Source organism: Monodelphis domestica, chromosome 2 (genome assembly GCF_027887165.1).
Source record: "Monodelphis domestica isolate mMonDom1 chromosome 2, mMonDom1.pri, whole genome shotgun sequence".
Lineage (NCBI taxonomy): Eukaryota > Metazoa > Chordata > Mammalia > Didelphimorphia > Didelphidae > Monodelphis > Monodelphis domestica.
Genome location: NC_077228.1, coordinates 508,801,221 through 508,872,433, shown reverse-complemented (window position 1 = coordinate 508,872,433; position 71,213 = coordinate 508,801,221). Strand labels below are relative to the sequence as shown.

At 44.4% G+C, this 71,213-nt stretch overlaps 1 protein-coding gene across 1 annotated transcript; it reads left to right on the top strand.

The window, feature by feature from the left end:
- Window positions 1-20,422: 20,422 nt before the first annotated feature.
- On the top strand, window positions 20,423-70,104 carry BLMH (bleomycin hydrolase). The gene is made up of 12 exons (XM_007485725.3): window positions 20,423-20,967; window positions 21,766-21,981; window positions 25,462-25,571; window positions 26,831-26,966; window positions 31,076-31,164; window positions 32,846-32,938; window positions 47,171-47,326; window positions 48,074-48,232; window positions 48,572-48,639; window positions 49,890-50,004; window positions 54,783-54,852; window positions 69,222-70,104. The coding sequence occupies exons 1-12, from the start codon at window positions 20,955-20,957 to the stop codon at window positions 69,371-69,373; spliced, it is 1,377 nt and encodes a 458-aa protein (XP_007485787.1). The 5' UTR covers window positions 20,423-20,954; the 3' UTR covers window positions 69,374-70,104.
- The last annotated feature ends 1,109 nt before the right edge of the window (window positions 70,105-71,213 follow it).

Below are 71,213 nucleotides of genomic sequence, written 5' to 3'. Positions count from 1 at the left end.
AGCCATTATTTTGAAATACAGCTTTTAGAATATTAAAAAAAACCAAATTCATAGAATAATAATAATTAATATTTAAGTCATGCTTAAGGGTTTGCAAAATCCTTTATGAACAAAATGGCTCTGGGAGATGGATGCGATGGTAATAGCCATTTTATAGAATTCTATAGATTTTTTAGAAAAATGAGGCAGAGTCTGAGGCCTAGGTCAAGTGACTTCCCCAGGATCACAGGGCCAGGAGAACGTATCAGGGGCAAAGTCATAGCGGTTGCTTGATAAGTACAGTTGTCCCTTCCATATCACATCTTCCCCCATCACAGTTTCGATTCAGCACTGGATGGGATAAAGAATCCAATGGGAATTTGGGGGGAGTTTTGCAGAAGCTGCAGGCTACACACAAAGCCCAGCAGATAACTCAGACATGCACAAAGCATATGTGTGGTACTGCATAATAGCAACACAGTTTATTTTTAATGCCATAAATATACACAATTTCTTTTACTGTAAAGACTCCGTAAAAGAATAAGAAGAAATTCCGGCTTCTCTAGTAGGAAGGGAGGGCCAAACAATTTCATGCAGATTTGCTAGCTCATGGGGCCACCATGACCCAGACTCCTGCAATGTGGAAGGCAGACCTGCACGTAGCTTGGCACATATCAGGCAAAGAAAAAATACGTGCTAAGTTTTATAAGAACTCTGTGTGGTAGGTCCTGTTGGCATTACTATAGGAAACTAGAATTGGGAGAGGGAATGTGCCCACAGTCACAAAGGATGTTAATAAAGGTGGGGCGTGGACCCAGCACTCCTGCCCCCCAATCTAGCATTCCCTCTACTAGTCACCACAGACCTCTCTAGTACCTCTTCTACCCATCAGCCCTTCAAGTGTTTAAGGCTGCTCTCTTATCCTTCCCAAGTCATCTCTTCTCCACATCAACAGGGCCCTCCTCCAGGTACTCCTTTTAATCAGATTCAGTCAAATCAACAAGCTTTTCTTAAAACACCCATTTACCATGCCAGGAAAGTTGGCATAGGGAAAGAGGCTGGCATCATTAAAATAACTTTGGTTCAAGTCTTACTTCTGCCTAGTACCAACTATGTGACCCTGGGCAAATCTATTAACTGCCAGATAATCCTCTAACGAGCTAAATAGCAAAGCAGATTTTCATCTACATCCAGAGACCCTTTTTGCCGGTAGTTCTCTATGCGAGTGAAATCACAGATTTAATTCCTACCCCCCTCCTAAAAAAAAAAAAAGTCCAATGTTCTATTTTTTGGGTATTTTATTTTTTAAGTAAAACCCTTACTTTCTGTCTTAGTAACAATTCTAAGATGGAAAGGCAAGGGCTAGGCAAACAGGGTTAAAGTGACTTGCCCAGGGTCACACAGCTAAGTATCTGAGGTCAGATTTGAATCTAAGTCCTCCTAACTCCAGTACTGGCGTTCTATATTCACTGTGTCACCTAGCTGTCCCATGCTCTGGGGATTTAAAGACAAAAATTAAAGTCCCTGCCTTCAAGGAGCTTACACTCTAAAGAAACAAGGTGAGACATACTAAAATCACTTGCTTTTTTAGCTTGTCTTTTTCAAAAATCTTTACCTCTAGTCTTTGGGTAAACACCAAGAAGAAAACGAATCACACCTAGCTGAGTCATTTCCTTCATGCTTAGCAGTCTTATCCCTTAAGTTATCAGAGGAGCATCATAGTATTGCAAGACTTTTGCTTAGTTAAATGGTATATTGCCAATAGGAATTTCATAAGATTCTAAAAAAGCTAGTCAATCGGAAGAAACCAGGGAAGTGCACTGGAAAGGACTCTCTGGTTTTTGGAGCCAGAAGATTTGGGTTCGAAAGGTATTTCTGCCACACTGGGAAAATTGCTCCCCCCTCCACCTGTGTGTGTGTGTGTCTCTCTCTCTCTCTCTCACACACACACCCTTTACTTTCTGTCTTAGCATCAATTCTAACACAAAAGAGTGGCAAGGGCTAGGCAATTGGGGCTAAATGACTTGCCCAAGGTCACACTCCTAGGAAATATCGGGTTGGATTGGAACCCAAGTCCTCTTGAATCTAGGTCTGGCTCTCTAGCCACTGTGCCACCAAACTGGGCTTTTCTCTCTCTCTTTCTGGGCTGGCTTTCTCATGGTAAAATAAAGGAAAAGGTGGACCAGATGTTCTCTGAGGTCCCTGCCAGCTTTAGATCCTTTCTCCTACACCCAATCCTGAAACATGTTGCATATCTGTCAACAATCTATCAGCCATCACTATGTTCTCCTCCCTCGGGAAGTCTTCCTGTTGAAATACCTGAATTACTTGTCCCAGTTCCTCCTGACACTTGTAATCAACAGTAGCATCTCCATAAAAATGTTTCGCTAACAGTCCCTTTCATTTGCATAGAGGTTTCTAGTTCATATTTAATAAATCATGTTGGCAATCGTGTGTGTGTTGCACAAATGCTCAATCTTAGCCCGAGGAAAGCAGGTGATGAAACATTTCCCACTTGTCAGAGGAGAGATCGGTGATTCTGGGTGGGGGATGTTTCCTGCACATGCAGACACTTAGTTCCTGTCTGTTCGTTTTGCTGAACTGCTTTTCTTGGATAAAAAGGAAGCTGTTATGTGGTGTGAGGTATACCAGGAAATTACTGCACTGTTAAAAAAGTACATTCATCGGACTTAAAAAAAAGAAAAGAATGTACAGGGCCTCATACCTAGGAAGCGCTGAATAAATGTTTGTCTGAAGAAAGGGAATAACTCATTTGTTCCTTAAAACAACCCTGTGAGGTGTTCATCATTTCATTTTACAGATGAGGAAACTGAGGCACAGACTTGGTTCATCTAAGCTGACACAGGTCTGATAACCTAGTGAGGTTTCCATTAGAGTGGATGAAATGTGTACTGGAGAGATTACTGGACTAGAAGTCAAGAGATATTTGGGCTTACATCCTGCCTCTGATACTGAAGGAGCCCCAGGCAGGTAAGCTGCTTGGTCAGCACAGCACATATCACTACAGAACATCTAACCAACAGACCCCTGTCAGGGAACCTAAATGTGCCGATGCCCAAAACGTAGAGTCCAGTAGAAACTTGTGGGCCACGTATGGTGGCTAGTGATATGCTGTCAGGCTTCGGGTATAAAAGACTCTGCACTCACAACTGCAGGTGGAACTCTTGTGCTGAGCTTCCCCTGGTGTATACCAGAATAAAGGACCCTCCTGCTTGATTGCATTGTCTGTGGGTCTTCCATGGTGGTGGGTGATGAACTGGACCTTAACAATACCAGGATCTGCAAATGTGGGAAAGTCTTTTCACTTCTGCGAAACTCAGTTGCCTCCTCTGTGAAATGGGAATAAGAAAATCTCTAGTATTTTATTTCACTGTGAAGTTCAGAGGATCAAATGAGATGACATACATGTTTAACATATATATACACATATGTATAAAGCACTATATAAATGCTAGGTTCCCTTTGTTGGTAATAGGCTTTAGATTTTTTGATGTGTGGAAATGCTACCATTAATAGCAGTCATTCTGTCTCATCTCTGACCTCAATGTAACTTGAAAAATGGAGGCAGGAGATTCAAAAGTTTCCATTAAAATTTTCTGACTCACTGCTGTGCCTGAGATACTATAGATACTAAAGGGCCTTACTTAATAGCTTCCTGGGTTAGCAAAAAGGATATGTGGGGGGAAGCTAGGAAGCTCAGTAGATTGAGAGTCAGGCCTAGAGATGGGAGGTCCTGGGTTCGACTGTAAGGGGAAATTTTAGGGTTGTGATTTAATCTAAATTTAATTAGTCACTAAAGAAAATCCCAAATAAAATATTCAAGTCAGTTTGGAAATTTTATGGTGGTTTAATTAATATAGAGGGAAGGAATTAAGAAGAAGAGAGAGGGAAAAGGTATAGGATTTCTCCTGCCTAACCTGTGCCAGGGAGAGTTTCAAAGACCTCTACCACAAAGTCTCCTCAGAAGATTAGAGGCTTCCTAAGAGGATAGTGTTTTGGAAGGTCAAGGAAAAAAGAATCAGCCTAAACTCCAAGAGAGCTCAGAGAAGACGCCTTACCCGAACTAGGTTACTAAACTTCCCCCAGTAGTGTATCAAGGACACTCACCACCAAACCTGGACAATAACTTCCACCACACCAAGATACTAAGACACTCAGCACACTGCCACCAGCCACCTCTCTGCGCAAAGAGCCCAGAGAGAGGAAGTGATGCCAAATATATAGACAGTTTTTATGTCACTTTCCTGCATCCCACACGTACCAATGGTAGCTTAAGCTTGACTTAGGACAGTCCAGGGGTCTGTCAGTTGTTTCTGATTTATCATTTGCTAGCACATGTCTGTCATAGGCCATCCTTCTCAATACTTAATCCTTAAGTAGGGGTGTAGACATTCCTGTTTCGTTAGACTAAGCAGGGTGGAGTAAATCTAAAATTCATAAAATCTAGCCTCAGACACTTCCTAGCTGTGTGACCCTGGGCAAGTCACTTGACCCCCATTGCCTAGCCCTTACCACTCTTCTTCCTTGTAGCCAATACACAGTATTGACTCCAAGATGGAAGGTAAGGGTTTAAAAAAAAAAAAAGAAAAAGGATATGTGATCTTGGATGGTATGAAACCTAAGTTCGAACATTGCCTTTGACACAAGATCAGCACCTCTCTGAATGTCAGTTGCCTCATCAGTAAAATAATATTTTCTAATTTATAAGACTGTAAGGAAGTTGCTTTGTATTAATGAGTGAATAACAAAGAATTAAGTGCTTTAGGGATTCAAAGAGAAAAACAGGTCACATTCTAGGTGAAACACATCCTAGGAGAAGAAATTCCAATTTTAATTTCAAATGTTTACTTTTAGAATTCTAATGGAATTTGGCCTCTATGCTTTTCAGCATCCTTTTGTATGCTCTTCCCACCTCTCACCCCATTAGAATATAAGATCTTTGAGGACAGGGGCTGCCCTTTCTTTTGTGTGTGTATCAGAATCTCCAACATTTAGCAAAGTGCTTGGGACATAGTAACTTTAATGTTTACCTGTTAACATTCTAATAGGGAAGAATATGGCATAACAGGAGAATTCTGTCTCAGGTCAAATGAAAAGAGGTCCCTAGGTTTGTAGGTCAAGAGAATGGTGATGTAGGTTTTTCATGGTCATTTCAATTGATAAAGTCTCTCTTGTTGAGCCATTTGATGGTGCCAAGAACTTTGGTAGTGAGAAATCACCTTTTCTAGTATCTTTGACTGGCTGAGGAGGCAAGGGTTGCAGTACCCCAAAGGCAAAGACTAGGGCTCATCTTAAGAAGGGCTCCTTTCTGGAAGGGCTGCTCTGAGGGCAGGTCTGGTAGTTTGGGTTCTTGGGCTTAACTTCACTTTGCTGGTCAACCTCCTACAGAAGTGAGTAGTTGTTGGTATTATTATTATTGCCCTTGTATATCACTTTGCAAACATCAGCTTTTCCTTAAAGAAAAATCTACTGCAGAAAATAATACTTAATCACTTCTACAGAATCATAAGCTCAAATTTTTAAAATAATTTTCACAATTATAATGGGTAGCATTTCATACTCATAGGATCACAGAGCTAGAAAGAATCTGAGAGGTAGACTATTCCAAACTCCTTATCTTATAGATGAGGAAACTGAGGTCCAGGGAAGTAAAGACCATGTGTGATAAGTATCAGAGGCAGGATTTTAACCCAAGTTCTCTGACTTTGAACCAGTTTTATTTATTTCCTTTCCGATCCTTCCTTCCATTCCTTCCTTTCCTTCCTTCCTTCCTTCTTCCTTCCCTTCCTTCCTCCTTCCTTCCTTCCTTCCTTCCTTCCTTCCTTCCTTCTCTTCCTTCCTTCTTCCTTCCTTCCTTTCCTTCCTTCCTTCCTTCCTTCCTTCCTCCCTCCCTCCCTCCCTCCCTCCCTCCCTCTCTCTCTCTCTCTCTCTCTCTTTCTCTCTCTCTTTCTTTCTTTCTTTCTTTCTTTCTTTCTTTCTTTCTTTCTTTCTTTCTTTTCTTTCTTTCTTCTATTCCTTCCTTCTTTCTTCCTTTCTTCCTTTCTTCCTTCCTTCCTTCCTTCCTTCCTTCCTTCCTTCCTTCCTTCCTTCCTTCCTTCCTTCCTTCCTCCCTCCCTCCCCTCCCTCCCTCCCTCCCTCCCCTTCTTTCTTTCTTTCTTTTCTTTCTTTCTTTCTTTCTTTCTTTCTTTCTTTCTTTCTTTTCTTTCTTTCTTTCTTTCTTTCTTTCTTTCTTTCTTTCTTTCTTTCTTTCTTTCTTTCTTTCTTTCTTTCTTTCTTTCTTTCTTTTCTTTCTTTCTTTCTCTTTTTTTCTATTCCTTCCTTCCTCCTTCCTTCCTTCCTTCCTTCCTTCCTTCCTCCTTCCTTCCTTCCTTCCTTCCTTCCTTCCTTCCTTCTTTCCTTTCTCCCTTCCTTCCTCCCTCCCTCCCTTCCTTCTCCTTTCCTCCCTCCCTCCTCCCTCCCCCTCTCTTTATTCCAGGTCTTGAAAACTTTTTGGTCTAGATTGAAGATTTGGGCATCTTTATCTTCATCTAGGTACTAAGCCCCTGGGTTTAAATTCTGCCCCAAATCTAGTGTTTACTATCTGTGCAACCTTTGGCAAGTCACTTAACCTCTTCTGGTCTTAAGTTTCCTCAACTATATATAATACTGGGAGGTTGGGAGAGGGAGATGAACCAGAACCAAGGTCTCTTTCAGTTCTAGATAAGATTCTTATTAGCAAAGAATGGATTTAGTCTGTTAGATAATTCTTTCTTAGAAGGAATTTAAGTAAAGAAAAATAATTGATATTTCCTTAGCTCTTAAAGGCTTACAAAATGCTTCCTATATTTTTTCTTTTTGGAATCTCTTAGCAGTCCTGTGACATAAGTACCACACTGGGTATTATTATCTCTGTTTTGCAGATGAGGCGCCTGAGGAGAAATGATTTTTTCCCTGTTACACCACTAGTAAGTGTTTTAAGGTAATATTTGAATCTAATTCTTATACTCTTTTCCTGATAGCTCAACTGCCTCATAGATAAGGTGGTAAGAATAGAATTTTAACAAGAGATTTATATAAAGTATGGGGCAGTTAGGTGGTGCTTGGGCCTGGAATCAGAAAGGACTCTTCTTCCTGAGTTCAAATTTGGCCTCAACTAGCTGACCCTGGTCAAGTCACTTAGCTTTATTTGCCTGTTTCCTCATCTGTCAGATGAGTAGGAGAAGTAAACACAAACCACTCCAAGGTCTCTGCCAAGAAAATCCCAAATGGGGTCACAAAAAATCCGACATGGAGGAACAACAACATAGGAGGAATATAGCATTAGATCTGGACTTAGGTTTGAATGCTGACTTTGTTCCTCACTACTTAATCATAGTTTGACTTTTTTGGGTGTCAGTTTCCCCTTCTGTAAGATGAGTAGGTATAAACTAGATTAGAATAAACACTCAGTCAAGGGACCTGAGTTTGAATACTGGTTCTGCCTCCTGTATGACCATGTACCTGTATGACCATGGGCAAATCACTAAACTTCTCTGGGTCTCAGTTACTTCATCTGCAAAATATAGGGTCAGACAAGATGTCTTCTAAGGTCCCTTACAGCTCTAGAGATATGCTTCTATTAGTTTAACCTCTCTGGGCCTCAGTTTCCTAATCTATAAAATCTGGAGGTTGCACTAGATGGCCTCCAAGGTCCCTTCTAGCTCCAGTATGATGATCACTGAAATCTTTCCATTTCTAAATCCTATGAATACAGTGTGAGAGGCCTCACCTTCCATAGACCTCTATCTCTTTTTATGCTTTTCAACCAAGACTTCAAAATCATTACCTTTAAATATTTGCCTCAGGTAGTAAAGAATTATGTTTTTGGAATGAAGGATGAAAGGAAACCTTGTTTCCATTTATTGCTGCTTTCCGTCAAACATGCCTAACAGCATTCCAGAAAGGAGGCTGGGGCCCATAATCTCTAAGATGGTATGAAATTAGCACGGTCTTCTCTTTTTCAGGAGTGTTTCCTTACAATTTTTTTGCCATTCTAGTCCTCTTCCAAGCTTCAAATTTCTTTGTTCTCTTTTCTAAGACCAGATTTAGATTTTACTGGCTAAGCATCATGGGAGATTTTTTTAAAAGAAAAATGATTTTGTAAGGACAAAAGCTTTCCATAGCAGATCCAACCAGTTTTGCTTTTTAAGCTGTTATTTTTTTTGCATTATTTTCCTTTCTTTTCCCCATTTTTCTTCCATCTATCTTATGTGATTTTTAAAATTCCTTTTTGAGTTCTTTCAGCACCTGAAACCAATTTCCATTTTTCTTTGAAGTTTTGTATGAGGTTACTTAGATCTCACTGTCCCCTTTTGACTTCGTGCCTTGCTCTTTGTCTCCACAGAAACTTTTCATGGTTAGGTGTTTCTTTTGCTATTTGCTCATTTCTCCAGCCTTTTTATGCCTGTGGACTGAGTTCTGAAAGCTTATGTTTCTGTCTTCTCTGAAGATGAGTACTCTGAGCTATTTTGCCCTGGGACTAAGGACTTTAGGACAGCACAGGCTTGAAAGGGCCTCATTGCAGGCTGGTGCCAGGGCTTGGAACTTCAAGGAATGGGTCTGGGGTCTGGAATGCTCTGTTATTGGTATAAGCAGCCTGAAGTTGGCTTGTGCCTTGGCTTGGAACTTGGCAAATGCAGTAAGTGAGGTGGGAGTTTGGGGGGTGGTCAGTCAATACTCCTCTGTGTGCAATTTTGCTTTCACTTCCCCTTATCCAATGAAAATCAACTCTCTCTGCCTACCAGTCAAGCTGTGTTCAGCAGGAAAGCCCCCTCACTCTGTCTTGCTGTTGGTTTTTGACTCCTGTTGTTTTGGGGTGATTTTTAAAAGATGGGTTTGGAAGGATTGTCAGAGCAATTTCAGCTTTAGCTGCTACTAAACCACCATCTTGGCTTCAGCCCTCCAACCGGTTTTAAACTGGAGATTTATGGGTCTGGCTTCAAAGTCCTCCTCTGGCATTGCCAGGAGGACCTTTTCTGTCCAAAGAATTGCAGAATTTTAAGATCATCTGAGCCAGAGGGGTCAAACGCATGGTCAGCAATCTACAGATAGCACAAAAATTCCAGTGTAGCAGAACCAGATTACATGAATTTAGGGAGTGTTTAACAAAAGAAATTTAAAAAGTTACATCATAATGCTAATTTGTGGTTTTCTAAGTCAATGTACAGCTCACAGGGATCTGTTTCTATTTGAGTTTGCTACCATTCAGGCTAGTCCAATCCTCTCCTTTTACAGAGAGGAGAACTAAGACCCACGGAGGGGGAAATGATTTTCCCAGGATCTCTCAAAAAAGTAGGGGCAGGGGGCAGCTGGATGGCTCAGTGGATTGAGAGCCAGGCCTGGAGACGGGAGGTCCTAGGTTCAAATCTGGCCTCAGACACTTCCCAGCTGTGTGACCCTGGGCAAGTCACTTGACCCCCATTGCCTAGCCCTTATCACTCTTCTGCCTTGGAGCCAATACACAGTATTGACTCCAAGATGGAAGGTAAGGGTTTAAAAAAAAAAGTAGGGGCAGAGCCAAGTGTCCTTATTCCCAGTTTGATGCTCTCTGTTCTTCCCATTACTCATTAATGCCCCAACTCTCCTCAACCAGCTGTTGGCTATTAGGAAAGGAAAATGGGGTTAAGGAATAGAATTTGAAAGAAGTGCAATGTCAGCCAACAAAACTACTCAGCACATTACCCAGCTCCACACGGAGTGGGGCAGGGGCATCTTCTCATTTCTTAGTCCAGGCTAAGATTGGTTATTACAGATATATAGTGTTCAATTTCCTTTTGAAAACAATTCCTGTTTCCATGGCTGCAGTCTGTTAAGTGAATTTGTAGTCCTTGTATATGTTGTTTTCCTGTTTCTGCTGAGTTCACTGCATCAGGCCATGGACATCTTACTATGCTTCTTTGAATTCTTTACTCTCGTTATTTTTTTTTACATAGTTATATATCATTTCATTCATGTACCACAATTCTTCAATTGTTAGATAGATTATTTTTACTAAAGAATTTGATCAGTTCTCTCTTTCTGTTCCTGTGGAAAAGACAGAGCAGAAAAAGAAACCTAGAGCAGAGAGGTTCAGAAAGGATGGTATGGGGACCCCCAAAATTCCTGAGACTATTTTAACATTATTTTTTAATTTGGTCAATTTCAATTATTCCTTGGTTACAAAAATCATTTTCTATTCCTCCCTCCCCTCCTGATGCGCAATTCCACTGGGTATTACATGTGTCCTTGATCAGAACCCATTTCCATGTTGTTGGTGTTTGCACTAGGATGTTCATTTAGAGTCTACATCCTCAACCACATCCCTTCAACCCATGTAATCAAGCAGTTGTTTTTCTTCTGTGTTTCTACTCCCACAGTTTTTCCTCTGAATGTGGATAGTGTTCTTTCTCACAGATCCCTCCGAGTTGTTCAGGATCACTGCATTGCCACGAATGGAGAAGTCCATTACATTTGATTGTGCCATAGTGTATCAGTCTCTGTGTATAATGTTCTCCTGGTTCTGCTCCTCTCACTCTGCATCACTTCCTGGAGGTTGTTCCAGTTCACATAGAATCCCTCCACTTTATTATTCCTTTGAGCACAATAGTATTCCATCACCAACAGATACCACAATTTGTTCAGCCATTCCCCAATTGAAGGGCATCCTTCTGAGACTATTTTAGAAACTCTAAGAGTCCCAAACTGTTTTCATAATACTAAGATATTTTAATTTCTAATATGGTCATTGCTATTGTCCCTATTTTCCAGTTGAGGAAACTGAGGAAGTCAAGGAGTTAAGTGACTTTTTAGGACATATTTAAGGGTCACACAACTGGTATGTGTCTGAGATCATATTTGAACTCAGCTCTTCCAACTTTCGGTTCAGCTCCATATCTACTGTACCACCTAACTACTCTTAAATTGGAGTTTACTAGAGGCTGTGTTCAGTTCTGGGCACTTCAGTTCAAGAAAGTTATTAGGGGCAACTAGGTGGCTCAGTGAATGGACAGTTAGATTTGGAGTTGGGAGGTCTTGGGTTCAAATGTGATCTCAGACATTTCCTATCTGTGTGACTCTAGATAAGTCCCTTCACCCCAACTGCCTAGCTCTTATTGCCTTGGAACCAATACTTAGTATCAATTCTAAGACAGAAGGGAAAGATTTGAAAATAAAAATAAAGTATGTTTTGCAGGGGAATACATGTATAATCCAGATGAAATTGCTTACCATGTCTGAGAGGGAAGAGGGAGGGAGACAGTTTGGATCTTATAATTTCAGAAACTGAATGTTGAAAATTGTTATTACATATAATTGGGAAAATAAAGCATCTTTGAATTAAAATAAATAAAATGGATATTGAAGGAACAGCTAGGTAGCATAGCAGATAGAGCCCCAGGCCTCGAGACAAAAGGACCTGGGTTCAAATCAGAACTCAGAGACTTCCTGGCTGTGATCCCCAGTTACCTAGCCCATACTGCTCTTCTGTCTTGGAATTCCTACTAAGACTGAAGGTAAGGGTTTTAAAAAAAAAAAGGAGGATATTGATCATCTAGTTAGCATCCAAACAGGATGACCAAATAGATGAAGGGGCTTGATTATGTGCCGTAGGAGGCTCAAGTGAAGAAACTGGAGATATCTTGCCTGTAGAAGAGATGACTCAAAATGACAACAGCAATTTTCAAATCCTGGAAGGGCTGGTTTGTCCTGGTGGGTAGAACCAGGAATTGAGGATAAACTTGCTATCAAGGGGAGCTGTCCAAAAATGAAATGGCTGGCCTGGGGAGGTGGTGAAGGCTTCAATGCAAGGCTGCAAGCAGTTACTGATATGTCATAGAGGGACTGCCCATTCGGTGGATATGATCATGGAGCTCCCTTTGAACTCTGAGATTTGTGATACTGCTAAGTAATTTGCTGGGTAAATGACGCCAAAGTTTTCAGAATCAAGGTCATAAAGTCCTAGCTCTCAAGCTGGTTGCTATCTCGTCCCATCTTCCACCCCCACCCTCCCATAGACTTCAAATATGGACTCCACTTAATAGCTGTTTGATCTTGGGCAAATCTCAACCTATCTGAGCCTTATTTTGTCTATAAATTGATGTTAATAATACCTAGACTCCCTCCTTCAGAGGACTTATGGGACGACCAAATGAGATGATGGACATAAAGGGCTTTACATACTTTTCAGTGCTATATAAATGTCAGTTGTTAATACAATATAAATACACATTATTACAGGGCTGTGTTTCTGGTAGTTAGATAAAAGGAGTTAGTCTGAAAAAGAGAGATCATAAAATACTGACTTAAATGAGATCAAATGGACCAGAAAACATATAATCCGTATCTAGAATCTCTTCTTCCTATCCTTTTCCAAGGGAGACTTTGATTCCTGCCAGGAGGGGGACCATAAGATTGGGGTCACAAAGCTGCCCCCTCTGCTCCTTTCAGAAAATTTCATGTATAAAAGAATCTTGGAGTAAATGAAAGGCAAGGTGGAGCAATGTTTATAGGATCCTAGGATTCTGAACCAGAAAAGAATTATAGAATGTTCTCCCTGGGGCCTCGTGGATCAAAGATCAAGAGTTGACTCAAAAAGAGTCTGATCCTCTTATTTGACAAAAGAGAGAAATGAAGTCCAAAGAACAGGGTCTACAAAAGGGCAAAAATGATATTATGATTGGGATAGAATATCCCAATTTGGAGTCAGAATGGTCTGAATTCAGATGCTTAATAGCTGTGTGACCCTGGACAAATCTCTTTCTGTTTCTTTGAAATGGAAATGGATATTAAATGGAAACCATTAAATCCATTCCTACAAAATGAAGATAATAGCACCACCTTCTAGGGTTGTGAGAATCAAATAAGACCATATATATAAGGCACTTTGCAAGACTTAAAGTATAATACAAATATTGTTTAGTTGTGTCCAACTCTTGGTGACCCCATTTGGGGTTTTCTTGACCTAAGATACTGGAGTGGTTTGCCATGTCCTTCTCCAGCTCATTTAACAGATAAGGAAACTGAGGTCAACAGGGTTAAATAACTTGCCCAGGGTAACCCAGCTACTAAATGTCTGAGTCAAGATTTGAACTCAGAAAGCTGAGTCTTCCTAACTCCAGAATGGGTACCCTATCCACTGTACAACCTAGCCACCCTATAAATATTAACTGTTATTATTGTAAGTCTTACTAGGGGAGTAGTTTCAACCCCCTTCATCTTTGCCCTCAGCTACTTCTCATTCCACTGGAGTGAGCCTGGACCCTCTGAGGACTATGTCAAGGTGGAATCTAGAAGTCCCCAAACTTGTAGCTTAGAGGGATTTGGTGATCTCCAGATTATTTAGTTGGGAGGTAGAAACCCCAGATTTTGACATTGTCTCGGTGACAGTTTCTCCCTGAGAGAAGGTCCTACTTCAAAGTTATCAGGCTAATAATAGACCTCCTGGTAGTTTGGGTGGGAATAGCTAATCCCATCAGATGTTAAGTATCTCTTTGGTCCCAATGGTTTCTCCCTCTAGGCTAAAGTCCTTTACTAAGGTGGTGGGCCCTGGGCTGGGTCTTTCCCTTTTGGGTCCATTGTGAAGCATCAGTCCCTCCCTGTTATTCCTGTCTGGAACTCCTCATTTTCCTTTCTTACTTTTGCAAAATCAATCATCCTAAATCCCCAGGTTTCACCTAGAAAGGTATTTAAGCTCCCCAACTTTAATGGCTCCTCAGAGTCACCATCTAGCATGGCGGCACTCCCAGGGATACCCTGAAAAAGTTGTGGTGACAGACTGAGTAAAGAATTAAATACTGGACTTATCCAAACTACCCTGATGAAGGACTTGGTTTTCCTGACTATTTGATAGTTCTGTTATTTCCAAGTTAACAGGACACAGCCTTCTTTCTTGTTTTACAGCTTGGATCAGAAGGAAGAGGCCTGAATATGGAGGCTAAGAGCACAGGTTCAGAACCTGGCTGGGTCACTTTATTAGCTCTATGGCCTTGGGTAAGACTTCTGCTTCAGACTCTCCTGTAAAACGAGAAGGCTGGATTAGATGAACTTTTCCTTCCTTTCCAGCTCCAGCTCTATGCCCCTAAAAGGATTAAAAAGTCAACTGAGATGGCCGTGTATGATTTCAGGAGGCTAAAAACTGGGCCTCCAAAAAAAAAAAATGTCCACTGCACACTTTTTTCTTTGTCACTTTCTTCAATTTCAACAATCAACCAAGCCCTTTCAAGATATAATCAACAAATGTTAAAATCCGAATCTAGCCTGTTCTCTAACCCTATACTAGAAGTCTTCTAAAATTAGGGCTTTGGACCAGATAGTCTGTGATTTCATTTATTTATTTTAACTTTTACTTTCTTTCTTAGTAACAACTCCAAGACAGAAGGGCAAGGGCTAGGCAAATTGGGTTAAGTGACTTACCCAGGGTCAAACAACTAGGAAGTGTCTGATTTGAGGTCAGATTTGGGCCTCTTCTCTAGGTCTAGCTCACTATCCACTGAGTCACCTAGCTTCCGCCATAATTTGTTTTTAACATCCCCTTTAAGGCCAAATATGTTCCTGATGGACCACTTCTGCAAATATGGGTTGGACTAGGTGGGGCCTGAGGCCCTTCCAACGCTGATATTCTGATCCTCAGATCTAGTCCAAATACCATCTTGGAGGGACAGAAAAGTAACTGATTTGTTCAAGGTCCCAGAGGGAGTAAACAGTAGATCTGAAATTTGAGGCCAGGCCTCTTGTCTATAATTCTGGGGTTTGTTTGGGGCTCAGAACCCCTTAAGAGGATAGACTTATAGGATCCTTTATAGCTCCAGAGATGGAAAGGACCTTAGAGATCAATGGGTCCAACTCTCTCATTTTAGAGATGAGGAAATTGAGGTCCAGAGCAATTAATTTCCTTAAGGCCAGAGAGGTAATAGCTCCCAAATAGTTTTGAACCCATATCATCAGTCTCTAAATACCTCCTACTTTCTACTGTACCACACTCCCTCCATAGGATTATCTGTGCCAACCTCTTCATTTTATAAACAAGGGAACTGAGACCCACTTACCCCACATTTTGGGGCAAAAAAAGGAGTTTTGCTCTCAGTGGGTGGGTCTTTTGGAGGTGAACCCAACAGGAAAACATCTGTCTTCAGCACTTTGCTTATAAGAGGGCTGAGATGGGTGTGTGCCATCAGGTGGCAAGTTAGTTCTGAGGGTGGAGGGTGGCACCCTCTGAACGAGGGCAGAGGAAGAGAGAGATCAGACAAGACCTAGGCGATAGGAATCTCTGGCCATGGGGTGGGGAGATATAATCATGAGAACACAGGAATGAAAAAGGGTGGTAAAAGTGTACAACTACCCAAGGATGACTGATCTGTCATCATTTTTTTTGATGTCTTTTGTTTTTACATCACATTCATTTCTAAACATGCCTGTCCTATCTAGTTTTTAAAGATTTTAAAAAGATGAAAATCCAGCAAAACCAACTCACATCTTAACTGTTTGGTAATATATGCAACATTCTCCATCCAGAGTCTTCCACCCCTGAAATGAAGGGAGGGAGATACATTTTCTCAATTCTTTTCCAGGGCCAAGTTTAGTCACTATAATTATACAGTGTCCAACTTTTTATGGTCCTTGTTGTCATCACATATATTGTGGGTTTTGGGTTGTTTTTTTTTTTTTTGGTACCTAACTCTACACCAGTTTGCATAAGCCTTACATTATTTCTCTGAATTTTTCATCTTTATTATTTCTGACAGCAGAGGAATATTCCATTACATTCATACATCACAATTTCTTTAGCCACACCCCAATCTCTGGGCATCTTTGTTTCTTTTGTTTTGCTATCATTAAAAAGTGTTGCAGTGAATTTCTGACAAGTTTAATACTTTGATATAATAAAACCTTTCATCTCCTTGGAATCAATGGGTTCTCTGTGTCAAAGGTCCTTTCCATTTCTGGAGCTATCTAGGATCCTATAAGTCTTTCCTCTTAAGGGGTTCTGAGCCCCAGACAAACCCCAGAATTATAGACAAGAGGCCTGGCCTCAAATTTCAGATCTACTGTTTACTCCCTCTGGGACCTTGAGCAAATCAGTTACTTTTCTGGCCCTCCATCCCTTATTTAGTCATATTTTTAAAAAAGCATTATTAAACTGCTTTTCCGCATGGAGAGCCAAGCCTATATAGAGAGGAGGGTTCAAATCTGGCTTTGGACACTTACTAGTGGGATGACCCTGGGCAAATCATTTAACCCTGAACTGCCTGGCCCTATTGCTTTTCTATCTTCAAACTAATACATAGTATTGATTCTTTTTTTTTTTAAACCCTTACCTTCCGTCTTGGAAACAATACTGTGTATTGGCTCCAAGGCAGAAGAGTGGTAAGGGCTAGGCAATGGGGGTCAAGTGACTTGCCCAGGGTCACATAGCTGGTATAGTATTGATTCTAAGAAGGAAAGTAGGGTTTTTTTTAAATGGAAGGAAATTATACAATTAAAATTATGATTTTATTAAATTATTAAATTAATTTTATGAATTAATTTATAATTTTATAATATATAATTTTATAAAATTATGCAAATGAAGCAAACTTATTTTTTTTTAATGTTTCTCTTGGTTTCTATTTTGTTGTTGATTTACAGCTCCACAAACAATGTATGAGTGTTGCTATAATTTTCTGAAAGAGCCAATGATGACTCACATTGCTGTTCTTTAACAATGTGTAGTAGCCACCCCAGAGACTCCATGGAAAGCTTGGAAATTCATTGGCACCCTGGTTTAAGAAATTCAGTGGAGCTTTGTCACTTGAGGAAAATTATCCAGGATAGCCAAAGATTTTTATTTCCAGGGTGAATCAGAGAAATTGGATAGAAACCTCAAGACTGCAAAGCTGGATTTGGACAAATCCCAAACATAGACATTATTTCTTAGTTCCTTTTTAAAGGTAGAGCATTGTGTTAGATGCTGAGTGAGGCCAGGGTTGGGGGCAGGAGAGAGATATAAATGTTAGGTAAGATAGGGTAAGCCAGGTTCCCAATCCTTGTAGACCTTACAGTCTAGTAGAGAACTAAGACAACCACAAAGAACCCCTCAAAGGCAGGATGACTCCCTGAGTACTAAGAGGCATCTCCAAACTCTCACTTGCCAAGCAGATAAGTATAGTTTGTTCCTACTGTATTATCTCCCATTCCCATCCCAACACTATACAAATGACAGGGCTTTCAGTACATCACACAAATCCACAAACTAAAAAATGGCTAGCTAGGTGGCTCAATAGATAGAATGCCCAGGTTAGACTCAGGAAGACCTAATTATAGGTTTAAATTTGGCCTCTGACACAAGCTATGTGAGCCTGGGCAAGTCATTTAACCTTGTTGACTTCAGTTTTTCCATCTTTAAAAAAAATGAACGAGAGAAGTAGGAGATCATTCTAGTACCTTTGTCAAGAGAACTCCAAATGGGGTCACAAAGAGGTGGACATGACTAAAAAACAATTCAACAACAATGACTATAACAGAAAGTTACTTGTGGTAGGTTTTGTGCCCATCCCAGGCAACCTTCAAGGCTCAGCTCAAGGACTACCAAGAGCTTTCCCAACTCTTTCACTTCTCCCATCCCCAGTTGTTAGTGTCACCCCCCTCCTCTAGTCTTCCTGGTAACACTCTGTATTTACTTTATATGTTTTGCCTATTAATTTATGCAGGTGTCCCAAAATTCTTAATGCAACCCCTATGCTTACTTTGTTTAAAGTTTTATTTTATTTTTGTCTTCTAGTGGAAAAAAACACATATTGGGGAAAAAAACAAAAGCTTAGTGAAGTTCTAAACTAGGTTGAAGTTACTGTACCAAGACTTTTGGGACACCTGATATTCATTGTCTCCCAAAAGAATCAAAAGCCCTTTGAGAGCATCAAATATTTGCATTTTGCTTTTGTGTCCTACCCATAGCCTCTAGCAGAGTGCTTAATAAATGCTTGAATGAAGCAGCAGCTAGGTGGTTCAGTGGATTGAAAGTCAACCTGTACCCAGGAGGTCCTGGGTTCAAATTTGACTTCAGATACTTCCTGTGTGATCCTGGGCAAGTCACTTAACCCCCATTACTTAATCCTTACTGCTCTTCTGCCTTGGAACCAATACACAGTATTGATTCTAAGATGAAAGGTAAGGTATTTTTAAAATTAAAAATTACTTGAATGAATGAATAAGAACATTGGATCTAGAAGTCAGTGATGCATTGATTTTGAATTACAGCTGCTTATTTGGAGCAAAATGCTTCACTTCTCCGAGGGTCAGTTTTCTCATCTATAAATGGGGATAATAATTCTTATGCTATATAGTAAGGAATTGTTAGTGAGGATCAAAGGAGATAATGCCCATTAAGATGTTTTGTAAACTGGAAATTGTTATGTGAGAGTCAGCTGTGAGTTACAGTAGGCAACTCAGGCTTCTGGAGACCTGGCCACAGCTTGTCTTTTCATTTGTTATATTGTTGTGGGAAATGGGAGGAACTCCTGCATTCCAGGGTTAGCCAGGTGCTACTCCTTATGATATTCCTTAATTCTGGAATAGGGGCAGTTTAGCCATTTTTGATTGTTCGTTTTTATAGCATTTTATGTACAGCCAATACTGGTGGTATTGGAACCAGTCCAAATTTTTTTCCTAAGCCTTAGGTCTAACTTGTAGGATAAAGTGTAAAGGACACTCACAAGATTTAAAATCAGAGAACCTTTGCTCCAAAGTACTTTTGACTTCTCCCTTGATGGGTGACTTTAGACAAATCATTCTGGTCCCTTCTCTAAGTTTTTGTTTCTTCCTCTGTGAAATAAGGCCTGAATGGTTTCTAAGGTTTCTTCTAGTTTTAAGTTCTATGAATTTAATTTTTGGAATTTCCAAATGTCTGACAATTTGCAACTGGATAGCTGGGCTGAGGACCCGTGGGGAGAGTAGAATAAGCCTCTGGAGAGAATTGCTAATCTGTGGTGGCTAAAAATCATCCTTTTCCCCTCCATAGGCTTCAACTTTAGTGACATTCTTCTAACACACTCACTTCAAGCAGGTACTCTTCTAGACACCAAAAACCCTAGAAGGATCATTTCCATATCGAATCTGTCTTGAGCCCATTAGGGAAGAAACCTCAGAAGTTCTTCTTGGGGAAGATTGTGTATGGTGTAGGCAAAACTCTCAGAGGTCCTTTTGAGAGGGTCTCTATTTAGAGACTGTTTCATTTTACAGGTGTAGAAGCAGTGAAGGCCAGGAACTGAAATGACTTGCCGAAGATCACACAAGGAATATCAAAAGCAGGTCTGAACACAGGTCCCTTCATTCCAAAACCATTACTCCTTTTAATTTAATTTTTAAAAAATTAACAAGTACTGTAAGTGGGACTCAAATGAAGAAATATGAGAAGATACTCTTAACCTGGCCCTTTGTGGAGGTGTGAGGTTCACAAATGGTGGTGGTGTTGATCAGTGGTGTCTGGCTTTCCATGACCCTGTATAGGATTTTCTTGGCTAGGATACTGGAGAGGTTTGCCATTTCCTTCTTCAATAGAATAAGGCAAAGCCAGGTCAAATGATTTGCCCAGGGTTACAAAGCTAGTGAGTGACTGAGATTGAGACTGATTCCAGGTCCAATGCTCACTACATTGAGCTATCTAGGTGCCTTAGGTTTTAAAAACTGCCTTTATTGTCAGACTTTAAAAATATATAACCTGATAAAAGCAGTAGAGAAAAAGGAACTAATAAACAAGCATTTGTTTTCTTTATAATAGAGAAAGAGATGGAATTAGAGGAAAGAAGGAAGGAAGGAAGGAAGGAAGGAAGGAAGGAAGGAAGGAAGGAAGGAAGGAAGGAAGGAAGGAAGGAAGGAAGGAAGGAAGGAGGGAGGGAAGGAGGGAAGGAAGGAAGGAAGGAAGGAAGGAAGGAAGGAAGGAAGGAAGGAAGGAAGGAAGGAAGGAAGGAAGGAAGGAAGGAAGGAAGGAAGGAAGGAAGGAAGGAAGGAAGGAAGGAAGGAAGGAAGGAAGGAAGGAAGGAAGGAAGGAAGGATGGCTGTGGCTTCGTCTAGAAGATGTGTATCTCGCTAAGCATCTCTGGTCGTGCCCTAGGTCTGGAGATGGGGGTGGGCTTCCTTCTTTCCTCTCAGGTCTCTGGCATCGTGGGGATTGCTGTCTTGATCATTCTTCAGACTCTCCAAGGCCAGCTCTTGGCCTGCCCCTGCCCCGCTACCCTAGTCTGTGATGTACTTGTATTTCGCGTCCCTTGCTAGAGTGTATTCGATTCGCAGTTCCGCTGCCCTAAGACTTTAGGGAAACTCCTTCGGGGTGGGGAGGCAGGTTGTACAGTGGAGGGTGGAGCCACGAGGTGATCTAGGGCACATAACTCTGTCTAATGAGGGGGTGGGCCTGGAAGGGTCTAATGAGAAGGAAGGGGCTCGGAGGTCCTTCCGGCCAGACCTGGGCTTCCTCTTTGGTAACTGCGTCCCGTGCCTCGGGCACACAGTAGGCGCTCAGTGTTACTAGCTGGGGTGACCAGTTGATGATGGGTTAGTGAGTTGCCTCGAGGGGCCACACTTTTGGGAGGTGCCGCAGCTGCAGCTGCTGCCGCCGCCGCCGGCGTCGTCCTCTTTGTCGTCACGGATCCGGCCCGCCCCGCCCCCAGGCGGGGCTACCATCCCTCCCCGACGGCGCTGACTCAGCAACGCAAGGGGCGAGGTTTGTCCCTCGGCGCACCCCGTTTCTCCCTCCGGCCTCGCCGGGGCCGAGTCCGTTTCCTCTTTCCGGCGCTCCGGGTGTCCCAAAGCTCCATCCCGCCGCCTGTCGCGCTCAACCCGACCCAGCTCCTCCTGACCCCGGCGCCTGCTCGTGCCCGTCGGACCCAGACTCACACTGGTCCCGGCCCCGGCCCGGCCGCTGCCAGCACCTCCTTCGGCCCTCCTCGGGACCCCGGACAGCGACCGTTACGAGGCCGCGCGCCGCCGTCGCCATGAACGATAAGAGTGAGAGCCGGCTGTGTGGGGGGTGGGGGACTTTGGGAGGGGGAGAGAGATGGGAGGCTGCGTGCGCGCGCCCCGCTGCTTGCGTGTGCCCAGCCCCCCTTACCCGGGAGGTAAGAGAAGAGACCCCGAGGCCTCCGCCGCTGCTGGGACAGGACAGGGAAACTGAGGCAAGAGGGGTGGGGACGGAACGCTCCAAGGTCACGCAGTCAGGGCCGAGGTGATAGGATCAGCGATGTAGAGCTAGGAGGCACCCTGGACTTCAACTAGTTCAACCTCTCATTGGACAAGACGGGGAAACTGGCCGGGGAGGGGGGGGGAGGAGGAAGAACCGAGGCCACTCTGGTAGGGGCAGGGGAATAGAACTAGAAGGGACCTCATCCATTCCCACCTTTCATTGGGCAAGACAGGGAAACTGAGGGGGTGGCTTTAGAAGCACCCCAAGGTGACCCAGCTAAACAAGTGAAGGGGCTAATCGCGTTTTCTAAGAATGTGTTGGTGGAAAGGACCCTAGGCTGGGAGTCCTAAAAGTTTGGGTTTATTGGGACCATGGAAGGGACTTTAGAGCCTCTCTGCCCTGAGAAATTACGTCCCACAGAGGAAAGCCAATTTGCTGTTTTAACCTTGAGCACATTTCTGCTTTGCCAAGACCCGTTTCTACCTTGGTAAATGGGTTGGACTAAATGGTCTCCCAGGTCCCTTCCAGCCTTAACATTCTGCCATCCCAACATGGGAGACGTTTGCAGAGTTAGTGGTGCGTCCTCAGTCTGGTTAGCTCTGCTCTGTCTTTTTGTATTCAAGTGTGTGAACATCCTGCCGGCCTTAACCCCTTGAAGGTGGCTACTTTGATCCAGCAGCTGAACTGTGACCCGCTGTTTTCCCTGGCCCAGAATGTGGGGAGCACCCATGACCTGCTAGACATCTGCCTGAGGAGGTCCACAGTGCAGGAGACACAGCATGTCTTCCAGCATGCCGTGCCTCAGGAAGGCAAGCCCGTCACCAACCAGAAGAATTCAGGTAATGGAAAGTTACTTTGGAGATTGGATTTCTTGGCTACTCTTCTTGCTTTTCCTGAGATCATGTTCCATTGCTGTCCTATGGGCAATGCTCAGACTACAGGACTTGAAGTAGATCGGACCCAGAAGTACCTCAAGGAGAGTGGCTGCCTTTTCTTCCTTAAGTATTTTAGCATGAGCCGCTTTAACTCTATGCCATGAACACGGATTTCCTGATCAGTATTGGTTAATGCTGCTGCTTTCTTTCTAATCCCCCGTCTGCCATAGCTAGCAAAGCAGGCACCAGGAGTCCTTTTTTTAAGTGTTGAAACTCTAAGTGGCACCCCTTGGTGTTGGTTGGGGGCCTCGGAAGCTGGTTAGTGCCTGACTCTAACATCCATTTGGTTTGAGCATCATCCTGGTGAGGCCAAAGTCATGGCCTTGTTCTCTCTGGTAGCATCATTCTGTTCTGTTGTGGCCACAGATCGATCAACTCTGCCCTTCTTCACCAGGGAGACCTTAACAAAGTGTGTGGGTGTATTAGTAGAGAGCTACCCTCATGATAGGAAAAACATTTCAAAGTTCACGTTTCATTATATGTATGGTGGTGTTTTTAGTTCCAGTAAATTCAGTTGGGGAAAGGGAATTACATTTACGCCAAGGCTCCTAACCTAGGGCCTAATGAATCTGGATGAGAAAAAAAGGGACATCTTTATTTTCATCGACCTTTAACATAAATTTTAATGTTTCTTTTTAAAAATTGTAAAGTGAAACAAACACATTCGGTCCAAGACATACAAGTCCTGACTGGAATGACTGAATAGTCTATGTATACTTAAAATAGACTGGAGCCAAGAGTCATAGGAGTTGAGGAGGCTAAGAAGCTAGAGGCCAGGAGTTGCAGGTTGAGATGAAAATGGCTGATTTGGGTGGGATTAGGGAGATGACCTCTCGAGGTCCAGAGGTGACCAGAAGAAGGAGCTGAATAGGACAGAATAAATTTTAAAAGAGTCAGAAGTGATTGCTAAGTCTAAGGGTTTCAGGGAGGGTCTGAAAGTGACTTTGGAGAGAACAGATAATGTCAGCTTCTCGCCTTATGAAGTTGGTGAAACGAAAATAAATGGCTAACCTTGAGGAGGGTGCTAAGAGATAGTGGTGTCTTTAGGAGAAAGTTAGGTTTCAGTGAGTTCTGGAACATGGAAGGGGGATATGGGAAAAGGAAGTCATTGAGGGTGAAGGAGTTTCATAATGGCAGGGAGTTCCAGAGGGCATAATGGAAAGAGAGGACAAAGGAAGCTTGGAATTAGTCTAGAGTTGAGTCTACTCTTAGGAGGGATAAGGGGACAATGGTGGGTTGTGTCTCATTTTGGCCAATGGCTTCACACGGATTCTCCCCCAGGAGAGCCAAGTATCCTGTGTGATTTAGAACAATCAGGCACTTCTACTGGGGATACTACGAAGAATGAGGCAGGGAAGAAGATTAAAATTGAGTGATAAGATGACAAGAACATAGAAAACCATCCAACATAAATATAAAGTAAACATGTACACATTTATACAAAGTTATAAAATACTAGGTAGTTTGAGGGGCTTAAGAAAGACATAATGCAGAGGATGGTACTTGGATGGCATCTTAAAGAGGGCCTCTCTTGAGACTAGGAGGGAGGGCATTCCACGGTGGGGCAGGGGAGAGGGACACAGTCTCTGCCAGACCCAGAGATGGGAGGATGGCGCATTACCATGGAGGGAAGCACAGCAAGAAGATCAGTTTGATTGGATTGGAAGTCACCGGCAGGTTATATAGGGCTTTAAATGCTGAACAAGATAGGCATCTAGATAGCTCAGTGGATAAAGAGCCAAGCCTGGAGATAGGTACTTCCTAGCTGTGTGACCCTGGGCACATCACTTAATCTCAATTGTCTGTCTCTTACCTCTTTTTTGCCTTGGAACCAATACTTAGTATCAAGTCTAAGACAGAAAGTATGGGTTGTTTTTAAAAAAAAATGCTGAACGAGGGAATTATATTTGATTCTCAAGTCAGCAGAAGACCATTGGAGTTTGAGAAATGGAGGTAATATGGTCAGTTCTGTGCTTTGGTAAAATTTTTTTGATAGTAGTGTGTATGATGGACTGGAATGGGGAGAGGCTGGAGGCAGGGAGGTCAATGAAGAGGCTGCTGGAATAATCTGAAGAAGAAACTAGGAAGATCTGAACTAAGGTGGTAGATATGCGAGTGGAGAGTAGTGGTGTGGGATGCAAGAAATATGAAAGGAGAAACAGCAAAATTTGGCAGCTGATTGCTTTTGTGGGGGTTAGGAAGGCGAGGAGTCCAGGATAATGGCATGATTATGAACTGGGAAGGATGATGGTGCTTGGGACAGAAATAGGAAGATTTGGAATTGGGAAGGATTTGGAAGGCAAGTAGTCAGGACCCAGGAGAGTAGAATGATGCCAAGATACTATGGGAGAGATAGTTTGAAGGAATTGCTGCCCAACACTCTCTTGGGCAAAGCCCTAACTTCCACCTGTTAGTTCTAGCCCTGTTAGAAGTGGGAGGACCACACATGTATTTGCATTCAAATGTTATATTTGCATCTGTAGGGCTAGTAGGTTAGACTGAGACTGTATAAATGAACCTAGGTCTTGTGTTCGTTTCTCATGGGCCAGTTAACTTTCAACAGAGGAAGCTGTTTAGGGCACCTGATCAGGTATGGCTTCCTGGACTATCTGCTGTCCATCATCAATGCTGGGGGTGGGGGTGGGGGGGAAGCTATTGAGATACATTATTGGAGACACTTGTTCCCATATGCAAAAGATCAGGTACAGGACTTAAGCACCAAGACTATTCGGTGTATTTTCAAGTAATTTTCAAGTTATCACTATATGCCCTTAAAATAAAGCAGGCCTTTCCTCCTTACTCCTCCCCAGCCCCACCATAAGGTTCACTAAATAAAATTACAGTTAGGAGAATGTGGCATATGGAAAATGCTTGGCACAGTTCTCTGCTCCCACCAAAGGTGCTGCTATGTATACTCAGGTGTTTAAAGGCCTTTCTGTCATTGATCTCCTTGGGGCATAAGCCTAGCAGCAGGATCTCATGGGTATGGATGTTCTAGTCACTTTCTCACTAGATTGCTTTCCAGACTGATTGGACCATTCCATAGCTTCACCAACAGTGCCCTAGGACGGCTGCCTTCCCTCTACTTATACAGCTCTTCCAACTCATGACTCTTCCCAACTTTTGTTGGAGGTTGGAGGTGAAACCTTTGAGTTATCCTTGTTGGTAATTTGAAACATTCTTTCATATGAATGTTGATAGTTTTCAGGCCTTCTTTTGAAGAGCCATGTCTATAGTTGTTTTTATCTGTTCCTGCCTCTGTCTTGAGTTGTCCAAGACTATGACATGATGCCCACCAGGAAATGCATTTGTGTGTCTTGATGCAACATAGGCAAATACATGAATTATGGTTTCTGTTTTCTTTTGTTTTTTGTTTTTTTCCAGGACGATGCTGGATCTTTTCATGTCTGAACGTTATGAGACTTCCTTTTATGAAGAGATTAAATATTGAAGAATTTGAATTCAGTCAGTCTTATCTATTTTTCTGGGACAAGGTATGGGAGTGAATTCCTTGCAGGACTATTTTCATTGAACTTTTACCCACAGTAGGGACCTCCTCTTCAGAGCTTGCATTTCCAGTTCTAGGCTACCTCTAGCCCTGTAGGTGACTCACCATTGTTATGCTCTGAGGTATTCTCTTCTCCTCACTTCCTCTTTACCTGCTGGTATTTCTGATCTTTTGCTAGATTGTTTAGATGTCTTACTTAGCCTTTCTAAGGCTATTTCCCTCATTGCATGTAGTACTAGTCTGGAAAACAAGTCATGGTTTGGACTGTTGTCTTGAGTTTAAAATGGACTTGAGGAAAAACAGTGATGCGCCAGAATTTCATCTCATACTTAGAAGAGTTCTTAATAGCTATCTAGTTCAACCTCTACCTGAAGCATCAAACCCTTCTATACCATTCCTGCTTGGAAGACTTTATAAGATAGGGAGTTCCTTTTTTAGACCACTCTGCGCATATGTTCTTCCTTATCTGGAACCCAGATCTGAATCTTTGGATTTTCAGTTGTTGGGCCTAATTAGATCCTCCAGGATCCAGCAAATTAAAGCTATTCCCTTCTTCCATCTGAAAGCCCTGCCAAGGCTTATGATCCTTTTCTCCCCAAGTATTTAGGTTTTAATTTCCTGAAACCCTTCCACCAGTCCTTGTAGGACATAATTTTGAGTCCCACAGAGCCTCCTGATTGGGATCTTTTGAATGTACACTCTTTTGTCCATGCCTCTCCTATATGGTAGTGAGAATAGAGCACAATATTTACAATAGAGCCTGACTAATGTATATTACAGTGGGGCTTGAGTCTGTTCTTCTACTATTGTATCATTATTATGGTGTGAATAGAATATTCAATCTGTACTTAAATATAAGAAGAAACACTTAACTGATGATAGACTGTTTAAAAAAACCCTTACCTTCCATCTTGGAGACAATACTCTGTATTGATTCCAAGGTAGAAGAGCAATAAAGGCTAGGCAATAGAGTTTTAAGTGATTTGCCCAGGGTCACCCAGCTAGGAAGTACCTGAATCCAGATTTGAACTCAAGACCTCCCATCTCCAGGCCTGGCTCTATCCATTGAGCCACCTAGCTACCCCTCAGTGATAGATTCTTGACAGCATATTTTGGTATTCAGGATCCAGACTGATTGGAAAATAAAATAGTACATGAGGCCCATAAGTGTTCCATTGCCTAAATATATTTGGCATATCTGCTGAGTTTTCACCTCACTTTTGTCTGACTTGTCTTGTGTTCCAGGTTGAACGCTGTTATTTCTTTTTGAATGCCTTTGTTGAAACAGCCCAGGAACCTGAAGATGGAAGGCTAGTGCAATATTTACTTACTAATCCTGCAAATGATGGTGGCCAGTGGGATATGCTAGTCAACATTGTTGGTAAGTCATTCTTTCCTAAAATGTTGATTGATTAAAGGACCTGAAATTGACTCAGGATTCTAATACTGTGTGTTTAATTAGTAGCTAATTTGTGACATACCTTTGACCAAATAGAAGGGTTTGTGTATAGTTTGGGGAATCTATCTTAGCTCTGCTCTTCACCATCCTTCATTCCTTCCTCAAGATACCCACCATTTTGTTGATGACCCTTTTATTAATGGTGGGCAGAAAAAAATCAATGGGCTTTGGGATAGGCTATTGAATTTGTTCATGTGATTACAGAGAACAGGCAATTAACAAATGGTAGACACTTGAAGATCCACTTTTGCATTCTAGTACCAGATTAGTTATTATATGAGGAGGAAGGTAAAGATATGTTCATACAGAAACAGAATTGAAACTGTCTATGGATTATGCAGTGGACCACCTGGACAGAAAGAGGAAATAGATGAGAAGTCCAGAAAACAGTTCACTAATCTGATAAGGGTGAACATGATATAGTAATCAGAGGGAACAATATTCACATATCCACTAGTCCCCTCTGCCTATAGTAGAAAGCTGCTGACTTCTTGGGTTGCCTCAATAATTCCATCCTTTAAAAGATAGAGACAGAAATTACGGGAATTTGAGGTGGTGGAATGGAGAAGTCAAGTTATGAGATCTTTGTTAGGCTTCTAGGGTTGTGTGGGGCCAGAGTGATGCTGAAAAGGGGAGGACTGGTTGAAGGCCCTGTATTCTCAGGGGCTGAAAGAACTGACAGATGTGATTGAGGAGCCTTTGTAGTGTGGTCTGTGAAAAATTACAGAGAATATGGGAGGTAACCTAGGAGGGGCACGAGTCTTACAAAAGGGGTGTGTGTGTGTGTGTGTGTGTGTGTGTGTGTGTGTGTGTGTGTGTGTGTGTGTGTGTAATGGAGTCTGCAGATAGAGGCCAGTGAGCTAGATTGTTTCTGGCAAATTTCTAGAGAGTACTATTCAAGGGTGGTTAGTGAACATCTAGAAAAGGAAACTGCAATCATAAAGAGTCAGTACACTTCTTTATAAAGTTTCCAGATCAGCAGAATGCTTTAGGCAGCCGTTAGCAAAACATTTGACAGATTCATTTCTATTCTTTTGGAAAAGGTAGGGGAAAAAGTAGGAGAGATTCTGGAATAAGTGGATTTGGAACTGGTTGCATGACTAGACCCAAAGAATAGTTATTAATAATTCATTGTTGGAAAGACGATTTTACTGAAGGGCTCCAAGATTTTTGCTTGACTCTTTCTTGGTAAAAGCCAAAATGCCCTTTATCAGATATGCAGATAACATGGAACTGGAGGAGGATGTAATGTGTTGATTCATAGAATTTGAGTAAAATACTGGGCCTGTATTTAGGATGTTGACATTTAATTGGGGTAAATGTGAGATTTTGCATTTGGATCTTTTAAAATCAGCATCACCAGGTACAAGATAGTAGATATATGATGCTATGTAGTTGCTTACTTGAAAAAAAAGATCTGGTAGTGTTAGTGGACTCTCAGCTAAATGTGCTCTACAAGTGTGATTTGTCTACCAATCATAAATTATACTTAGAGAAGTGTGGTGGCCAGGATGAGAAAGACGATTTACTCTTTGCTCTGACTGACTCCATCTGGAGAACTGAATATAGTTCTGGGCTTTCCTTTATGAGGAGGACATTGACAAACTGGAACTTTGGCCTCCATCGTGATATAAAGCCTGAGATTATGCAGAAAAGGACTCTGAGGAAGATTAGGCTAGAGAAGAGGAGAAGCTCCATGGCAATCTCCTTTGCCCTCAGGAAGCACTGAATAAACTTGTGGCCAAGCTTTCCTTTATTTATAAGACTGCTACTTGAAGAAGAATATACTTGTTTTATTTTGCCCCAGGGGGTACAGCCAGGAACCATGGGTAGGAGTTACAAAGAAGCAATTTTAGGTTTTTAAAATTCTTGACCTGTGATTTCATTGAGGTAGGAAACTTCCCGTGAATAAACTCCTTCCACTGATGCAGAAGTAGAGAGTTGCCCGGGGCACTGGGTGATGGAGTGATGATGTCAGGACGGGGCAGAGGTAGAGGCCAGCTTTCTGTTCATTGTGCCCCACAGGACCTGGCTTCCCAGTAGTTAGCACTATCCGAGATGGAATGGTCCTCTCTCTAGAAGGCTTCAGATTAAGGCTCAAGAGTATTGGTTGGGGTTCTTGTAACAAGGATTCTTGTGCAGGTTTAGATTGTACTTGGTGTGCTCTGAAGTCTATTCTTTTTCAGTGGAAGGCCTTGGCTCCCATGTCTCTCCCTTATTTTCCTTCCTGAATTTTGGATTGGTACAGAGTGTCATAGATCTAGAGCTGGTAGGCCTTAGAGGCCATCTGGCTCAGTCCCCTTCTTTTATACATGAGGAAACTGAGCCAAAGTAAATGCTGTGTATAGAGAGCCAGGCTAGATGTGTGATGGAAAATATTCCCCAAATGTCTACCTTCAGACTAAGACCTGAATTTGCCTGGCCTGCTACTTAAGGGATTTGTAACAGCAGAGAGCGTGATGGACAATGGACTCAGCGCAGCATTCAGGTTTAGGCAGAAAGATTGAGTGAGCTCAGAAAAGTTGAGAGGCTCAAATGTAGGGGAGATCATTCCCCATCTGGTTTCTTTCACCTGCCTTATCACATCTAGGTTTTCTGTGGGTAAATGGCATTTCCTTTATATGTATGGCATTATTCATCTAGATAGCTTAAACCTGAGGTGCCAATCGCTGGGAACCTTAGTGTGCTCCAGTCTGGCCTCTTGTCTCCATCTCCCCTTTTTGGCTCTCTAAGCCCTGGCCCTGCTGTAGATTATTCTGTTCATTCTCTGCTCTTCTCCCTTCTAGACTAACTATTAGAGCTTTAGATGTTGACTTCGATTTGGCCAAGAATGGAGCCGAGGTTGTATCACATGAAAAGGTCTCCCTTTGAAACTTCACTCAATTCTTCTTTTTCTGACAAGAATCTTTTAGGGGAACCATTTTACAGTGGTTGGCAACAGAAAGCCCAGGTCAGTGACTGAACTGGCCTTTTGGAGAGCTTTTCAAGAATAGTTCATGCTTCAGCTTCCCCATATTAGTGTGACTGACTTTGCTATGTCGTTGTAGCTCGTATCATTAATCTCCCCTCAATATTAGAAAGAAAATCTATTTACAGATTGGCACCTACCCTGAAACCTCTTGGAGAGGTGTCAGGAGACCTGAAGGGGAAGTGAGTTGCCTAGGCTACAAGGCTACAAGGCCACGGCAGGTCAGGAGCAAGACTTCAACCTGGATCTCCTTGACTTTGGGGTTGGCCTTCTACCCACTATGTCATGCTGTCTCTCAGGGAGCTTATGTTTTCCAAGAAGCCCCTTAATTGTTCTCTACTAAGGTAAACTGGGAGCAAATCAGAGCCATAGATTGGTCTGAAAATGATGCTTATTTGTCTGCAGTCCAACCAAAGAGAGTTTTCTTGGGAAAAAATGCCTGGGTGTGACATAAAAGTTAAGCAAACTGAGTTCTGTCATCTTTAATAACAGCCTGGAAAATATGCAGGGGAAGTTATCTACTTACTAAATCAAGAAGAAACCCTAGCTTGTTCACTCTTCTGAAGGAGGGTGGATGGGGGTAATGGCAAGAGGTGCGCAGGAAAAGGCTGGTCTTGGGGTCAAGAGACCTAGGGTCTGGTTTTAGCCATTCTTTTTTTTTTTAAACCCTGACCTTCCATCTTGGAGTCAATACTGTGTATTGGCTCCAAGGCAGAAGAGCAGTAAGAGCTAGGCAATGGGGGGTAAGTGACTTGCCCAGGGTCACCCAGCTGGGAAGTGTCTGAGGCCAGATTTGAACCTAAGACCTCCCATCTCTAGGTCTGACTCTCACCCAGCTGCCCCCCTAGCCATTCTTAAGAGCTCCTTTATCTTAAATGAGTCATCTTACCTCTGATCTTCAGTTCCCCCCACTATAAAATAAGGATAATATTTCTTTTGCCACCTCCTCAGAAAGTTAATTGCTCTGGTAGTTTATGAGTGCTTGGCAGGTTCTCTCCAGGGATGCTGCTTTCTTAACTCCAGATTGAGTTTTTGAACAGCGGACATTTTTTTTTAATTTTAGAAAAATATGGGGTTGTCCCTAAGAAGTGCTTCCCTGAGTCTCATACAACAGAGGCATCTAGAAGAATGAATGACATTCTGAATCATAAGGTAAGAGCTCTGGGGAGAAAGCCAAGCTGAGCTTCCTTAGCATGGGGGCATGTGCCCCAAAGCTCCCACTGGGTCATCTTCCTGACAGAGGTGCCTCTGAGCAGTCCTCTTCCTCGGGATCTCTCTAAGGCATCCTGCCATCTACTTCTCACTCTGGCTTGGTGTGTCTCTCCAGGCAGGTAAACATGTAGATTGTAAGTGGGCAAAAATAATTCCTTTGTTATCCTTCTCTATCTTCTGATTATGCTTCGTGGCTTAGGTGCTTTTTAGCGTTTTCTGAGGTGCATGTGGATAAGTGTTGGAGTGTTTTTGTTCATTTCTTCCTTACTTCTGTTTCCTGACTAGAAAGCCTGTGATGTCCTTAGTGCCAGGAGCTCACCTCTGTCACAGTGGAGTGATCCAGTGCTTTCTGCTCTGTAACTTCTAGTCTTAGAGAGTTGCCTGGGGCTCTGAGAAGTGAGGACATGATTTGTCCAAGGTCAGAGGTGGGACTTGAACCCAGGTCTTCCTCACTTTAAAGTCAGTTCTTGACTCACTCTGCCAAGCTGCTTTTCATTTCACTCATATCTTGAAGTAAAGTGGCCTGTAAGAATTCTGGTATGAGGGGGCAGCTAGTCACCTTAGTGGATAAAGTAGGAGGACCTTCAAATCTGGTCTCAGACACATCTATCTGTATGATCCTGGGCAAGTCATTTTGCCCTTCTGTCCCAGAGTTGTTACTAGGACTGAAAGTAAGGGTTAAAAAAAGGAATGTGGGTGGCTGATCTCACAGTTGGCTCCTGTGGACAAGAGCCTGGGGCAGATGTGGGTTAGGAGTTCTGTGGGAAGCTGGCTGATGTCATTAAGCTAACCTCACCTTAACCTGCCCTCAGGAAAAGGGGGCTTTCTTGATGCTCTTTGTCAGCCTTAAGCCTTTTGGTCTTGGGAGTTGCAAGGCTATAATTTGTTGCTATGAACCAAAGGGTTCTACTGGGCTTTGCTATTCCTTGGGAGATTGATTTAAACTTAATAACAGCTTCCCTTTAGATGAGTTTCCCATCACTAGAAGTGAACTGGAACTTCTTACCTGTGGATTGCACAGTCAGTGCCCCGGGCTTCATTATAACCAGGGAGTCTGTTGTTTCTGTTCGGGCACTCTTTGGCACCATGGCTAGTAGAATACTCACTTTCATCTCCAATGTGCCATGCGAAAGAGTGGGTCCAATCCCCAATCATGCCCATAAAATGCGACCACTCATTCCTTAGGTTTTGGCATAGCTTTAGTCCCAACTGCTCAGCAGGAAAGAAAAAGTAACCAACAAGTAAAATGTAGAGAATGTCAAATCTGCGAGACTAAGTGGTACCTATAAATGTGGTCCCTGCCTGAAGAATGGGAGATGGTGGCTGCTCTTCTGCTCCAATGCCCAGGTTGTTCCAGAAGCAGCCCTTTCCCTAGCTCACTAGTTGCGCTGGTGGTTATTCCCCTTGTAAAGTATTTTTAGCAATACCTTGTTCTGAATTTAAATGGAGCAATTGAGAAAAGGGTAATAAGCAGGATCAGGAGCAGCCCCATATGGGTTTAATTGCTTTTAGCATGAGTTGACACTAATTTTACATGGGGTGAGTTAGCAGACCAGTGACAGTTCTGTATTAAAGTTGATTTAGGACATGTGCTTTAGTAACCAACATTTTCATTTCACAGATGAGAGAATATTGTATACGACTAAGAAATTTGGTAAAAAGTGGAGCAACGGAAGAAGATATCTCTGTCACCCAGGACAGCATGATGGAAGAGGTAATAATAGTGATTAGATTATTATTAATTCTCTTCCAGTGATCTCAAGGAACAGTCATCTGTTTTATTTATAATTTCTGTGAAGACAGTTCAGAGGCCCAGTTGTTGTTATTTTCTTTTTACAACTGGAGAGACTAAAGGTACAGCATTTAATCCTAGGTTTGGGGCTAGTATTCAGGCCTCCTAATTTTGAATCATCCACTACTTTGGTACTCAATTACAGTTTGCATATGATTAGTTTTCTGTCTGGTTTAGGTCATGGAGAGGGACACAGATTATTAAGGGGGAAGATTTTGAAACACCACAGTATCAAAGGTTCACTGGTAAAGAGCATCTACCCCTTGGAAATGAAACTAGTGGCCTCTTGGCCATTGGAAGTGTCATACTAATACTGCTGACCTTTGACATTCAAAAGGAGTGGTGAAGTAAGATTTGTATGGTGGCTTACCTGGATTAATGATGTCCTGGGCTCCCACTCTCAACCCCCTTTTTAAGTTAGCTCTGTGTTCAACTTCTATCATCTCTTGTGGCTAACAACAGTCTTTCAAACAATAGTCAGACTCCCCTGACCAGTCTCTTTGGTGAATTATTTCCAGCTAACCTATGTGTCTTCTCTTCCTCTTCCTTCTTGAGCTATTCCTGACCGCAGGGTCCCCTGTGGTGCTCTATATATAACTCCTGGTGACCTGTTGTTTCTGTTTCTGTGTGTGCTTGTGGAAGCTGTCTCCAAGACCACCCCATAGCTATGGAAGTGGTGCAGTGAATTCAGTTGTCCTGGTTAGTTTCAGCTAGTAGAAAGGGACCATTCAGGGAAGCCCATAGGAGTTAGGCTTAGGATATAATAAAAAATAGACTTAACACTAATTTAACACTTAATCTGGGCATTGGTGAATCTTAACTTAAAGATATACAAGTCACTTTAGGGCCTTGGAGAACCCCAGGGCCATTGTGAAGAACATGCATTTTTGACCTTGTAAATACAATTCTGAACTGTACAGAGAAGCCAATTAATAGTACTTTCAGGATGATAATGAGGTAGTATTTGTAAAGCACATAGAACTGTGCCAGGCACATAGTAAGCACTTAATAAACTCTTCCCCCTTGGGAGAAAGGCAGAGAACCCTTTATTTCTCCTTAATTATTCTAAAACTACCCTGTCCAAGCTTTAGGGGGCACTCTCTAGTTATTTTAGTCTGAGAGACAAAGAGCGAAGTAGTGTTTATTATCCATTATTATCTATTCCTTTTAGGGCAGTTCAAATTTCATGTCCTAATTTCTTTTTTTAATGAAAAAATGTAGAAATACCTATAGTAAATGGAGATGTGTTTTCCAGTGGTGCTTGAGAAATAAAACCCCCTTGGAAAGGGTCCAACGTACATATATTTCATACTGAATTCTTCTCTACAGCAAGTGATTCAATAAATTCCCATAATATTCTCTGTTCTCAAGATAGGACCTGTTTGCATGATTTCTGCACCTACTAAATTTTTTAAAATTTAATTTAAAATTTTTGCAACTCAAAAATCTATTTTCTTTTTCGTCCTCCCATACCTCACCCCCTCCCCATTTAGAAGGCAAAAAAAAAGAAAAAGAAAATTCTTTTTTTTCCCAATTTTTTCTCTTTATTTTTATTTTACATACTTCTGCCTTCTACATGTTTTAGCTTGGCCCATGGAGGAAGTGCTAGAGGTCTGGAGGTGTGAAAAAGAAAATTCTTGTGACAACTATAAATATTCAAGCAAAACAATTCCTTCATTGTCCATATCGAAAAGATGTCTTATTCCACACCTGTAATCCATTATCACCTCTGTCAGGAGGTGGCTGGCAAGTTGCATCATGAATTCTTTGGAGCTGTGATAGGTCATTTCAGAGCCTTTCCATGTGGGCTTCCTCCCACACCACAGAAGGTGGTTCTGGGAGCTTCCACTTGCCAGGCCTGTTGGTAGATCTTTCCTCTTAACTCTCCATCATTCCGGTGGCTGACTCTTTGCCCTTCTCCTTTCAGTAGCAAACATCATTATTCCCCTGCCCAGATTCTTTCTTTGCTGTTCCGTATCCATACCAGCTCTCTTAGGATCGGTTATATCCTGCCTAGGTAGAGTGAAGGCTCCTTGGGAGTAGGCAGTATTTCCTTTATTTTATCTCTAGTCCTCGGGCCTGGCACCTTGCACCAAATCCTTGATTGATTGACTCATCCTGTCCTTTTCCTGATCCTTTTCCGTCTCCTTGGGAAGTCCCATTTTGGGGCACCAACAACATTTCTACTCACTCATTGAGGTGGCTAACCAGAAGCCACCATTAACACCTTCCACCTAACCTCCCTTCCCTTCTCTTCTGCCCCATTCCTGCAAACTAGGGCTTCTTCTGCTCCGAGTCTGTCAGCAGGGTTCTCAACTGCCTGCTAATAAGGGCCTACCGCACTTGCCCCGCACTTCCCAAAGTTCCTAAGAGCAGCTGTCGGTGGTGTTGCTTGTGAACAAGATTCCATTTTTGCTGAGTCCAGGACACACTTCCCCTCTTTCACATCTTTGTCTGTACGTTCTCATTTGTTATCGCCCTCCTCATCCCACAGTTCTCAGCTCAGAGTTTGGCAACACTGACCGAGCTTGTTGGGTGTGTGCAGGATTGAGGGGTGGGAACGGGGAGGAGTTAAAGGTCAGGTACTGAGGAATGCCGTTCTGATCTTTGCCTTAGCTCTCCTCAGGCCTTTTCACTATGTACATGACTTGGCCCTTGGCCGAAGGAATGGCATGTGGTATCTGTCTGAGTTCCATTAGGATCGTGCTGTATTTTCCCCCACTTATGTAGACCATTTTGGGAAAAGCAAGTAACGCTACAGCAGTTGCCCACAAGAGAGCAGAATGGGATCATAAAAGCATATCCAGGCTTTGGTTTATTAAATTCATAGTTCAGAGTCAGCATTATTAACACAGAGTGTATCATAATCTCTTCTCAGAAAAAAAGGAACCTTCTCTAGGGCACTAAAAGTCAGCTGGGTTTCTCAGTGGACAAAGCTTTGGACCTGAAGTCAAAGAAGACCTGAGTTCAAATGAAGCCTCAGACACTAGATGTGTGACTCTGGATAAGTCACTTAGCCTCTCTGTCTGCCTCAGTTTCTTCATCTGTGAAATGAGTATAAACAACCTACTTCTCAGATCTCTGGGATAATAAACCTGAGATCATATTTGTGAAATGCGTTGTAAAGCTTAAAACATTATATAAATGCTAGTGATGATGGTGGTGGCTCTGAAGATGAAAATGTCTATTTCAGAAAGCTGAAATCTGGATCCATTGTTTTGCTAAATGGGTGCTAGTTGTTTTGAATCCAAATGACCACGCTCTATCTATGGTTTAATTTTTGGCAGTCTGATAATTAATAAAAGAATAGCATAAAAGAAATGAATCATCTGAAGTTATGGATTGGTTTTAAGTCTTTGCCAGAAACTAAGGAAATAGACTTCCTTTCCAGCTGCCAGTAGAATGGGTTTTGCTTCCCATCTGGCTGGGCCTTACTGTAAAGAATGCATTATTGGGGAGGTGAGGCAGAAGAGCAGGTTTAGATGACTTATTTAGGGGCAGCTCTTAGCCATATGACTTGTCAGGTAGAAATCGCTCATCGTCCACTTTCGACCGAAGCTTGATTAGTGCCCAGCGTCGTAAAGCCTCGTGCAGCAGAACGTGCACCTGGGTGCTGCTCTTTCAGAACCGTTTGTGACTGTCTTGGGGCATTGCTAGGCTAAGGCCTTTGGCCTTGTCTCTCACCAGGTCTGGAAAGGTTTAGGCCTCAAATAAGCTCCCACCCTAAAACTCCACGGAATTGGGGGTGTTGATGAAGCAGCTTCTTTGCTCAGCCTCTAAATGGCAGTGTCAGCAGATTGGATACGGGGGCGGCTGTAAATAGCTACTGTATCCAAGTAACGTGGCATTGGTTCCAACAGGCAGGGTGCCAGTGGACCAGTGCCAACCTTAAGCAAAAGTTAGCATTAGAAATCAGTGGATTTACCTCTTCCCTCATTTCTCTGTCTTCTCTCTCTTTTCTCTCCCCCTATGCCCCTAAAACCTTAATGCCCCCAAATGGAGAAGGGTAGGATGTGGTTTCCAGGCTGATTTGAGGAGAAGGCGGTGGTGCTAATCTTCCCAATTCAATGGGGGCTCCAGCCCGACAGAGTTCATTTTCATCCTTGTTCTTTCTCTCGTTCTTCTCTCAGCTTAGCTCATACTATCCTGTACACAGTGTGAGTGATGACAGGCTCAGCTCTTTTCGAGGGAGGGAGTAGTTGTGTTCCAGTGTCAGGCTGCCCAGAGATAACACTCAAGAGGAAAAACAACTCGTGGTCATGTTAGCAGCTCCTTCCCTGTCTCTGCTGAGGACCTCTGTGCCCCCCTTTTACCGGGGCTGGGGGACGGGGGACTTTTCCATGAATTATCTTTCCATATTACTGATAGCTTAGATGTGCCTCACACATTACAGTTACAAAATGCTCAACATGCATTCTCTCATTTGATTCTTACAACTCTGCAAGATATCAGGGCAGTGTTAGGCATTGAGAACACAGCAGAGCAGAAAACAGTCCCTCCATTCAGGAAGTTTGAGTTGTTTGGGGAAGACAGTGTTGGCGTATTTTTGTCTTTTCAGTCATGTCTTATTTGGAGTTTTCTTGGTAGAAATACTGGAGAAGTTTGCCATTCCCTTCTCAATTGACAAATGGGGAAACGGAGGCAAATATGGTTAAGGGACTTGGCCAGGATCACATGTTAGTAAGTGTCTAAGACCATATTTGAACTCAGGAGGATTTCAATTTCAAGCCCAGTGTTCTATCCATTGTGCCACATAGCTGCCCTTATTTTTCCTACTTGCTTTTATATGCAAAATAAATCCAATGGAATTTTGTGTGGAAAGGCACCTGTACCTGGGGGAATCAAGAAAGGTGGCATTTGAGCCAAGTTTTGAAAGAAACTAGGGATTCTGGGAAGAATAGAGATCATTCTTTCTATTTTTCAGATGAAGAAATGGAATCTCAAAGAATTAAATGACTTACATCCAGGTGTTACAAGGCCTAGAGTCAGGAAGATCTGAATTCAAATTCAGCCTTAGACACTTCCTGAGAAAGTCACTTATAACCTCTCTGACTTAGTTTCTTCATCTATAAAATGGGGATAATAATAGCATTTAACTTTCAAGATTGTTGTGATGAAAGGAGATAATATCTATAAAGTACGAGGCAAACTTTATTTAAAAATTTATTTAAAGTTCCAAATACTTTCTTTTCCTCCTCCATTGAGAAGTCAAGAAAGTAAAATCCATTATAGATATGTTTAGACATACAAAACAAAATTTCCCCCATAATCCATGTTGCAAGAAAATGAAGCATAAGATAATATACTTCAGTCTGGTCAGAGGTGGGCAATGTGTTTTGTCATGAGTCCTTTGGAATTGTTCTGGGTCATTGATTAGAATTACTGAATCTTTTAAAGTTAATCATCATTATTATATTGGGTCTGCTCTTTTCTTCACTTTGCAGCAGTTCATGCAAGCCTTCCCAGGTTTCTACAGCTTAGTAGTTCTCCATCACATTCATTAATTAGAGAACTTGTTCAACCATTCCCCACTTGATTACAAAACATTTTGTATTTGTCATCTCATTTGGTCCTCCCTTGGGAGGTGGGGACTACTGGTAATATTTCCATTTTACAGGTGAGAAAATGGACTAAGAAAGGGCAAGGCCTTTCTCAGGGTTACCTAACTAGGTAATATTCTAAGCAAGTTTTGAACCCCAAGTCTTCCTGATTTCCAAGCCCAGTACTTTTGTCACCTGTGCTATCCGGAAAAATCTGGCTTAATTGTGAATTTTAAAGATGGCTATAGAGTCCTGAATGAGACCACAATTGATTACATGTTTCTGACTAGAAAACTTAGGTTCCACCATGCTGTGTTTCTGGGTGATGCTCCTGCCAAACTTGGTTTCTAGGAATGATGTGTCCTAGTCCTATCACAGGCTGTTAGGGGAAGGGGAAAGACAACTGACTATAGCTGGACCCAGTTTTATCCCTCTTGTATTCCTTCTCTCTGTCTGCCTGAGTTTCTGCCTCAACTCATGCACAGAGAAGAGGACTAAATAAGGAAGTCTTAAGGCTGAAGACAAACATTTTTTCCCCAACAATAAAGATGATTGTTTCTCAAAAAAAAAATTTTTTTTAATTGCCTAATTTCAAAGAAGAAGGCTGAAAGTATGAAAAAGGGGACTCTAGGATAGGTACCAGGTACCAGAAGTGGGAGCGAGAATGCCGAATGTTCAAAGTCAATGAACTGGGGGCCCAAACCTCAACTCACTGTACTCATTAATTTTATGCACATTTTTTAATTATCCTTTAGTTTGCAAATAAAAAATTCCTTTGAAAAAATTATCTTTATCCTGACAGAGATAAAGAGAAAAATATATTTTTTTTAATCAATGCCTTCTATCTTAGAATTGATATTAAGTTCTTGCTCTGGGTCACCCAGCTAGGAAGGCCTGGCTCTCTATCCACTTGAGCTACCTATTTGCCCTGTTTGTTAAGGTTAGACGGGCCCCAGGGGACCTGCGGTAGTCAAGTTTTAGGCAAGATGGTCTCAGTGAGTTCAGAGAGACCTTGGAGCGCAATGGGAGGCCAGAAGGGAATTTAAGAAGGGCCCGGTTCATGGTGTTGGCCCTCTCCCAATAGGTCCTTCCCCCTTGTTTGAAGCTTAGGTCAACACCTGTAATTTGTGTGGGTCCCAAAAATAGGAATCCATGATCTTTTTCTCTGTGATGGTTGAGTTTTGTGTTCTCCACACTTCTCTTAGCAGAATGGGGTGGTGGACTGAGCCCCGAATTAGTAGGCAGAAGCCTGAGGTTGAGGCTCAGCTTCTCCATTTCTTTGCTGGGAGCTCCTCATTTACAGGGAAGGAGAATGACTCCTAGCTTGGCCCAACAGCAGGTCATGAAAAGGTTGCTTTGTAAACCTTAGCAGGCTCTCTGAACATGAGGCAAGGCATCCTCTGCCCCTGTGGATAATGCAACATCAATCATGTTTGCCACGTGGTATTGTCAGAAACATTTTGGGGCAAATGTGTGCTCTCTCGAGGCCTGGGCTGGGCCTAAGCTATAGGATCATAGAGCAGGGGCTGGAAGGGGCCTCGGAGGCTAGGTCTAATCCAACCCCTCATCTTATGAAGAGGCCTGTGGAGGTGAAGGGACTTGCCCTAGATTGCACAGGAAGCAGTAGAGCTGGGATTTGAACCCAGGTCTCCTCTCTTTGATTCAGGTCAATTGTCAATGGCTTAGTAAATTGCTCTGAAATAACGAAGAGCTGACTAACTACTGCAGTGCCTGGTGGGGCTGATGAAAAGTTGTTAAGCAAGTAATCCCTTTTATTTCACACCTCTCTAATTTATGCACACCCTCCAACACTTCCAGCTCTAATGAATGCTCTAAGTTATTTCTTTGTCCGGGGTTCCCAAATTTTGGTGTCCTATACATTACAGTTGGTTCAAGACGTCTCCTCTTTGCGCTTTCCTGATCTCCTTGGCTCCCAGTGCCTTCGTAGCTCCCCTCTCCTCAATTCCCTTGCTTTCGTTTTGTAACCTATAGGTATTCTTTTGTACCTACGGGGTGTCCCAAAAGTTTTAGTGCTATTTTAAGCTATTAAAATTTGTCTTCTCTCATAAGACTGTAAGCTCCTTTTCCTTTTGTATCTCCATTGCCTAGCACTGAGGGGCACAGTAGGTGTTTGCTGACTGATTTCAGCTTTGGCTTGGAGTAAAGACACCTTATCTGTCCCGTGCCAGTACTAAGCAGGGTTCATTATCTATAATGATCTCAGCTTAGCTTCAGTGGCCAACGGGGGATGCCCCCACATCTTGTCTTTACCCATAAGAATTGTTGTTTTAAAGCCAGCTCAGAGGTGGTCTGGCCCAAAATCAAAGGCCAGCTGTGCAGGCTCATAAAGCAGCTAGCCAAGCCTGGTAAAGGAAGGAGCCCCAAAGAAGAGGAGAACGAAATGAAATGAAAGAGAACAACAGTGGTTTCTCTGGGTTTCAATCTTTTATTCTAGGATGACTGAACCCCCATAAGCTGTGGACACACAACCTACCTTTTCTTGAGGTTTCTGAATGATGCTGGGGATCTCCAGGTCCAGCAGCCTTCCCAGCATCCCCCACTTAATCAGTGAATGCCTTTAATCCTGGCTCCTGCTGTCCATGGGGTACAATGGATGTCAGAACAGATGCTTTTCCTGCATATCTCTCAGAAGTTTCACGCCTTTGACTATCCATCCATTTATCCATTGTACGTGTACATTGGATTCACAAATCAAATGATTTCTTTCTTGACTCTTAGCTGCTTGCTTGCTCTCCTGCCTTGGATTTCAAGCCGAGGCACACATGGTCTTCACAGAATGGCATTTAAGAGAGGGATATTTCACACCCAGGCTTCTGGCACAACAAAGGAGATTGATTTTTAATGCCTCTATCTCACTAGGAAACTGGCTTATGGAAACCCATAGAACAGGGAATTAGAGAATGACTCTTTTATCTAGGATGATTTAGATTAGTACTACTTGGAGCCAAAAGATCCCTCTTAAATATCCCACAAGTACTATAAAAAATCACCCTAGAGACAGGAGGAGACCACAGAAGTTACAGTGTTTTTTGTTTTTTTTTAACTGCTACCAAGAGGGAGGGTGATTATTGTGGGTAGATTGGCAGTTCTCAACCCAACCCATGGATGGTATCTGCCTTTCTGAAATGGAGACATTAAAACCAGCTTGGTTTCTTGTAGAAGGAGAGCTGGGGGTGAGTGGGTGGGAGTGGGAAGATGGTTGGACAGTTGAAAAAAAACAACAAGGGAAAGGGGATTTGGCTACCCAATAATAGAATTCCCCAGCTGCTACTGGTTACTATTATTAGAGTAAGACAAAAATGCTAGTGTATTGTGGGTGCCACTATGCTCTTTACTACCAGAGAGAAGAGCGAAAGAATGGAATTGGCCCTTTTAACAAGTCCAATCTGTGACTTCATTGGCCAAGGAAATGGTGAGGAGTCTGTCCATGGAGCTAAGCACATTCCCTGCAGTGACCTCTTAAAGAGTTGGCTGAACCACTGAGAGGATGAATGACTTGCCCAGGATCACATTTCTTTCCTTTCCAGGCTCTATTCTTATCTCTGTCATACCTCAGAAATCTCCTCATCCTGGAACCTCACTCCACCCTTGAAATTCACCATTTGAAACTATACTCTACCCCTTTGGCCTCTCTTTCTTACTGGATGGCTTCTCCAGAGCCCCTATTTAAGGAGAGTTCCTGGCCAACCATGCCTCATTCCATTTCAGATCCCACTTTGGACTTTCTTTGCCATGCCTTTGTGAGGGCTATTGTGACAAGGAAATCACTTTAAAAGATTTAAAAGATTAATTTAAGGTCGCCAAGGAATTCACCTATGTAATTCCTTAATGAAAACTCAAGTCAGCAGTCAACCTTTTATGGAGTTTAATTACAAACAGGAGGAAGAAAAGTGAGAGAGAGAGAGAGAGAGAGAGAGGGAGAGGGAGAGGGAGAGGGAGAGGGAGAGGGAGAGGGAGAGGGAGAGGGAGGGAGAGAGGGAGAGGGAGAGGGAGGGAGGGAGGGAGGGAGGGAGGGAGGGAGGGAGGGAGGAAGGGAGGCTTAAATACCCCTTCTGTTTAGATAGCTGAGGCAAAGAAAAGAGATCAGTCCCTATCACTCACATGACCAAAATTGAGAAACAGTCTCGGGGGCCTCCACCTCCAGCTTCCTTCAGAGCAAACTTCTCAGAGCACAACCTCTCAGAGCAAAACCTCTCCAACCAACCCCTCTCGTCCTCAGACCCCGCTATCTTTAAGGAAACCATCCAAGTTCCCTCCCCTCAGTTCTCACATCTACCAATCACTGTCCATGTCTTCCCTATGCCAATGGTGGCTCTAGCTTAACTTAACCAGGACCGCCCAGAGGTCTGTGGCTTTGCACATGTCTGTTGAAGGTCATATTCTCAAATAATTAAATCTTGATCCCTTGCTGCAGCCCTTCCTAAATCCTGTTACCCTGAGCAGGGTGGAGATTGGAAGTTCCAAGACCTGGTTCTGTCATTCCAGGTATCTCTATTGTATCAATTCTAAAATCAATCATGACTTATCCCACTACTTAGTCCCAGGCCTTTAGTTTCCTTTTCTATATTTTGCTTTCCCATTAGAATGGAAGCTCTTTGAGGGGAGGGATTTTTTTTTCTTTCTATTTATATTTCTTTCCTCAGTACTTGGCATGATGTTTGGCACACATTTGGTGCTTAATAAATGCTTGTCGTTTGACTGACCTAGCCTATGTGTATTAGATATGAGTTTTGTATTCAGGTTTTTCTAATTCTGAAGCTGGCACTTTTTTTCCCCCCAAACCCTTATCTTCTGCCTTAGAATCAATGCTAAGCATTGGTTCCAAGCCAGGAGAGCAGTAAGGGTTACATAGTGGGGGTTAAGTGACTTGTCCAGGGTCACATAGCTAGGAAGTGTCTGAGGCAATATTTGAATCCAGGACCTCCCCTCTTCAGGCCTGGCTTTCTGGGCCATCCAGCTGCCTCAGAAACTGGCATTTTGTACTCATTGTCCATTGCTTCTCATTTACACACAGCCCATAATGATAATGCTGTATTGGATCCAAGTCTTGGCAGATCCAGCTTCATATCATATTGTTTTTGTCAGAGATGCACCAGTTAGGCAGTCAGGAAGTCAGCAAGTGTCTAGTAACCTGTTGATCACCTATATATGTCAAGTGCTGTGCTAAACCCTGGAGATAGAAAGACTGGCAGAAGAAGTAGCTCTTGCCCTCAAGGAACTTACATTGTAATTAAGGGGACAGCATGTGAATACTAGGTACAACTAATGTAGGTAGGGAGAAGCTGAACCTCTGGGCTTAAGTGATGTGTCTCTGTTTGAGGAAACTGCCAGATATGTAGAATGAGTATTGTTGTATATAAGGAATTAAATTAAGGGTTTTGACTAAAATATGAGAATTCTAAGGTAATATTATGGTCACTGATTAAAAGATATTATAGCTCAAGTCAAAAGAACTTTTAATAGCTTTTTAATTACAAAGAGTTGGAAAGTATGAAAGTAGAGAAGTGTAAAGGAGGATAGAGAAGATGCCTAGCTTAACACACTAAATGTGGCTCCTGTGCTTGTCTCAAATGGAGGATCCGATGTTTCCATCCACAAGGCCTCCTCCAAAGGAGACGGTCTCTCTGGAACTAATCTCTCTCCAGAAGCCAGGAAAGGAAGGCCAGTTACTCACTCATCCAAGAAACAGTCCAAGAGCCAGGGTTCCAAGTCAAAGCCAAGGTCCAAATCCAAAGTCACCTCCAAGAGACAGGTCACCAAGCTGAAGACCCTAGCCAAAGAAGTTCAGGACTTTTTATAGTCCTTTTCCCATGTCATTTCCTGTCCCTTCCCCTCTTCACAGGGGCTAGTCACAGCTTCCAAATTGCCTAGCATTGCCCAGGGAGGTAGTGTCTGTGGGATGCACCTTTCATCCTCTCAAGGTGTGTAAAAACTTATATTAAAAATTTATATTTTGTAAGATTTATTAATGATCATTAGAAATAAAGGAATAAAAAGGTAACAAAATAAAAACCATGGGCCCATGGCTAATCAACCCCATTTACCACCACAGTTGCAACCCAGGAAGGAAAGAGAGAGTGAGACCAGGAACCCCACCCACCATATCTGCCTGTCTATGTCACCATGTACACAACAGGAAGTCAGTGGGCTCCTGGGAAATGCAGTGTTTAGGATAACAGATTTCCAGTTATATAGGTGTCAACTCTTATCAAAGGATTCAAAAGTTTCTGATTGATTGGTTTAAAAGGGTGGAGCTCTCCAAGTAAGTGACTTGTGAATTCTCTTACTTGATGGTTAACAAAGTGTTAAGTAGGGGTTTCGTGATTGATTAACTCAAAATAGACAAAGAGAATAAAGAATTCCCTTTTGCAATCCCCTCTGTGATTCTTTGGGAGACTAGTCTCCCCAGTGAATCATTTAACATAACCAGCTTATACCTCTAAAGATCCTCTAGGTAAAGATGCATACCCTATTGCATTTTATAAGAGGAAACTACAATAGTTAGAGATAAGAGGGAAATAGAAGAGAGAGAGAGAGAGAGCAAAACCAGTGTTTGCTAGGCGTATTGACAAAAAGCCAGTTAGGGAGCATCCCTTTTGGCATAAGTGTTTACATTCAGAATAAATGTGTTCAACCCCCTTCAGTTCAATCAGTTCCACAACAAAGTTCATTCTGGATCTTCTGATGCAGTGGAGGCTTTTTTATGGCACTTTCTTCAAACAATTCGTTTTCTTGATTCAGGGAGGTGTAGCGAGTTTCTTTTCCTGAAATGCTTTCTCAAAATTTTAAATCTCGGATTTTATGAAAATTATACATGTATAATGAGGCAGGAAAGCCAAGTCCCCATCTTTTGCTGAATGAGACAACAACTGTCCTAGTCTTATCAGGTATTGGTAGGATACCTACTATGACCCTCCATTGTGCCAGGAGTGAAATAGAAAGGTGGTCCTTGTCCTCAGAGGACATTCTTTGGTTCCTGAGTGTGAGAGCTCCAGGGTTGCATAAGAGAACATGGCTGCAGGAGTGGGGAAGGATTCTTGAAGGAGGCAGGACTTTAGCTGGACTGAAAGAAATTGAGAAAAGCAAATGTATGGAAGTGAGAAATAAAAGACTTGGTTGATTTAGGAGAGAAGAAGGCCAGTCTGGGTTATGGTGAGGGGTTTGCATTGCTCAATCACATCTCATAAATAAGGTGATATCAGCCAGATGGGACAGTTTAGATTAGAGGAGAGGAGGGATAGGATGAAAATGGTTGTTTCTCTTGATGTGCTAAGAGGAAAAGGGGAAAAGAATGAAGTCAGGGATACCTGGTCATTGAAAAAATTACCAAGTACTTGCCTTGTACTCCACATTGTACTGTTTGATGCAGGGTACAGTTTTATCAGGGAGGAGAGATCTATAGAACTGAAAATAGTCAGGACACTGAATGGTCAGGGGCTCAATTGAATGCCAGCTAGGACTAGAACTTAGTGCATGGCCAGCAGTGAGGGAAGGAAGTGAGGAGAGGCCAGATGAATGTCCCAGCCATGGGGATGGGTAAAAGTGGTGGGTCTGATAGACATTTAAAGCAGTCAGTTGAGCTGGGCAGAGACAAGAGAGTTGGTGGCAAATTGGAAAAAAAGGCTAGAGCTGAGATGAGATGGTAGAAGATAGAGATCAGATTTTTGAGTTAAGGATTCCCTTGAGTATAAGGTCAAGTTACATGGGAGACATTAGACTTTGCTTATTTTACTAAAGTAGGATGGATGAAATTGAGGGGTGTCTGGGCAGCCTCCTTCTTGGTTCTGATCTAATTTTCATCCCATACTCTCAAGTCTCTGTTCACAACTCTCTAGAAAGTGGGGGGTAGGGGAGAGGCACCTAGGAGGTTCAGTGGATTGAGAGCCAGGCCCAGGCTTGGGAGATTATGAGTTCAAATCTGGCCTCAGATACTCCCTACCTATGTGATCCTGAGTGTGGCAAGTCACTTAACCCTGACTGCCTAGCCCTTACTGCTTGTCTTCCTTGGAACCAGTGCACAGTATTGATTCTAAGATGGAAGGTAAGGCTTAAAAAAAATAGTGAGAGGAACCATGCCAGGTAGATTCTAGGGAGTCCAGAGGAAAAGTCAAAGACTGTGCGTCATCAGTAGAAATACACCCTTTGGATGAGCCTTGGCCAGTGGGCACCACTTGAACTATTAGAACTGTTTAGAGTTTCCAAGACTAGGAGACCCTGCAACAATCAAGGGAAACTGATGTTTAGGGGGAAGGAAATCATTTATAAAATACAAATCATTATTTGTGATTTACAGAGGCAGAGACACAATTCTGGGGAGAAGCCAGTTTTCTTGGTTTAGAAAACATTGGCAAGGCAAGCTCTGGATGTTATGTATTTGACAATCCAAAGAGCATTGTTCAGAGGGTTTATTTGAAATGTCAGGAATTGGTTCATGTCCAGTGCCAGTGGGGACCTTGCCTTTTGGAGGGAAATTGGTTTTCCTTGAAAATGTCTAGTTTTGAATTTTTATCTTTAAATTCTTTGTGGTTCCCACAGTGGTGAGAGGGGTGCTGCCTCCTGACTACTGTTCATCTGTTGTTCTTCTCCCTACTAGGTCTTCCGAGTGGTCAGTATCTGCTTGGGCACCCCACCGGAGAAATTCACCTGGGAGTATCGAGATAAGGATAAGACTTACCATAAGATTGGACCCATCTCACCCTTGGATTTCTACAGAGAACATATCAAACCTTTCTTCAATATGCAGGACAAGGTTGGGGACTGTTGCTAGTAGTGACTGGCCATTGACTAGAGGGCAGGTACAGGACCAGAAGCTCAGCTCTCCTTATATGAAGGAGACTTGTTTTTTAACTAACTCCTGAGGTATATTCCACACTTAATTATGGTGGTCAAGCCCTTCCCAAGTTCTGTTTCCACATGCTCCTTTGACTCAGAGCTAGAATTGTTCCCAGGCCAAAAATAGTATGAATGGGGAAATCCTCTCTTACTGGGGGCTGAAGAGTGGTCCCCTTTGGGGTTCATCATTTTGGACTTTCTTATGAAGATAGCAATGTTGGCCTCTCTTCTTAGTTATGACCTCATAGCTAGATGTCAAGCTTACTCTGTAACTTGAAGGCAAGCTTCTGAAAGAAATGCCATTGTCTCCTTGTCTCACAACCAGGGCTTATTGTTTAAAAGAATTATTTTGGGGAAGCTATTGCCCAAATTAAATAGGTAGAATCCTCACATGAGTCCAAGTTGAAAAGAACAGACTCATATCTCTTTCTTCAAATTGAAAGCCACTTCTGGGAGCTTTCCATTCCTTTTAATGTTCCTTCTCATTGATTTATATGCTATTTTTCTATGTGGTTGTGGTGTCTGTGTACTTTGGGGTTATTTATGTCAGAGCAGTGACTTGCTTGTAGCTAACACAAGCTTGTAGCTTGCCTGGAATGGATGGGCTGGCCTAACTTAACGTAGTTTGGTTTATGTTATGATAAGGATGTCCTTGTCCCCTTAGATTTGTCTGGTGAATGACCCTCGGAGTCAGCATAAGTACAACAGACTGTACACTGTGGAATACTTGAGCAATATGGTTGGTGGCCGAAAAACCCTGTACAACAACCAGCCCGTTGACTTCTTGAAAAAAATGGTTGCAGCCTCCATTAAAGATGGAGAGGTGGGTGTTGACTTTGTGTGTCTCCCTGTAGACTATACATCTTCTCCATTTTCCTTCTCTAGTTTAGGATAGTGATGGTGAACCTTTTAGAGGGGCCAGTGATGTGAGAAATGTCCTCAGGTGCCTTTGGAGAGGGGGAAGGGAGCAGCCCGGCACCCCTCCCTCTGGCTTTCTAGCAACAAAATCTGGCGAACTCTTTATGTTGGAGCAACAGAATGCTTGCCTACAGAGAAGGCTCTGGGTGCCCTCTCTGGCACGTGTGCCATAGGTTCACCACCAGGGGGCTAGGAGGATCCAGGGATAAGAGTCTGTGTTGAACTTCCTTTTTTTTCTTTATAGGCTGTATGGTTTGGCTGCGATGTTGGAAAACACTTCAATGGCAAGCTGGGCATCAGTGACATGCATATGTGAGTGCAGGCAGTTAATTGGAAAGTCACTTCATGGTTTTGGCCTGTGGACTTGATGTGGAATGGACAGGCTCATCCATAGATGTTGATTCCTGGAAGAGAACGTTACCTCGTCCTCCTCCATCTTCTAGACAAGGGCTTTTGCCCTTGGTGTGTGTGTCATATAGGCCCCTTGGGCAGCGATCTGTGGAAGCCTATGGACCTCTTCTCAGAATCATGTTTTTAAACACATAAAATTACATACATAGAATTACAAAGGAAACCAGTTTTATTAAAATATGGTTATTACAGTTTTTGTTGTTATTACACTCTTGAGGGGTGACACTCCTTTGCTTTGGGGACCCAATCTTTTTTTTTTAAACATGCCTCATTTACAGTTATGACTTACTTTCTGTCTTAGAATCAATATGAAGTATCAGTTCTAAGGCAGTGGAGTGCTTAAGGCTAGGCAGTTGGGGTTAAGTGGATTATCCAAGGTTGGACAGCTAGGAAGTGTCTGAGGCCAGATCTGAACTGAGGACCAGGATTCTGTCTCCAGACCTGGCTCTCCATCCTCTGAACCACCTAACTGCCCCTGGTTATCCCAAGAAAAAAAAGTTCTAAAATAAGTCCCACCAAGTTCATGGACCCCCTGGTTAAGAAGCTGTGCCCAAGAGCCTAAAAGAACAGAGCAGAAGCTAGAGTGAGCATTGTGCATGCTTATGCTGTTCCCTTCATAGTCAGGAAGGCCTGGGTTCCAGTCCTGCGTCCCATCCTTGCTGACCATGGGACATCTCTGAGTGTCTTTCTTCATCTATAAAATGGGGAAGGTTGTTCACGATAATACCTGTTGTGAGTCCCACAGATGGTGAGGTTTTTTAAGTACTTGGCAGATCATGAGAGGAGGGCCTCAGAAGCCAGAGAGCAGGCTCATTGTACAGATGAGGAAATTGGACTGGAGGGGGGAGGCATGCCTTGTCTAGCATAATGGAGTAACTGTCAGAATCAGGATTTGAAACTGAGACTCAGTCCATAGCCAGGGTTTTGAATATACTGGAACACGCTGTCTACAGATTTTTTTCGCTTTGAGATTTAGGGAAACCCATTTAGTTTTGTTTTTTGGACATCCCCCACATGGCATAGGGAACTGTATTCCAGTGACAAGCTGCCTTCTGTGTGCCCCTCACAAGGAATGGCTGGGGCTTTCAAGGAGTGATGCTCCTTTCCTTGGGGGACCTAATTTTTTTTTTTTAAACATGCTTCATTTACAGTTATGACCATGAGCTGGTGTTTGGTGTCTCCTTGAAGAACATGAACAAAGCAGAACGGTTGACATTTGGCGAGTCCCTGATGACCCATGCCATGACCTTCACGGCTGTCACAGAGGTATGCCCGGGGCCCCTCCACCCACTTGCCCCTCCAGTCAGCAGTGTTTGTACAGATGGATTTGAATTCTCCCATAGCCTGTTTGTCTGGCCAAGCTTCATTCATGAGCTGGAAACGGTCGGCTTCCAAGCAGCATGTCACACCTGTATCACTTGGGGCTTGACTGGTTCCTCAGAGAAAGTGCAGATAGAAATTTTCCAGCGAAATGAGGGGTGGAATCTGGGCCAGAAGGGAGGAATTATTGCGGCCTTCCCCCAGCGGCCAGACGGTTTTGATTTGCAAGAGGCTAGGAAGTGGCCTTGGAGAAGATTCTTATTTTCAAAGAGTTAAAATAAGCACTGTATGGAGTGTGCAGGACATACTGGCCTTTTTGACCCTTTTGTACTCACCCTTCTTTTATTAGTGCCTCAGAATTTTCCTAAAATAGAATAAGAAGGGCCTTTATGCCCATCACTGGTTCCTTGTGGGCTTTTAGGGGAGTGGGCAACAAAGCAATTTATATCTCCATAAAATCTTCTGGGATCCAGAACACAAAGTTGTTTCTGAAATCCATTGTTCCAAATGAACCTGTCTAAAAGTTGTTTCTCCTGAGGAAGCCTTCTCATAACCAGGATGTACTAGGAGAGAGGGAGAGAGATAGACAGACCGACAGACACACACGTGTGCGCACACACACACAGAATTGATTGCTTTTATTCCTAATCCTTTTATTGGATAGATAACAAGGGGGTGCACTGGATTGGGCACTGCAACTGGACTAGGGAAGACCGGATCTCAAGTCCTGCCTCAGACACTTGGATGCTGTGTGGCCATGGACAAATCAATAAACCAGACTTCATTCCAGTTTCCTCGTTTGTAATTGGGAAGAGGCTTGGACTCACCTCTTTGGTTTCTTTCATTTTTTTAAACCCTTATCTTCTGTCTTGGAATCAATACTGTGTATTGGATCCAAGGCAGAAGAGTGGTAAGGGCTAGGCAATGGGGGTTAAGTGACTTGTCCAGGGTCACATAGCTAAGAAGTGTTTGAGGTCATATTCAAACCCAGGACCTTCTGTCTCTAGGCCTGGCTCTCTATCCACTGAGCTACCCAGCTGCCCCGATCCCCTCTGGTTTCTAATGCCTCTTTCAGCTTTAAATATGTGATATGTGATCTTATTAAGAGTATATTGGAGGGGTAGCTTGGTAGCACAGTGGATAGAGCTCCAGGCCTGGCTGGAGAAGGTCCTGGATGCAAATCTGGCCTTAGCCATTTTTCTCTCTGTGTTGTATGACCCTAGCCAAGTCACTTACCCTCAATCACCTAGCCCAGTAATGGCAAACATTTTGGAGATGGAGTGTCGGACCCCATCCCCACCCCACCTCCCAGACCAAATGCTATGCCTGCCCCCACACCGAATGCCAGGTGCACCCCGCTCTCCCCCTTACCCCACACAAGAGGGAGAAAGTGCTCCCATTGGGCTGCTGGGCAGAGGGGTAGGAGTTGTAAAAAATATGTACCAGGCTCAGTGGAGAGGAGGAGGGGAGCAGCTCTGCCAACTCCCTCTGCCTTTCTAGTAATGAACTCTGGGTGGGAGGTGGGGGGGTGGCTGCATGCCCACAGAGAGCGCTTGATGTGCCATCTTTGGCACCCGTGCCATAGGCTTGCCATCACTGGCCTTGTCCTTGCCCTTCTTCCTTAGAATTGATATTACTAGGAAGTAAAGGTTTAAAATATATATACATGTATGTGTGTGTACATATGTATGTATGTGTATGTATATGGAAGGTAAGAGGTAGGAGTGGGAGGCACCCTGCACTTATTTCACTAGGAGTGATCTATTGGATTGCTTGCTTGCTTGCTTGCCTCTTTGTGAGTGCTCCTATGGACAAGACACCAGGCTAGGTTGGGGGTATAGAGATGCGTGGCCCCACCCCCACGCTAGGAGTTTAGGGGCGTGTGTGCAGAGAGAAGAGCTGTCTGGGCTCTGGGCTAGTAAAATACTCGGAGACCTCGTTCCTATTGAGCTCAGGTGAATTGTTACAATATTATTATTAAGGATGAAGTTAACAAAGTGAATTTTCTGTGTAAGAAAGTGTCTATAATTGCTAGTTGAGAACTCCCCCAGTGGGCCTCAAGTCATCCTGCAACTTCTGGTTTGGTCATTAAAGCATCTACTCTCTGGGAAGATTGTGTGCAATGACTTTGGGTGGGGGCACACCCTTTTGCCCCCTCAGTTCTCATCTTGCTTAGGATGATAAAACTGGGAAGAGAGCCCAGATACCATCGATCCTCTTCCTCCCATTTTATAGACAAGGCATTTGAGGCCCAGCCAACGACTTGTCCAAGATGGCACAGCTTGTTAGTGGCAGAATCAGGCCACCTCTGGTTGCCCTTTCTGCTCCACAGAGCTGGAAAGGACTTGAATGAAGCCTGAGGTGTCTAGACAGAGCTTCTGTGTTTTAATAGGAGATAAGAGGCTTTTAGCCAAAGGAAGGAAGCTTTAGTAGTGGAATTTTAGGCCTCAGGGAACTGGAGAGAGAGAGGCCTGTTTGGGAGTAAGGAGGCCTCCAGGGTGGCCCAGGAATCCTACCAGGTCATCAGTTGTGGCTCCTCTGTGCAGACCTGTGCAGAGCTCTTATGACAGCCGTCATTTTGAAGTCAGATTTTTCTTCAGTATTAACTTGTTGCTGGGAAGCCAAACAATCCTAGCAAAATGGATCTCCCAGCTGGTGGTGGCATCTCTGGCCTTGGTTTGCCCAGATCCATAGAAAACAATGGCATTTGGGTTCCGTGTTGATTTCTTCAGGCTTAAAAGAAAATGGAAAGTCCTGCCCTGCAGAGGGACAACCGGGCCTCGCTCGTGTGTGTGTTTCCCTGCTGGGTGATGTGTGAGCGTCCATGCGTGTGTGCGTGTGCGTGTGCGTGTGTGTGTGTGTGTGTGTGTGTGTGCGTGCGTGTGAGTGGGACAGAGAGACGGGGCATCACATGACTGAAACAGTAGATGAACATTTGGGTTACACAGAAGAACATAGAATTCAGTGCTGAGAAGAGGTTTTAAGTAAGAGCTGTCTTTTGCCATTAGAAGCAAGAGGTTGGAAGGAATTTTTCATGAATAAAATATGGAATAAGTTGCTCACGTTTACATGTTTGGACATGCTGTCGTATAAAGTTCACTGGATTTATGACTCCCTAATACAGGCTTTTGGGTAAAGGGGGATTTTTGGTGTGTGCGCTCATGTCTGTATACACATCTAAAGATCAAAGAGCTTTTTACACTTTCTTTTGCTTGCCTTGAGGGCTTCTCTACTTTGCCTGGTCTCCACTTTGCATTAGAGCTCCGACAGTTTGACAGTTTGACAGTTCCCCTCCACCTCCAGCCCCCCCCCCCCGTCTGTTGAGTGACTCAGGTCACTGGCCACACACACATAATGCAGGGTGGCTGGTATTAGAATGATGGCTGTATGGGGGAATCCCAGCTCATCTTCCACGCTTGTATTTCGTGATCCTAATGAGTGTAAGAGTGGCGCACTCTACTGAACAGCAGAACACCGAAGTGAGCATGGATGCCAAGAGCTCCATCGCTGGCCTCGCTTTCTTCTGAAGCGCTCACAGCCTGGGTTCTGGACCTTCCTTTTATCTTAGAATCTCCTTCGGAGAGAGCTTGGCACAGAGACCTTCTTGGGATCCTCCATTTAAAGCTGGAAGAGACCTTAGAGGTCATCTGGGGTTAATCCCTTCATTTTACAGATGAGAAAACTCAGGCTGCTCCTCAGGGAGAGGTCAGTCATTTATCAGTGACTTGTCCACAGGCCTTGCATTGGCAAAGGAAAGGTAGGAGGGGTGTTGGGTCTTTAACTGGCATCTCCGAGGCTTAGCTGTTGACAATTATAGAAATGTCTAAGAGGCAAAGTTGGATTAGCAAGAAGGATGGCCCCAGCCCCCTATAAACAGCATTCATAAGGCTAGCAAGAACACAGAGCGTGACTCCTAATGAGCCTTTAGTAAGGGCCCTTAGGGGACAGTAGACGTGGACATAGGATTAAGGGTTCCTGGTGTCTGACGAAGACCCCCAGGTCAGGCTCCAGGGAGGGAAATCCCTGCCTCCCAGAGGAAGTCTATGTCTGAGTGGGTATTGGTGGATGAGGAAGTCAGGAACTGTGCATCCTGCTGAAATGTCTGAGTTTCTGAGGGAGAGATGGGGAAAAATATTTGCCCAAAGGGGGAGCCTTCCATTTGTTCTCTACCATATTATGGGAATTAATTTGGAGAAAAGAGTAAGTGGCCAGTGCTAGACTGATGGAACTTTGCCTCCTCATTAAAGAGGATGAAAGGCTGAGTTTATTTATTTAAAACAGTGGTGGGAAAAGAGGATCTGTGTTGTTACCCAGTTAGGTCCAACTTTTCGTGACCCTATTTGGGGTTTGCTTGTAGAGATACTGGAGTGGTTCATCATTTTCTTCCCCAGCTCATTTTACAAATGAGGAAACTGAGGCCAAAAGAGAGTTGCTTCTTTGTTTGGAATTAGCAGGATTCCTACTGTGTTTTGAACCAGTGTGAGGAATTGGTGGCTTGCTGGCCAGGGATGGGAAATGGTTTTGTGGTGACCCTCGAGTGGGAATAAACCTGGATATTTTAGCACTTTGGGATTTGGTCATGTCTTAGGCACAAGTTGGGCAATGCCAGATCTCCAGTATGTATTTTTAGATGGGATAAAGCATTCTATGGATCAGAAACAGTCATTACCATGGCATTTGAGGACTATTCACTATGCTATCTATGTTTTTGTTGTTTTTTTCAGGCTGCTCATGAGGGAACATATGAAAAATGGAGAGTAGAGAACTCCTGGGGTGAAGACCATGGTCATAAAGGTAAACCAATATACTACCTGTCAGCAGCTTGAATGGCAACTGCCATGGCCCTTCAGAAAGGCAGCTGGGATGTCTGGACAGGTCCTGGATCACCAAAGGCTCAGGAGACAATCAGTCGGCCACTTAATTCACGCATGGGTCCCCTTGGCAGGATCTGTGATCCTAGTCTGACACCCACTGTGGCATACTCGTAGAACCTCTCTGGCTTTTCTGGATTAACCTTGGAATCACTGTGTGCTGTGTTGGGCTGGATTCCTTGAGTCAGTCAGATTCTGATCTGCAAACCTCAGAGGCCCTCCCCATACCCAAACCGAGTCAGTATTAGTTGGTGAAAAGCAGAGGTTTATTTAGGAGGATGTTTGTTCCATGCTACTTGGACCTTTGTCAGACAAATAACCAGCGTCCTTTAGATAATCAGGTCTTCTGAGAGGAAGAAAAGAGGCTGGTAAAAGCACCAAAGATTGTCCAATTTTGTGAAAGAGAAGAATGATAGGAGCAAATATATCTTTCTGTCTACTATAGTAGAGGTCGTGAGTAAACAATAGTGGATATGCTTTTAATGCATGTTTTTAATAATAGATAGCTTTTTTAAAGGGTTCATTACTTAGTTTCTAGGGATTCAGACCAAGAGACCAAGAATTCCAAGGGAATGTGTGATATGTTAGTCTGTACAGTGCCTAGCCCGTCATGGGCCTTGGAGCCAGACCTTCCCCAAGTTTGATATCTCTCCTGGCAAGTCAGTTATCCACTTAGGGAAGAATGATCACTCATCCAGGCTCTTTCAAGGTATGTTATGACAGTGTGGGGATCAAAAAAGCAGGGCAGATGAGCATTTGAGTGATGATGTGGAGGAAAATGTCCAAGATGCCAGTGGAATGAGATGCCTTGACCCTTAGACTAAGCAACATTATTTCACCAAACAAAGAACCAAGTTCAGGTTTTTAAAAGAAAAAAATGAACAAGATAAAAAATTCCTGGATCTTCCGAGTCATATTTTTCTGTCATCCCATTTTCTTTTAGAAGGGTCTGTTGATCTGAGGATTGTTCTCCATAGAACTAGAGATTTCTGGTTTGGGTAGTGCCCGTTGGAGGCAGCTATAGCATCAGCAGCATTCTGACTCACTGAAGGCATGCCAGATGGGTAGGGGTCAGGAGCATGTGCTTGTGGTGTGGTGACTCTCAGTGTCATTTGGGCCAGCCCAGCCTCCAGAGGTTGAGATGAGTCACAGAATCAGAGATCCCAGAGGCCATCCCCGCCACAGTTCCTGTGGTCATCCAGCAGTCAGATTGTTGGGCTCTTCTTTCATTTTTTTCCCTCTCCTAACTGGTATTGAGGATGGTGTGGAGAGTCCTGGATTAGGAGTGAGGAGACATGGGTGCTTGACCCAGCTTCACTGCCTGTCACTCATCAGGTTACCTCAGGTCATTCCACCTCTCTCTTCTCAGTTCCTCCCTTGTCCATTGGTGGGGTAGCCTAGATGAGCTCCAGGATCCCCTTATTGCTCTGTCATCCTCTGTTCTCTGTAGCCTAAAGGCTTGGTATTCTCTTTCTGTAGCTTTTGGCTTCTTGGCATCTCAAGTCTTTTCATCTCCCCATGAAAATTCTCTTCAGTGAACCTTGGATTTCTGTCCCTTGACTCTGTTGTGAAACCCAATGGCCTCATTTTTGTCTAAACACGAGCAAGTGCTCTTAGTGCCTTTTTGCTCATCATCAGATTGTTGCATCTTCCCCCTTGGAGAGAGCTTCATTGATTTCTCCAATTGTTGTGTGATTACGGAGGTGCTTGTCAGAATGCCTGCTGTGAATTCAGGCGGGATGAGGATGGAATTGGGGACCCTGCTGAGCTCATTTTTTAATGGTGATTTCCTGTTAGATGGCTTTGCTTTCCTTTGAGGCAGTGAGTAGGGGTAAGCTAGGGAGGCTTGCTAAGGAAGGGGGTAGGATGGCTTCAGAAATATCAGGACAATTCACTGAAAAGGATTTTTAAAAAGCAACCACCAAAGCAGTCACCACTGTGTGCCTCAGGGCAGTCACTGACTGATGGCACCCAATGGAGGCAGGGGAATAGTGTTTGAAGGAGAGCATTTTTTGTAGATGTTTTATGTTTTAAAAGCCTTATTTCTAGGGGTGAATTTTAAAAGGCATTCAATCCTGGTTTGGCTTTCTTTTTAAATGAGTTTTCCTATTGTTGCTCATGTTTCAGTTAAACCTCTAGTAGCATCCTATTAGCTTCAAACTCTTTCCTGAAATGAACTGAATTCAGACTTCTTAGGTTGTCACAGAGGCAATTGATGGCCTAGATGGGTCTGGGGTTTTCAGTGACAAGCATACTGGTTTGTGAGTTGTGGCTCTCCGTTTAGGGGTCAGAAACAGTAAAAGCCTGGATGATGTTTTCTTTCTTTTTTTTCATTAAGTAGTTCCCAATTACATGTAAAGAAATTTTAATGATCGTTTTTTAAAAATTGAGTTCCTATCGCAGCTCTTTGTAGTAGCAAAGAATTGGGAATTGAGAGGTTGCCCATCAATTGGAGAGAGACTGAGTAAGTTGTAATATATAATTGCTGTAAGAAATGATGAGCAGAGCGATTTCAGAAAAACCCAGACTTATATGAACTGATGCAAAGTGAAGTGAGAAAAAACAGAAGAACTTTGTACACGGTATCAGCAATATTTCTTGATAAATAATTGTAAATGACCTCTTGGTAACACATTGATCCAAGATAATCCTAGAGACTCATGATGAAAAATGCCATTTGCTTTCAGAGATAGAACTGATGGAGTCTTAATTCAGGCCAAAACTTACTATATTTTGCTTTCTTTCCCTTTTTTTGAGATCTATAAAATGACCAATATGAAAAAAATCTGTATCTAATTGCTTATTGTCTCAGGGAAGGGAGAAGGATGGGAGGGTGGGAATTAGGCAGAGAATTTGGAACTCAAAAATTTTTTAAATAAATGTTTAGAAAATTGTTTTTATATGTAATTGGGGAAAAATAAAATAATTATTAAAATAAAATAAAATTTGAGTTCTAAATTCTCTCCCTCCTGCCCTTTCCCTCTCCTTGAGAAGATAAGCAGTTTGATATTGTTTATGCATGCAAAGTCATGCCAAACATTTCCATATTAGCCACGTTGCAAAAAAAACCAAAAAAATAAAACAAAAAAATGAAGAAAGTTAAGGGGGGAAAGTCTGCTTCAGTATGCATTGAGATTTTATCAGTTTTCCCTGGAGTTAGAGAGCATTTTTCCTCCTGGGTCAGGGATAGTATTTTCTGAACTATGTGACTTGGTGAAACTGTTTTTCCTTATAGCGTTCCTTTGCATTCATTCTGAGCTTGACTCCCTAGCCATATGGCCAGCCCTGATTGAAAAAGCAAAACAAACCAAAGTCTTGGGAAGCAGCTTCAGACTACAGGGCTAATCTTCTTCCCCCACATCCCCCAGCCTCCCATCCAAGCCCAACTATTCACTCATGATGAATGGTCTTGTCTCTCTCCTGACTTCATCCCACTGCTGAGTTAAGAGAGAGCAGGGGAGCTCATTCCTGCTGTTCTGCCCATAATCTTTTGTTATAAAGTCTTCCTCTATCTAACTAGAGGTTAAACTAACTTTTTGTTATCTTCTAATAGCTGAGATGCCAGAGATTATGTCAAACAAAACATTTCCTCAGGGAGCCAAAAGATAACTGGCCTGGGGGAGGTTCAGGAACCACAGCCAAAAGGAATTCTTTCCAGGGGCTGCTTGGTCCTTTCTGATTTAGCAGGCAGGAAGGCAAGAACACATGACTCATTTACTTGGCCCACTGGAGAATCTTCTGAGGACAGTTTGGGGGGGGGGGGGGGGGAGATTACATAGAAGTAGTCTTGGTGGGTCAGTGCTCCTACAGAGAACAGTATCAGCAGTTTGTCCCTCTTCTCTTTGGGGTTTCTGTCAGGTGAGATGGTGTGCTTCCCCAAAACTGACCCCGATAAAACTCAGTTGAGGCAAGTGAGGCCTAAAGATGAGTATGTGACCCACCTCATCTTGGGGTGACTTGGGGTTCCCCTGAAGTTCATGTCCAGGATCCTCTGCTTGGAAACAGCTATGCCTGTCACATCGTTGGATGCTTTCTTGAAGTGAACTGAGACTTGGTTCTGACCATGAGCCACCTGAGCTTGGGTCAGCAGAGGAAGGAGTCCTTGCTTCCCTTGCCCAGTTGAATTTCTCTTGCTAGTGACTCGTCACTGGACTTAGCACTCCGCCTCCTATTTTGGCTGGAATCTAGTTCCAATCCATTGGATTCCATCCCGTAGGGATGGTGACCTCAGCTGTGCACACTCCACATTTGCCCAGACATCTGGCCTTGTTTGCCCTTCTTGTTGGGATGGACTTGAGGTTCTGGATCTTAGCTGTGGATGGTTCCAAAAGCCTGGGATAGAAGTTTGCATCTTAAAGAACAATCACACTTGTTCACTTACGAACTAGCCAAGTATTTCAAGCATAGAGGAGGAGTAGCTGCTTGTTTTTAATTAGAAAGAAGCGAGGTCATCATCTTTAAACACCAGCACTGTCTTTTACAAAAGACTTTAAACTGGGCAAGATTCACTCTTTGACTAGTTCTTCCTCCTTATTTCCCCACCTCACCCCGCCATTATCCAGCCCAACCTAACAGCCTCTTCTCTGGCTTGGGGACTCTCCCCAGGACCAGGCTTCCCATCACACAAACTAGAACTTTCTCTAGCCTCCTTCTTTCCTTCTCTTCCCCCACCTTCTGGTTCCCCTTTATGTGTTGTCCTGGAGGGCAGGGATTCTGTTTCTTTACTTGTGTCTCCAATATTTAGCACAGTGCCCCTTTAAAAATGCATTGTGTAGTCTAAGAAAGATGATGTTGCTGGTCTTGTGGAAGGGGGCAAATCCTGGCTTCTTCTACTGAGGGCAGGTAACTTCATTTCTCTTAGCTCACTACTTCCTCTGTACTGTGAAGGGGACTAGATGAGCTCCAAAGGCTCTTCCAGCCCTAAATCCTCTAAGCCTGTACTTTCAGAGAAATAATGCCAGAAGAGGACTTCATCTTCTATCTTCCTTTGGACTTAGGTGGCTCAAACCTAAACCAGAAGTGTTTAACTAGCAGCTGCAAAGAGCCTAGGGAAATGTCTAACAAAAAAATAAAATAAAAATACAACATAGAAAATGTTAATTTGTGGTCTTCGAAGTCAAAACGCAGCCTTCTCAGGATCTATTTCTGTTTGAGTTTTGAATGCTTGAATCCAAGCCATTCCAATTTGCCACTCCATCACCACTGGTGACTCAAGATTTAATCTGGAGAGCTGATGAGCAGTGTGGGCCTGGGACTCTGGCTTGTGTAAAGAGCTCGAGCTCTGCTTGCTTGCAGGGGAAGGAGGATGAGGGTCATCCAAACCTGAGAAAAGAGTTGCTTCTGAGTTAAATGTGCCCCTGGGGATTCAGGCAATCTTTATGTGTAAGCACTCTGTGTCCTTTGCCAGAAGCATCTATTGGCCTTCCGGAGACATTGTGTAAAGGGAACCCCTTCCTCCCAGGGTCGTGAACTTTCTGCTCGTCCGAGTCAGCCCATTAGCATGGCTGGAACCTTCAAACAGAGGTCACAGGTCCTAGGAACATGACCCAGAACTAAGGATTATGGGTCTGGGTCAGAGAGACTTTGATTGGTTCATGAGATGTGATAGACCAGTGCACAGGAAAAGGAAGTGACGTGGAGAAGGAGGACTATAAAAAATGAGACCATAGAGGAGATCTGGTTCTTCCCTGGAGGTCTTTGGCTGGGGGGGGGGGGGGGGGGGGAGGCGCGTGTGTGTCTTTCTGTGATTCATTGTTGCTGGCTCTGGTGGAAGATTAGGGTAGCAGGCTAGGAACTCTTTTTCTATTTCCTTCCCTCTTTTTCTTTCTTAGACTATATTTATATTAAAATTAAATTGTTAAAAGCTACTATCATCCTTGTGACTTAAGGGTTAATTATTTTATAAACAGCAACCACAACAATCTTTTTTTATTTTACTAATATTATATTTCCAAACCAATTTCTAAAGATTACATTTAGCATATTACATATGGCATAATATTATTTTTCAATATTACAACTCCTTGGAAGAAGAGAAAGTGTGCTCAGAATGTCAGGTGCTCCTGGTTAGTGGTGGGCTCAAAATTAGCACGTGGGGAAGGTAGCCAAGAAGAATTTAGGGGCATTTGTGCAGGTGGCCAGGCTGTAATGCTGACCTGGAGCCTGGGCTACAGGACTATTTTAGAGGAGAGGAAGAACGGAAGAAGCAGCAGCAGGAAGAGACTCAGTCTCAGTAAAAGTTTTACCTAGAGAAGAGTACAGAGTAGCTAATTCTGCTTGCCACTTATAGCTCTAGACCAGCATTAAGAGCTGTGCTTAGGGACCAGCTTGCATCAGATTGGGGGGGGGGTTGGGATTCTCAGTAAGATAAGTTCACCACAGGCATTTTCATTATTGAAATGCCAAGAGGATTTTGATTTAAAGGCCTCCAGGGCTAGGCGTTGATGATACAAAGTCACATAGCCGCCCCCCCCCCCCTTACATTTTAATGCTGGGGATCTGGCCTAGAGTCTCCCCAAGTCCAATTTTGGAGGGCTGACCTAAAGAAATTCCTCTCGAATCATTCCGTCCCCACCTGTCTAACGTGAATAATGAGCTTGGGACATTCCTTATGCATGCCCCCTGCCCTCCCCAAATATGTGAGGCACAAATGACTCGGGAGCCCGCGCGCGTAGAGAAGGCAGAGATTATCCACGCTTAGCCCAGAGCCTTCCACCAAGAGGATGCTCTATAAATGCTTTTTGATTGATAAATCCAGCATTAGGCGTCCTTTGGAAGGTAGGCCTACGTGGGTGGGGTCAGGTGGGTTGATGGACAAGTACTTCCCCTCACCTTGAACTGTCCTCAGTAACTCGTAGCAGTGATGGGGAAAGTTGGGAAGACACATCTCTTGTTGATAAGGAATAGTCCAGGTGAAAGGTGAGGAGGGTCTGGACTAGAAAGAAGGGGAGAGATGCTGGAAGCCGATCTTAGGACTTGGCAACTGATTATATCTACAGGGGAGGGTGTCATGAAGGAAAAGGAAGAGGAAGATGACTGACATTGTGAACTTGGGTGACTAGGGATGGTGGAACCCTCATAGAAATAGGGAAAAAAGAAAGGGGAACATTTTCAGTCCTCTTTTCCCTTTGTTACAGTTCTTTCTCCAAAGCTTCATAATTCCTCCCTCTTTTTGGCTTTTGTGCCTTTCATCTTGTGTTCCTTAATCTTATCCTGCCTCATTTCCTCTCCCCAGTTAACCCCTCCATTCTGGATCTTCATCTGATGGCTCCTTCCAGAAAGGGAGCCTTTTGTTGTTTTCAGTTTAAGAACTTTTGGCAGATCAAAGTTTAGTCTGGAAAGAAACTTCTGTGAACCATTCATATTACTGCTGAACCTTGGCTGCTTTTTGAAAAACCAACATTCTGGTCATTTAATTGCCTCTCAAAAGGCCAGTCACCAGACAGTTTTGGAGACAGCATGTTCCATGTATTTGGACATAGGAACAGGAGTCACTGTGTCCTTTATAGTAATGCAAGGGCTGGAACTAAGGAGAGACCAGAAGCTCTGCTGGCTGCCATTGATGAGGTGCCAGGTTTGTGATGAAGGGGTTACTTGGAATGGTCACCTTGAAGGTCTTGGGTGGAGTATCCCAGGGATCTCTGGGTCCTTGCTGCGAAATTTGTTTAATCAGTGCCCTGGAGGTAGGTTCCTGGGCTTGCTCATCAGACAAGCAGAGGAGAGGAAGCTGGGGAGATTAGCTAACATTCTAGATAACAGAATCCAGAGCCAAGATGATTTCAAGAGGCTAGAACTCTAAAGAGATGGAATTCAATAGGGATTACCGTGTAAGAGTTAAGGAAGAATAAAGGCCACAAGTACAAGATGAGGGAGGCATACCTAGACTGTAGTCAGTCTGAAGAATATCCAGGGGTTTTAGTGAATCTCATTATCTTTATGAATCAGGAGTACGCTGGTGGGCCAACAATGGTACTGCCATCTTAGGCCACGGTACCTGTGTCTGGGCCTGGGGAGGGAGAGTGCTTACCTGACTTGGTGTTGCCCAAACACACCTACAAGACTGCACTTTGTTCTCCGAAACATTTCAAGAGGATTGTTGATCATCTGAAAAATGGCCAGAGCAGGGCAGCTAGTAGAGTGACGGCCCTCAAGGTCATACTTTATGAGGATTAGTTTGAAGGAGCCAGGAATATTTGGTTAGGTGGTGAAGTGTATAGTCTGGCGTTAGGAAGAACTGAGTTCAAATCTAGCCTCAGACACTAGTTGTGTGAACCTGGGTAAGTCACTTAACCCCTCCATGCCTCTGATTCCTCAACTGTAAAATGAGCTGGGGAAGAAAATGGATGAGACTTTGAAGGCATCATTGGAAACTAAAAAAATTGAGGCCATTTAATGTGAGCACCTGTGCTCATCTCCTGTTCTTTCCTCTTTTCCCCTGGTCTCTGAGGACAAGGCTGCCCTTCTGCTTGCCAAGACAAGCTCCTCTAAGGTTTATCTGATCCCTTCTCCCTCCCACCTCCTCCAGCATCTTACTCCTGTTGATTTTTAAAATCTCTCTCCATCAGTTGGTTCTCACCCTACTGCCTTCAAATATGCCCAGGTGTCTCCCATCCTTAAAAAAACTTTAGGGGGCAGCTGGGTAGCTCAGTGGATTGAGAGCCAGGCCTAGAGATGGGGGGTCCTGGGTTCAAATCTGGCCTCAGACACTTCCCAGCTGTGTGACCCTGGGCAAGTCACTTACCCCATTGCTTAGCCCTTACCACTCTTCTGCCTTGGAGCCAACACACTGTATTGACTCCAAGACGGAAGGTAAGGGTTTAAAAAAAAAACAAAACTTCACCAAGCCCTGGCAATCCCCCAAGATGTCATCCTATATCCTTCCCCTTCTCAGGTAAATTCCTTGAAAAAATTGTCTATTCTATCTACCTCAATTTTCTTTATTCATCTGTTCCTCAATCCTTTGACCTTATCATTCAACTGAAAATGTTCTTGCCAGTGTTACCATGACCTCTTACTAACCAAGTCTGAGGTCTTTTCTCCATTCCAATCCTTCTTGACTTCTCTGCTGCATTGGACACTGTTGACCACATTCTCTTCCTGGATGGACAGTCCTCCTTCTCTGGGCTTTCAGGACTTGGCTCCGTCCTTCTTTGCCTCCAGTGTGCTGCATGCCTCTTCCTCGGCCTTCATATCACACTCCCAAGGCGTTGTTTTCCAAGGTGCTGAGCTTCCCCCTCTCTCAAGGCAATCTCCTCGCGACCAGGGATTTAATATTATCACTGGGCAGAGTGTCCTGTCAGATCACCCCCTCCATCCCTTCTCTCCCGAGCCTTCGTCCCGCAGCAGCAATCACCTATTAGACATTTCAAATTAGTGAACGCGCTCTCTTTCCCCTCTTCCACATGTCCCTGTCTGGGTCCCAGGATCGCCATCTTGGCCTCATCACACACTCCTTCCTTTCCCTCGCCCTGCATGTCCCGGCAGCTTCCAGATTGCTTTTTCTGCGCTCACAACCACTCTACTCACACAGCCACCACACCGTAACGCAGGCCCCCGTTACCCTGCAGCCCTGGCTCGTCTCTGCCTTCTCCCCTTGAGGCTGCTCTACGTTACCTTCCTCACAGGTCTGACATGTGCAGCTCCCCTCAGCCAACTCTAGCGGCCTCTGGTTGCCTGTGGAATAAAATGTAAACATCAAAGCTCCGCTCCGTCTGGCTCCCAGCTCCCTTCCTTCCCTGCTTTCTCCATGTCTCTACATCATCTCATCTCACCCCCATTTCCCAGACTCCTTCCTTTCATATGCAGCTCAGATGTCATCATTTTCATGAAACTTGGCCGATCTCCTTGGCTGCAAGAGCACCTTGTGTCCCATAGCCTACTCCGTATGTGTAGAAAGATGTATGTGGAGAAATAAAGTCTGGGAATAGAAGGGCCTTTCCTCAAAATAATAAACAGAATATCTCTAAAACCATCAGCCAGCATCATCCGCAATGGGGATACACTAGAAGCCTTCCAATACGATCAGGAGAGAAGCAAGGATGCCCATGATCACCTCTGTTATTTAAGATTGTGCTAGAAATGCTAGCGGTAACAATTCGAGAAGAATCCCTTCAATGAGGAAACTAAACTATCACTCTGCAAATGAGATGATGGTCTACTTAAGGAATCCTAGAAAATCAACTAAAAGATGAGTGGAAATAATTAACAACTTTAGCAAAGTGGCAGGGTCCAAGACAAATCCACATAAGTCATCAGCGTGTCTATATATTTCCAACAAAACTCAGCAGCAGGAGTTAGAAAGAGAAATAGTTCTGTATTTATTCTTGCTTTTGTGTCTCCTGTGCCCAGGGCAGTGTTGCTGATTGATTCTTTAGGAGGGCCGGGAGGAGGATCCAGACTGTCTGAGCATGTCACATCCTCAGTACTTGGATGTTTATCTTGTGTAGAAGCTCCACTAGGAGCCATGTGAAGATACACTTGGAAGCGGGGGTGGGTGCTTGCGCACCATATGAGGGGCAGTGAACTCATGAAATACACACACACGTAGTGTAAGGCAGATTCTTAGGGTGAAAAAACAGCCTCACTCTGCTAAGGAGGAGATGAATAATGATTTCTCTTGGGAAAGCATCATTCAGGAAGACTTCATGGATGAAGGGAACTTTGAGGAAGTCTGAGGGCAGGGAGGAACATGAATTAATGGAGAGGAAAAGGGACTAGCCAAAGATTATAAAGCAGCTGCAGAGGCTTGTTATTCTTGGTATGTTAATTATAGTTTGGGGTCAAGTTAAAGAAGTGAAATTAGGAAATAACATGGCGCTGCCATCCGTGGGGCTTTTGAGGAATGATAACAAACAGACCTTTACTGAAACAATATGAGAGCGATGGAAGTTTGGAGGTCAGAGGGAGGCCATTGAGTCTTGTTGGGGAAGTGGGCCTCTGGGTAACATCAGATGCCGGCCTTCCTGGGCTTTATGGAATCGAATCTTCCTGGACTCAGGAATCTCAGTGGAGCTCAGAAAGTGGGTTCTAGGACCAGTGGTAGTAATACCAAGAAGAGAACCAAGCAGCAGCCACATTCATATACTCACTTGATTTGTGCAGAAGGCCTCCCCACTCCCATCCTCTGATAATCTGGTCTGTTTTATGTCTGAAGAGTACAGGCAGCTGACCCCTGTGGGTTGGTTTCCTTGATGTTGGCTTTGGATTTGGCCGACGGAACAAACTCATTTGCTGACCAAACTTTGTTATGGTTTGAAGACAAAATAAACTTGCTCCTCCCCCATCATCCAAGACAACCAGCCCTCTCTTTGAGCGTTGTCTTCCCTCCCCTGGCCTCAGCAGTGCCCGGCTGGGACTTGGGCTAGTCTTCCTTAGCAGGGGTGGACTGAGCATTCCATTGTCCCCACTGCCAGCCGGATCTTGGTGTTTACATTGAGGGAGAATGAAGGCTCTTCTTAGATCTCATTCCAAAAGACATACAGACTGCTATGTTATCCTTCTGGCTTTGCTCATCATCCTTCCCTTCCTGCTTTCCATCCCCTCCTTGTCCCTCCCTCCTCCTCCTCTCTCTCTCTCCCTCTGTCTCTCTCTCTCTCTTCCTCTCTTCTCTCTCTCTCTGTCTGTCTGTCTGTCTCTCTCTCTTCCTCTCTTCTCTCTGTCTGTCTGTCTGTCTGTCTCTCTCTCTCTTTTCCTCTCTTCTCTCTCTGTCTGTCTGTCTGTCTGTCTCTCTTTCTCTCTCTCTTCCTCTCTTCTCTCTGTCTGTCTGTCTGTCTCTCTTCCTCTCTTCTCTCTGTCTGTCTGTCTGTCTCACACACACACACAGAGCTTTAGGCACTATGTGTAGCATACGTTTGACTAACTGAGATTTGGAACTTTTAAAAAGGACATTTAACCATTTGAGCTGTTTCTGTAGGAAACAGCTCAGGTTCTTGGGAGAGCATTTTCTGTTTCTCTGTTTCTCACTTTCAGGGCAGCACGTAGTACAGTGCTGTGTGTACAGTACGGTGCCGTATGTGTCTATACGTCAGTTGCTCCTCTTCTGTCTTCCAGTGAACCATGACTCAGGTTATCTCTGGGTGACATAATCAAGATGCAGAGGTGGGGGGGCTTCCGAGGCCGTTTGGTCCATTTTCTAGAGGAGGAAAGCAAGGCCCAGGGAGGACAAGTGGCTTCCCCAAAGTCACACAGGTAGTAGCGTCAGAGGTGGCTTCTGAACTTTGAATACTGAACCGCTGCCACCTCCGTAGGTGGGACAAGGCTTTGCTGTCTTCCTCTGATTAAAGGTTTGAGTTGGGTTCTGGTGATTCTTTTCAATTTCTTGTCAGGAACTTTCTTTCCCTTAGCTCGGGTCAGGTGAGGGATGCCAGGATTGGTAGTGGCTGCTTCAGGCACTTGGAACCCTAAGAAAGATAAAAGAATCAAGAGTCCGGCCGCTGCTCAGACTTACACGCACGCGTGCATACAAGAAGACGTCCCTTTTTGGTATGTGTTGGTGTGTTGGTGTGGACAGAGCCAGAGCCAAAGAGAGATGGTGTTTCTGCCCAGAAAACGTTTTTAGAAGTGTGCCTGGGTCTGTGGATAGATAGGTATGTCTACACACACGCGTGTGCCCATTTATCTGAAACATTCTCTAGGCAGACAATCCTTAGGAAGGCCCCGTCTCCTTTATGCTCAAACTGTCCCTCATGCAGTGTGGAAATGTGGAAAGAAAGCTAGATTTGGGAACAAAGGACCTGGCCTCAGATTCCTGCGTCTCTGCTCTCTGTGACCCTGGTTCAGCCCACCTTCCTGGGCCTCAGTGGCCTCAGTGGTCCCTTCTAGCTCTCTACATCGACACTTATCAACTGTAAGATGAAATCACTGAGAAATAAGAGGGCCGAGAATGCAAAACAATGAGCACAGCTCTGGTGGCAAACATGTCTGTTTTTCTACTTCACCCCCTCTGTTGGGTTTCGTTTCCTGAGAGGATTTCAGAGGCTTCTTCCCAGATCCCCTGTGTGTGAGATGTCTGCATGCCCCCAGCCCCACTGCATGCCTCTTCCTGTAACCTCTCCAATTCTGGGCCGGGAACTGCCCCGATAGAGCTTTCCCTGCTTCTTAGACAGCGTGAGGCCAGGCGTGCCGGCCGTGTCCTTTAATGGCCTGCCTGGTTGCTCGGGGGCGTCTCGGCCCCTTTTTACTGGATTAACGAGGCAGGACCCATCAGAAACCCAGACCAAAGGCTGTTTGGCCCACTTCCCGGGGGTCCCGTCCCAGGGCCCACCGACCCCCTGGTTTGTGCCTCGGCCCCCGCTTTTTTCCCCGCCGAGGCACAGCCTCAGGCTTCAGACATAGCGATCCTAATCGGCCCAGTCCCACTCCAAGACACGCCGTGTCAACAGTTAGAGCAGCCGCAAGTTCATTATGCACTCGGGGCGCAATTCCTGGGCGGCGACCCTGTCTGGGAGGCTTCGCTGAGCCCCAAGAGCTCATATCCTGCCAGACACCATTCAGAGAGGCCCTGGCAAAGGTGGATTCGGCCCGATAGGAGTTCTCATTTAGAAGCCCCGTATCTGATCTCCTGCTTTTCAAAGGAGGGGGGGGGAGGCGCTTATTGTCCGCGGCCCGCGCGTTTGGGGAAGATTGATTTGCTTGGGTGATGATAATGTTTTATAAGGACACCAGACTTGATTATAAGCCGGCCCCCCTCGCTGCCAGCACTCTGCACTGTGGCCCGTAGAGGGATGACTCACGTCTCCTCTGGCACATGGCCGGGTGGCCTTCCCGGCTTCAGAGGCTTGTTGCAGGAGGACGAGGAGAAGCTCTGGGGATGCCGTTCCGAGAAGCCCCGTCCCTGGTCCTGGCTGGGCCGGAGCCGCCCGCGCTGTCCATTCCAGGACCAGGACGCCCTCATTTCTCTGCCTCTGAGCAAGGAGGGGCATGCCGGGCCGTGGCAGGCCATCCGTCTGAAAGGAACCTACGGCAGGGCAGGCCCCCTGACCTCGCAGAAGCCTCTGCGACGTGGCGGCGCCTTCTGTCGTTGGGTACCGCTGCGGCTCCCGGACGCTGCCCGCCCCGGGCTCCGCGGGGCGCTTTTCCGAACCCTCGGGGCCGGCAGCCCTGGGGAGCGTCCTGGGCTCCGGCGGGGCCTCCCCGGGCCCTTCCCGAGGGTCCCAGAGGAGCTGGGCCGGGCGGACGGGAGCCCCGGGGTGCGGGGTCGCTCGTGGCGGTGTGCTCTCTGGGGGCAGGAGCGGCCGCTGTCCTCGGGGCCCGATGCCGTCCCGGCCGCTCACGCTCCTTCGCTCTCCCCTACAGGCTACCTGTGCATGACGGACCAGTGGTTCTCCGAGTACGTGTACGAGGTGGTGGTGGACAAGAAGCACGTGCCGGAGGACGTGCTCCTGGTGCTGAAGCAGGAGCCCATCGTGCTGCCCGCCTGGGACCCCATGGGGGCTTTGGCCAAATGACTCCCGGGCCGCGGCGCCCGCCTCCTCGAGCAGGACTGTCCTGGGGCCCGAGGCCGGAGCGGAGGAGGGGACTGAGGCGGACTCGGTCTGCCGGCCCCTCGCTGCGGGGGCTCCCGGGGAATTGTGCTTCTTTACGCTGTGCTGTGGAATCCCAACACTCTCACTTCAGACAGGCTAGTCTTTAACAGTCAAAGACCAGGTCACGCTGTTTCCTCTCCTCGACCCCAGCAAGGGAAGGGGGTCTCTCAGTTTGAGCAGGCACGCTGCGCGCCTGGAGCCCCGCAGAGCAGAGGAAGGCCTTTAGGAGGCAGGCGAATGCGGAGCCGGGCCGCCTGTCGCGCTCGGGAGATGGAAGGCCGCCGCCGAGCCGCTGCATGCTCTTCATTTTAGCTTTATCTGCCCCTGCCAGCACGGGACCCCCCAGGGAGGCCGACGGGCCGGGCCTGGCTCCCGTGGCTGGCAGTTAGAAGGGTGGGGGAGGAGAGAGGACGCACCACCACTTGCTCAAATCCCATTGAAGCTGGGGCTCAGGAAGTTGAGGTGAGACAGTGACCAAAATCCTATCATGACCTGATTGAAAAACAGGGGAATCTCTAGCCAAATGGTGTCATTTTAAACTTCTGCATCTGGAGGGGGGCAGGGCAGGGCCGGGGAGGGCAGGGGGCTGGGCTGCATTCTTTAAGACAACTAGACGGTGCTGTGAAGCTTTTGAATAAAACACTTTCCTAAACGAGACTGAGTTACTGTGTTTGGTCCCTCCTGAGTGAGGCTCCGCCAGGGCCTCTCCAGGGTGCGGGCTTCCTGCTTCAGTGGCTCCTGTCAAGGAGACTCCCCGAGCGGGAAGGGCCCCTGCGCCCCAGCCCAGGGCCCGTCCGGCCTGGCGAAGTCGAGGGACCTCCCAGAATCGTGTTTCCAAGCCCATGAAGTTGAGGCTTGCCAAGGAGTTCAGGGACCCCAAATGAAGAGCCTCTGCCCAAACCTAGCCGGGACCGCTTCCAGCAGCCAACAGCCGTGGCTTCAGCGTCTAAGGGCTTCTCTTCAGCCTCTTGCCTCAAGAAGCCACGGGCGTAAAGGCTTCCCGAGAAGCTGCTGTGCGTGAAGAGGCCCGTCCTCCCGCCGGGAGACGATGCCAGCTCAGGAAACCAAGCGGACGGGAGGGGAATGGCGCCTCTGCCCTGGGCACCTTGGAGGGGGAGGGGGAGGGGGAGGGGGGGAGCTTCATTTCCCCATCCAGCCCTCACCCACCTCCACGTCTGATTGGCTGAACTTAGCAGTGCACATTGAATCCACGGGCAGGCACATAGCTTAGGAGGCCGGGAAAACGAGGACGTCTAGGCCTGGGCCAGCACGCGGGTCCAAGTGGACCCTCTGGGCCTGGAGGCAGGCCTTGAATGCTGCCTTGAAAGCTCAAGTCCTCCACTAATGCCTTTAATTCCTAATCCACCAGGGGGCCATGAAGTGTGTATGGGCCGCCCCGTCCAATTTCCCCCCTTAAACTGAGCCCATCGAAGAGCTTTGCCAGAGGTCCTTCCCCGCAGCTTCAGCTCAGCTTTGCCCTGGCCCAATGGCTGGCTCAGCGGTCCCACTCCTGGGCCTCTGAGGAAGGCGGCGGCAGGAAAAAGACCGCATTCTTCCCCAAACAATGGGGAACGGGATACCTTTGGAGTGGAGATTGGCTCCAAAGCAGTAAGTGGGAAGGAGTAGACATGAGAAAGTCAGAAATGTGGGAAGATGTCTACGAACAGAGGCAGAGAGCAAGCTGCAGAGAGCCCCTGATCGTGGAAGGGAGGGTCCCCCAGGGGGCATCGGGGGACACCCAGTGATCACCAAACCAGGGAGA

Bases quoted from the DNA above. Each gene is read 5' to 3' on its own strand.
- BLMH (XM_007485725.3), top strand. The intron at 21,982-25,461 runs GTAATGGAAAGT...GTTTTTTTCCAG, and splicing joins CACCAACCAGAAGAATTCAG to GACGATGCTGGATCTTTTCA. The intron at 32,939-47,170 runs GTAATAATAGTG...TCTCCCTACTAG, and splicing joins AGGACAGCATGATGGAAGAG to GTCTTCCGAGTGGTCAGTAT.